General features: G+C 45.3%; 1 protein-coding gene across 2 annotated transcripts; it reads left to right on the top strand.

Annotated features, from left to right (window-relative positions):
• Positions 1 to 6,855: 6,855 nt before the first annotated feature.
• Positions 6,856 to 58,298, top strand: ANKDD1A (ankyrin repeat and death domain containing 1A). 2 transcript variants are annotated; one of them, XM_073568838.1, is made up of 15 exons: positions 6,856 to 7,021; positions 25,545 to 25,648; positions 26,260 to 26,358; positions 26,782 to 26,880; positions 28,426 to 28,530; positions 39,448 to 39,546; positions 46,075 to 46,173; positions 47,119 to 47,217; positions 54,110 to 54,208; positions 54,425 to 54,523; positions 56,060 to 56,158; positions 56,240 to 56,335; positions 56,448 to 56,649; positions 57,017 to 57,148; positions 57,675 to 58,298. In XM_073568838.1, the coding sequence occupies exons 1-15, from the start codon at positions 6,988 to 6,990 to the stop codon at positions 57,734 to 57,736; spliced, it is 1,527 nt and encodes a 508-aa protein (XP_073424939.1). In that variant the 5' UTR covers positions 6,856 to 6,987; the 3' UTR covers positions 57,737 to 58,298. The 2 variants fall into 2 exon arrangements, with proteins under 2 accessions (XP_073424939.1, XP_073424940.1); XM_073568839.1 differs by having other exon boundaries at positions 7,007 to 7,021; positions 26,264 to 26,358.
• Positions 58,299 to 60,948: the final 2,650 nt, after the last annotated feature.

Raw genomic sequence — 60,948 nt, forward strand, 5'->3', positions numbered from 1 at the left:
GAATGATAAAGTCCAGAACCTAATAAATAGAGAATGGAAAAAGCCTGAAAAAAGAGGTTCTTTGCCACCTGCCTTCAAACGAAGGTACCCGTTTGATGACCCAGTGGTAACCAAATGGGACAAGGCCCCTAAGCTGGACGCGGCAGTGGCCAAAGCCTCCAAAAAGTCCTCCATACCTTTCGATGACATGGCCTCCTTAAAAGACCCGCTAGATAAAAAAGCGGATTCTTTTCTGAAAGGAACATGGGAGATGTCAGCGGGTGCATTGAGACCAGCGGTAGCGGCCACATGTACGGCCAGATCCTTGATGGTCTGGCTGGATCAGCTGGATTCCCAATTGAAGGATGGAACCTCGAGAGCATACATTCGAAAAGCCTTACCAGTTATCCAAAGTGCTGCTGCTTTTCTGGCTGATGCGTCAGCAGATTCTGCGAGGATGGCGGCTAGGACCGCAGGCTTATCCAACGCAGCTCGAAGGGCTCTCTGGTTAAAATGCTGGCCAGGAGACATCCAGGCCAGATCTCGACTCTGTTCCATTCCTTGTGAGGGCGAATACCTGTTTGGGCCCGTCCTGGATGAACTTTTAGAGAAGGCCGGGGACGATAAAAAGAAGTTCCCCAGTCTGCCGAACCCCTCTTTTAGACGCCCCTTTACCAGGAAAGGATATTTCCGTAGGAGGCCGTCCAGGGATCAGGGCAGATGGGACGACAAAAGAAGGAGAGGTACTGGATTCATGTTCGGAGGAGGGGGGCGCCAGGAAGGTCCAGCACGGGACACTAAAAAGCCGCCCCAATGACTAGTTGCTTCGGTAGGGGGGAGACTAGCTGCCTTCTACCCGGCCTGGGCATTAATCTCTAATAGCAAATGGATACTGGGGGTGGTAACTGCGGGCCTATGACTAGAATTCTCCCGGGTTCCCCAAGATCGTTTTAAGGTCACTCCTCTTAGGTCATCCTCATCAGAACAGTCTGCCCTGGAAGCTGAAGTTCGGGATCTTTGCCATAAAAAGGTCCTAACTAAAGTTCCAGAGGAAGAAAGGGGGAAAGGTTTCTACTCCCCTTTGTTCCTGGTCCGCAAGCCAGACAGTTCCTTTAGGACCATAATAAATCTTAAATCCCTCAATGAATTCCTGGTCACACGTCCATTTAAGATGGAAACAATTAATTCAACAATAAAATTACTGTTTCAAAACTGCTTCATGGTGGTGTTAGATTTGAAAGATGCCTACTACCATATACCCATTCATGCAGATCATCAGAGTTTTCTCAGAGTGGCAGTGCAGTTAGATGGGTCAGTTCAACATTTCCAGTATGCGGCCCTCCCCTTTGGGGTAGCAGTCGCTCCCCGTGTGTTTACTAAAGTAGTAGCGGAAGTTATGGCCCATCTACGTGAATCAGACATTTTAGTAGTTCCCTACTTAGATGACTTCTTGATTGTAGGGAAAACGGCTAACCATTGTTTGCAACAGCTACAAAGGGCAAGGTCTGCCCTAGAACGGTTAGGATGGCTGCTTAACATTAAAAAATCTCGGTTACAGCCGATGAGAATCCAACAATTCTTGGGCCTCATCCTAGATTCCGTAAAACAGGAATGCCGTCTGCCCCCAGAGAAGCTGGTTCGCCTACACTATCAGGTCCTGAACGCTTCCAATAACCCGACCATGTCCCTCAGGAAAGCCATGTCCCTTCTAGGTTCACTTTCCTCCTGTATCCCGGCAGTCCAGTGGGCCCAGTTTCATTCAAGAACTCTACAGGGCGAGGTCTTAAGGCATCAAAAAATGCTTGGGGGTTACTTAGAGGGACAGCTAACCTTGTCCCGAAACACAAGGGAGTCCCTAGAATGGTGGCTAGATGAGAATAATTTATCCAGAGGGGTTCCCTGGGAATATGACATATCCCGCATAATCACCACGGATGCTAGCCCTTCCGGTTGGGGGGCTCATATGGGGGAAATTCTGGTCCAGGGCCTATGGGAGCATCATCAGATAGAGATGTCATCCAACTTGAAAGAATTGACAGCAGTAGAGCTGGCGGCTAAAGAACTGCTTGTGTATCTACAGGGCCATCATGTGCGAGTGTTCTCCGACAATCTGGTCACCGTAGCGTATATCAACCACCAAGGCGGGACCCGTTCCAAATCCCTGATGAATGTAGCAGAACGGCTGTTCCAGCTAGCAGAGCAGCATTTCCTATCATTAACAGCTCTACATATAAAGGGGAAAGAAAACACCACGGCAGATTTCCTGAGCCGCAATCTCTTAAGGCAAGGAGAATGGTCCCTAAAAAACTATCTTCGACCTGATTGTACAGAAGTGGGGACTGCCAGAGATAGATCTCTTCGCCACCAAAGAAAACAGGAAAGTAAGGCAGTTTTGCTCACTAAATCCCAGAGAAGACCCCCTGGCGGTAGACTCCTTGCTGATAAAGTGGGATTTCGGGCTAGCCTACGCCTTCCCTCCCCTATCGCTATTACCTCTAGTGGTGAGGAAAATCAGGAGAGACAGAGCGAAAGTTATAGTGATCGCTCCGTTTTGGCCCAGGAGGGCTTGGTTCTCATGCCTCAGGACCATGTCAGTGTCCGATCCTTGGGTCCTGCCGGAGATCCCGGATCTCCTATCCCAGGGCCCAGTCTTTCATCCTCAGGTGGCTGGCCTACATCTGACGGCGTGGAGTTTGAACAGACACTGCTGAAAGATAAAGGCTTCTCCCCAGACCTGGTTGACACTCTACTTAAAAGTAGAAAGATCACTACTACCAAGATCTATGTCAGAATTTGGAAGAGATTCCTAAAGAACTCTAGTCGCTGGGGGTTCGGCTCCTATAAATCAAATCTTAGAATTTCTTCAGAAAGGTCTAGAAATGGGGCTCTCCACTAGTACCCTCAAAGTACAAGTTTCAGCCTTGGGGGCCCTCTTTAGCTGCAACATCGCGGGTAATTACTGGGTCAGTAGATTCATCAAGGCAGCAGGTAGATCCAGGCCAGTGGTGAAGGATAGATTCATGCCATGGGACTTGAACCTAGTCCTCACAGCCATGACAGAAGCTCCATTCGAACCCATCTCATCAGCCTCTATAAAAAACCTGTCCCTCAAGGTAGCCTTCCTGGTAGCTCTAACCTCAGCTCGTAGAGTAAGCGACATCCAGGCATTATCTAGGCGTCCTCCTTATTTACAGTTTAAGGACGATAGGGTAATACTCAGACCTGACCCGGCGTACTTACCGAAGGTAGTTTCTGGCTTTCATAGAACACAGGAAATAGTCCTTCCATCCTTCCTCCCTAATCCAGCTAATGAGAAGGAAGAGAAATTACACACCTTAGATGTTAGAGAATGCCTTAAAGAATATCTGGCGGTTACTGACCCCTGGAAAAAGGAGAATGCCCTATTTATCTCCCATCAAGGTCCCAGGAAAGGCTGTAGAGTGTCAAAAAATACACTAGCTAGGTGGATTAGAGAGGCTATTTCAATTGCATACACCTCAAAGGGCAGACCGGCACCTGCAAAAGTGAGGGCGCATTCCACCAGAGCCATGGCGTCCTCGTGGGCCGAGAGATCAGAAGTCTCCATTGACCAGATATGTAAGGCGGCTACTTGGTCCTCTCCGAGCACCTTTTATAATCATTATAGGCTAGACTTTGGTGCTTCCACAGACCTCTCTTTTGGTTTAAGGGTACTGCAGGCTGTAGTCCCTCCCTAAAATAGTTATTACTCTCTGTAAATCTCTCAGGTGGTGCTGTCATGGACGACCGAATAAAGTCTTAGTTACTCACCGGTTAACGGTATTTTTCGGAGTCCATGACAGCACCCGTATATTCCCTCCCTTTAGTTTAAATTTGGGTGTGTACTTCTTCCTCTTAGAATCATAGAATCATAGAATCGTAGAGTTGGAAGGGACCTCCTGGGCCATCTGGTCCAACCCCCTGCTCAAAGCAGGATTCGCTAAATCATCCCAGTTAGATGTCTGTCCAGCCTCTGTTTGAAGACTTCCATTGAAGGAGAACTCACCACTTCTCGTGGCAGCCTGTTCCACTCATTGATCACTCTAACTGTCAAAAAGTTTTTTCTAATATCTAATCTGTGTCTCCTCCCATTCAGCTTCATACCATTGCTTCTAGTCTTTCCTTGTGCAAATGAGAATAAAGTTGATCCTTCTACAATGTGACAGCCCTTTAGATATTTGTAGACAGCTATTAAGTCTCCTCTCAGTCTTCTCTTTTGCAAACTAAACATTCCCAAATCCTGCAACCTTTCCTCATAAGACAGGGTTTGCAGACCAGTCACCATTCTGGTCGCTCTTTTCTGAACTTGCTCCAGTTTGTTGATGTCTTTTTTAAAATGTGGTGCCCAAAATTGGACACAATATTCCAGATGAGGTCTGACCAAAGAGGAGTAGAGGGAAATAATTACTTCACGTGATCTAGACTGTATGCTTCTGTTAATACATCCTAGAATTGCATTTGCCTTTTTTGCTGCTGCATCACACTGTTGACTCATATTCAGTCTGTGATCTATTAGTATACCCAAGTCTTTTTCACATGTGCTGTCACTTAGCCCTATTCCTCCCATTCTATATATGCTTTTTTCATTTTTATTGCCCAGATGTAGTACTTTGCATTTCTCCCTGTTAAAAACCATTCTGTTAGTTGCTGCCCACTTCTCCAGTTTATTTAAATCTTTTTGAATCCTCTCTCTCTCTTTTCTAGTATTAGCTATCCCTCCTAGCTTTGTGTCATCAGCAAATTTAATCAGTTTACCCTCAATTCCTTCATCTAAATCGTTGATAAAGATGTTGAACAATACAGGGCCCAGGACAGAGCCCTGTGGTACCCCACTTGAGACATTCTTCCAACTGGATGTGCAGCCATTTACGACCACTCTTTGGGTCCGATCACTAAGCCAGTTATGAATCCACCTAACAGTTGCCTTGTCCATTCCATACTTAGTCATTTTTTCAATAAGGATTGTATGAGAGACTTTGTCAAATGCTTTGCTGAAGTCAAGATATACTATATCTACAGCATTTCCTTGATCCACCCAATCAGTAATACCATCATAGAAGGAAATTAAATTAGTCTGACATGACTTATTAGTTACAAACCCATGCTGACTCTGTTTAATCACTTCATTCTTATTCAGGTATTGACATACATGTTGTTTAATAATTTGTTCAAAGATCTTTCCTGGTATAGAAGTCAGACTCACCGGCCTATAGTTGCCTGGGTCCACCTTCTTCCCCTTTTTGAAGATAGGAACAACATTTGCTCTTCTCCAGTCTTCTGGCACTTCTCCTGTTCTCCAAGAATTTTCAAAGATTATGGAGAGGGGTTCAAAAATTTCTTCTGCTATCTCCTTCAGTACTCTGGGGTGTAATTCATCTGGACCTGGAGACTTGAATACATTTAGGTTAGCTAAGTGTTTCCTCACTATCTTTCTGTTTATAGATATCCTGGATTCTTCTATTCCCTTAATAGGACAGTGAATAACAGTTGATGTTACATTTCCTTTCTGAGAGAAAACAGATGCAAAATAGGAATTTAAAAGTTCAGCCTTCTCAACATCCTGTCTTACCATTTCATCATTTTCATCCTGTAAAAATCCTATAGCATCTTTGACTTTTCTTTTACTTTTGACATATCCCCAAAATCCTTTATTATTGCTTTTGACATCTCTTGCAAGCCTCAATTCATTTTCAGCTTTAGATAATCTGATTTGTGCCTTGCAGGTTCTGCAGACAGCATTATATTCTTCTTTAGATATGCCTCCTTCTTTCCATTTTATAAACATTTTTTGCTTCCTTTTTAGCATGTGCTTAAGTTCTGTGTTCATCCATCCTGGTTTCCTTAAATGCTTCCTATTCTTCCCTCTTTTTGGAATTGTTAACAACTGTGCTTTGAGAATTTCATTTTTCAAGATTTCCCATCCTTGTATGTACATCCTTGTATGTACACCGGTAAAGAATAGTTGTGTAAAGTACTGTATATAATTTTGCTATTAACCATTGTGGTCCTCTTGTGCTCTGTAATCCAACTGATGCGTGGGAGAGGTGCCGCCCTTTTGTATCTGTAGGTTTCCTGTTCCTGAAGGGCGGATCCCCTCTCTCTCAGGTGGTGCTGTCATGGACTCCGAAAAATACCGTTAACCGGTGAGTAACTAAGACTTTCACACATCAGTTTTTTGCCGTCAGGCAGGATCCGGCTATTTTTAGAAAAAACGGAACCGGCATAAATTTTGGAGAACTGTAGAAACGGATCCGTTTTTTTGCTGGATCCGTCTAGCAGGTTATATCTGTTCCTGGGGGCTGGCCAATTGGATCTGAGCATGCGCAGACTTAATAAAACCGGATCCGGTGGCTGGATCCGTCTTTTTCTGGATCCGATGCATTCCGGCGCCCATAGACTTTCATTGTAGCAAAAAGCCGGAAGCGTCGGATCCGGCTTTTTCGCCGGAGACAGAAAACGTTACAGTAGCCGTTTTTTCCAGACGCCGGAATGAGACAAGTTGCCGGATCCGGCAAAAAACGGATGAAACGCAATGCCATCCGGCGCGATCCGGCGCTAATGCAAGTCAATGGGGAAAAACTGGATCCGGCATTGCATTTTGCCGGATCCGGTTTTACAAAAAAAAGCCGGATCTCGCCTGAAGGCAAAAAACTGATGTGTGAAAGAGGCCTAAGAGGCGAGACTCGAGCAGCTCTGGGTCACCACAGGTGAGGCGTCAGTATGTGACAGGCTGTAGCAGACACTGTCCGCTGGGGGCGCTGTACTGTGCGCACACGTCCTGTCAGTGACAGCCGCGGCCGCAGGAGCTCCGCGCAGCTCAGCCTGCCTGTCACTGACTGTGGCCCGAGCCGCCGCTCCTCCCCGCCCGTGCCCCTCCCGTGACGTCACCGGCCGGCAGCTCCTGCGCACTGACTCGCACATCTCCCCCCGGAGGGCGCAGGCTGCCCGGGGACACCCGGCGGGATGAGGCTGAGCTGAGGCGGCTCTGGAATGGAGAGTGCACTGCTCTGCGATGATGACATCTGTAAGTGGCGGGCAGGGTGGGTGGAATCCCGGCATCACTGTGCGCATCACTGCCACTTCTATCCCGAGTTGCCCATAGCCTCAGCCTGGCATGTTCCGACTATCCCCAGCTGCATGCGGCACACCGATGCCGGTACTCGGGGCGTCTGTATCAGCACTGGCACGCAGTGCCGGCCGGGGATATTGCGCCGGGAATGTCGCGATATGTTGTGTGAATTGCGGCACATCTGTAAGAGCTAGAGCATGAGAAGAGTGGTCAGTAACAACCAATCAGGACGCAGCTCTCCTACCAGAGGACTGCACAGAAATGAGACCTGGAATCTGATTGGTTTGTTGTCAGCTACCTTTCTCTAACATTAGTTTCATACCTGTCCCCCAATGTGTGCGGCTTTATTCCGAGGGGTCATCCCAGTAGATAATCAATGGGGCGAGGTAGAGGGGCACAGCTGCATTTAGGATGGTGGACCTGTTTCCCAGCTTCCATAGCTCCATTTGGGGGATTATCGGCTCCCCAGCGGTCGGGACGCCCCAATGATTAGTGTCCTATTGATAGAGGATAGCGTGTCGTCTTGGGAATAACCTTCCATCCCACTCATATATATGTTTATTCTGGGGGATATTACATACTAACAATCAGTGCACACCGCCCACATGTACCCCCAGAAGCAGCTTTTACGGACACATTGGATGTATATGATGCGCTCGGTAAATACGGCAGTGACGTTCGCCAAATAACCGTGGCTCGTTTTACCAGCATTAAGGACGTTATCTTCACAGATCGCAGGAATAATCGGCGTCCACAAGTTATGGAAGAGATTAGAACGTGCTTTTCTCACCTCTCCTTAAATCTTAGGTTTTTAGTCGGCCACCGTGGATGCGTGTAAATTTCATACAATGGAATGCAGATGCCAGGCAGCGCCGTACCTAGAAAGAAACTCCTGGTCCCTAACTTTTCATGTCTATTGGTGTTTGATATTCTGATTGTCTCCATACTAAAATCGTCAGTGTAGTAACGGTGCTGCCTGGCTCCTGCACGTCAGTGTAGTAACGGGTGCTGCCTGGCTTCTGCACGCCAGTGTAGTAACGGTGCTGCCTGGCTCCTGCACGCCAGTGTAGTAACGGTGCTGCCTGGCTTCTGCACGCCAGTGTAGTAACGGTGCTGTCTGGCTTCTGCACGCCAGTGTAGTAACGGTGCTGTCTGGCTTCTGCACGCCAGTGTAGTAACGGTGCTGCCTGGCTTCTGCACGCCAGTGTAGTAACGGTGCTGCCTGGTTTCTGCACGCCAGTGTAGTAACGTTGCTGCCTGACTTCTGCACGCCAGTGTAGTAACGGTGCTGCCTGGCTTCTGCACGCCAGTGTAATAACGGTGCTGCCTGGCTTCTGCACGCCAGTGTAGTAACGGTGCTGCCTGGCTTCTACATGCCAGTGCAGTAACGGTGCTGCCTGGCTTCTGCACGCCAGTGTAGTAACGGTGCTGCCTGGCTTCTGCACGCCAGTGTAGTAACGGTGCTGCCTGGCTTCTGCACGCCAGTGTAGTAACGGTGCTGCCTGGCTTCTGCACGCCAGTGTAGTAACGGTGCTGCCTGGCTTCTGCACGCCAGTGTAGTAACGGTGCTGCCTGGCTTCTGCACGCCAGTGTAGTAACGGTGCTGCCTGGCTTCTGCACGCCAGTGTAGTAACGGTGCTGCCTGGCTTCTGCACGCCAGTGCAGTAACGGTGCTGCCTGGCTTCTGCACGCCAGTGTAGTAGCGGTGCTGCCTGGCGTCTGCACTCCAGTGTAGTAGCGGTGCTGCCTGGCGTCTGCACTCCAGTGTAGTAGCGGTGCTGCCTGGCGTCTGCACTCCAGTGTAGTAGCGGTGCTGCCTGGCTTCTGCACGCCAGTGTAGTAACGGTGCTGCCTGGCGTCTGCACGCCAGTGTAGTAACGGTGCTGCCTGGCGTCTGCACGCCAGTGTAGTAACGGTGCTGCCTGGCTTCTGCACGCCAGTGTAGTAACGGTGCTGCCTGGCTTCCGCACTCCAGTGTAGTAGCGGTGCTGCCTGGCGTCTGCACTCCAGTGTAGTAGCGGTGCTGCCTGGCTTCTGCACGCCAGTGTAGTAACGGTGCTGCCTGGCTTCTGCACGCCAGTGTAGTAACGGTGCTGCCTGGCTTCTGCACTCCAGTGTAGTAGCGGTGCTGCCTGGCTTCTGCACGCCAGTGTAGTAACGGTGCTGCCTGGCTTCTGCACGCCAGTGTAGTAACGGTGCTGCCTGGCTTCTGCACGCCAGTGTAGTAACGGTGCTGCCTGGCTTCTGCACGCCAGTGTAGTAGCGGTGCTGCCTGGCTTCTGCACGCCAGTGTAGTAGCGGTGCTGCCTGGCGTCTGCACTCCAGTGTAGTAGCGGTGCTGCCTGGCTTCTGCACGCCAGTGTACTAACGGTGCTGCCTGGCTTCTGCACGCCAGTGTACTAACGGTGCTGCCTGGCTTCTGCACTCCAGTGTAGTAGCGGTGCTGCCTGGCTTCTGCACGCCAGTGTAGTAACGGTGCTGCCTGGCTTCTGCACGCCAGTGTAGTAACGGTGCTGCCTGGCTTCTGCACGCCAGTGTAGTAACGGTGCTGCCTGGCTTCTGCACGCCAGTGTAGTAACGGTGCTGCCTGGCTTCTGCACGCCAGTGTAGTAACGGTGCTGCCTGGCTTCTGCACGCCAGTGTAGTAACGGTGCTGCCTGGCTTCTGCACGCCAGTGTAGTAACGGTGCTGCCTGGCTTCTGCACGCCAGTGTAGTAACGGTGCTGCCTGGCTTCTGCACGCCAGTGTAGTAACGGTGCTGCCTGGCTTCTGCACGCCAGTGTAGTAACGTTGCTGCCTGGCTTCTGCACGCCAGTGTAGTAGCGGTGCTGCCTGGCGTCTGCACTCCAGTGTAAACTGGCTGTTACGACCTGCAGTATTTTATCTTTCCCTCCTCAGTCTGGGTACAGGCTTTCATAAATGGCAGCTATATTTTGTTTGCGGTATAACTGCAGGGATTTAGGCTAGTTTTACATTAGCGTTTATGGCCGCAGCGTTGGGCTGCGCACGGCCGCCGCTAAGCCCTGCCACCTGCTGCGCCTCTGCCGGTAGCTCCGTCTACGGACGCATGACGCTGCATGCGTCCTGCGTCTCCTATCTTTAGCACTGGGGACGCAGGCCGTGCGCTGTATGCGTTTGGCGGCGCATGCATCGTTTTGACACTGCGCCGACCAGCGCCAAACGCAACAGGTTGCAATTTGGTGCGCTCGGCGCAGCGTCAAAAGGACGCATGCGCCGCCAAACGCATACTGCGCACGGCCTGCGTCCCCAGTGCTAAAGATAGGGGACGCAGGACGCATGCAGCGTCTTGCGTCTGTAGGCGGAGCTACCAGCAGAGGTGCGGCAGGGGGCGGGGCTTAGCGGCGGCCGTGCGCAGCCCGACGCTGCGGCCGTAAACGCTAATGTGAAACTATCCTTAGTCTTCCTTCAGCTTTTGATAATTGCTCATTTGTTACAGTGCTAAATCATTGATATGGTGACTCCCTCAGTCGTGTGGCACTTCACATAGGAACGTGGCCAGCCATCGCAGCTGGAAAACTCAGCAGTATGCAGGTTCCCCATTACGCTGGGATGGGGGGGTGCATGTCTGTGAATCCCCTCACAGGCGCTCTGCTCATTTGCTGGTGGTCCTATGATCCTATACACCAAATTTTTGGTCAGTTTTAGGGATTTATGTGCACCAGAATATAGAACCTGGCGTGTCAAATTTACTATACTTTTTTTAAACTATATTGATATACGCTTTGAAGAACATTTGGACAGGTGTAGTTTGCAAAATTAAAGAGGTCGTGCTGTGAAAACAAGTTATCACCTATCCTTAAGAAAGGTAATTATTTATCGTGGTGGTCCGACCAGTAGAACTGCACTGATTAAGGCTATGTGCACACACTGCAGATTCACCTGCGGGTCTTTATCTGCAGACCTGCGGTTTGGCCTGCGGTTTTGCCCTGCGGTTTGCCACCTGGACAATGGAATAGGCAGCAAACCGCAGCAGAATCCGCAGAAATAATTGACATGTCAATTGTTTTTGCGGATTCAAAACCGCAGCTTTTCCGCAGTTAAAAATCCGCAGCGTGTGCACAGCAGAATGTTAATCCCATAGGATAACATGCTACTGTACACTGTGTGCAGAACTGCTGCGGCCAAAGCCGCAGCAAAAACCGCAGCGTGTGCACATAGCCTAACAGAATGGGCAATTTTCATCTCTGGTAGAATAGAGCGGAAATGTGGATCTTCAACGGCCCCTTTATTCTCAATGGGACTGCTGGAAAAAAAAACTATGAGGAATGATCAAGCATGCACACCGACGAGCTATAGTAACAGGGATAAAAGTTCCCTGTTCTGCCAATCAGTACCTGTCCCAGCGGTTGGACTCCCACCAATCAATAGGTAATAATTTGTTCTTCCATTACTGAGAAATCAGCATTTGAATTGATATGCAAATTAGGCTGAAGAGCTATCTGAAGCCTCCGTCACTCCAGCTCTATTCCTCGCCCAGCGCCACCTGCTCCTGCTTGACTGACAGCCTCTATGCTGTGTGACTTCAGGTAAAAGAGCCATTACTCAAGCAGGAGGAGGTGGCGCTGAGCAAGGAATAGAGCTGGAGTGGCAGAGGCTTCATATCTACAATAGCACTTGACTCTTATATGCCTATTGAAACACTGATTTCTTAGTAATGTAGGAACGGACTGATTATAGGTATTGTTGGACTTGTCTTTGAAAGAGCTACATGCTTGTATAATTGTTTTTTTTTGGGGGGGATGAAATAATGCTGACAGATTGAAGACCTTTATAGACATAAATGTGACGCTAACAGTGGTGCAATATGAAAGCCTTGGAAAGAAAAGTAATCGGCAAAATTTAGTGCAATTTGCAGTATTTTGAAGCAGAGCGTATGTATCCCAATATGTAATTCCTTAATGTATTTTACACAGTAAGTTAAAACCTTGGATTCTGCCAAAAGCGAATGTACCAAGTATGTGATCTGACGACCTCTGCGATTGGGGAATTATTTTCAGTTTTCTGTCTCTTTATCCTATTTATCCTTCACTGCTGAAGTCTGACTTTTCATTAGCATAATGCTGTACTTAGCGCAATGTTAGAAATATTACAGTCATGTTTCCCTTCACTATGGTAATTGTCTGCTTGTTGGGTCTAGAGAAAGCTAACAATTATTAGTAGAACAATAGATGGTGTCACGCGTACTTGGCGGCTGAGGTGAGATGTTTCTAGCTACCAGTCTGCTCTGATGAAGGTAAAAGCTCCTGTTACATTTCCTTCTTCCTCGTGGATATTTTCCTTTGTTTCAGTCATATACAGGGTGCCCCTAAAGTCTGAACACATAGAAAGTGAACCTGTCACCGGACCACCTACTGACAGTCAGCCGGCCAGTCAGGGCTTGGGGTGCGGTTATAGCGGCCTCTGCCACTCTTTATACTCAGAGCGTGACTGAAACGGCGCCGAACCCTGTGACTTAAACCGGAACGCTGCCGGGGAAATAAAGTTAATTTTCTCCCCGCAGCGTTCGACTACATGTCAGCATTGGGCAGGTTAGTAATGCTATTAACCTGCAGATTAGCTACATATCTGCAGGTGTGGAGACACAGGAGGTTAGCGGGTGCCCTGGTCCGCTAGCCGAAATCGCATGCACCAGGGATCATCCCACCGAATGCCCGCTCTCCTTATAACGTGGGTGTAACGCTACGCAGACAACACAGGTGAGGGTAAAACAGTATGGCAATACTTTATTGACCCACAAAACAGGCAGAGCATGCATAGAACAGTCCCAGCAAAATAACCAAGATGGTGCACATTACAGATTCTTACGCTTCCTCTGACTCGCCAGGATAAGAACAGTTGTGACTTCAAATCTTCCAAGGCCAACTACCCCACCTGTGGCACGCACTGATAGAAGGTAATGACAAGCTTAGGGAGATGACAGTCCATTAAGGTAGAAGGCTAGTTAACCGGAGGGTCATAACCTGACTTCTCTGAACATCTTCATGGAGTCAGGCGACCGGAGAGTCCCATTCCTAACTACCCCAAATGTATCTATGGATTGGTGATGGCCAGTGGTGCAGATCTGTATTCTTCCTTAGGGGCCATTATCTCGTAAGCTGGCATCCAGATTCAGTAGAATGACAAATCTGTGTCCCTCATGATGGAGTCATGATGTCTTGGCTGCTGTCATGTAGAGAGTCTCTTTCTTTGGATCTCTGAATCTCTCAGCTGTCTGTATGTCTGGAGGTAAATCTGTATATGGAGGTATCTATCCTTTTTATAAATTTCCTTCAAGTCAGCATTCACAGGTAAAGGGGAAGAATGATGATGAGACCAACTCTCATTGTTTGATTATGTAATCTATTTGCATAGTTTTTCCTCCTCTGTTTTTCAAGTCAACAAACTAGCTGGCTTGAACAACATATAATCAGCATATCAGCAAACATCACTAGTCATTTAGGATAGCAGCACAATATGCTACATCAAATGTCAATATTACAGGCTTACATGAACAAAAGTCGTGTGTTATGAATGAGTCACCGAGGAGGAAAAAACAAAAAGCAAGCTAAGCCCAGAAAACCGGAGAGGTTGGTAACTAGCGGATTGCAGACCCCTGATCCTATCCACAACAACTAGCAGTAGCCATGGAGCGTGCCTACGGTGGTCCTAGACGCCTCGTCACGGCCGGAGAACTAAAGAAAGAAAGGGAAAATCTAAACTGCCCCAGAGCAGACCCCAAAGCAATAGACAGCCCCCAACATGTATTGTTGGTGAAACAAGATGAAAACACAGACACAGATAGAAAGGCTGAGCAAACGATGGGGCCCTCACTAACTAGAAAGGACAGGAAAGAAAAGCCGCTGTCTGCAATCACGCAAAAAACCCTGCCAAAAATAATGTCCAACACGTCTGATAGAAAAAGGCCCTGAAGTCACTAGACTTCAAAACACTGTATCAGCACTCAGGTATATTCTGAAGACAGAGCAAAAGAGATCAATTGATCAGAGACAAAATGGGGATTCAGCCCAGTCCCAGCCAGGGCTGGCTGAACACAAAAACCAAGTAAACCAGGCAAAAACTCATATGAAAAATAGCAGAGAAAACTTAGCTTTAGGACGGCAGGAACCAAACTGGAAACCAGAAGCCACAGTCAGGAAAAATCACCAGCAAGAAACTAGGGAGTCGGCTGCCTTAAATCCAATCAGAAACTCCTGATGTCCAATCGCAGTCCTCTTCCTCAGGTGGCCGGTCTCTGCCATTTAGATCAGCTTCATTACCTCTCTTCACCAACAGAGGGAGTCCAGATCGAGAACTCACTACTCCTCTGTCAGCACAGCCAGCTCCATAACCCTCACCAGAAGCCACAGGCAAACCCGAAAATGAGCTCACAACAGTCGTGTGTTTTCTTGACCAACAAGGAAGAAACACATAAAATCAAAAGTCAACATATAGATAAGTCTATTCTCTTAGCTTACTGAAAATAGACATCTGGTTAATTAGGATACAATGCTGTGTTGTCACAGCATGTTAATAGTGTATTTTCTGGTATCAGGTTGCTTTTAATTACCCTCGACTTGGTCTTCTCTCGGCTTTGTGCAGTGGATGATTTTGCAAACTCCCCTCTCCCGCTCTCTGACCACAATCTTCTTTCATTCTCTATCAAGAACTGCCAGGCTGCTCAGGTCACCCCCATTGCCCATACTTATAGAAACATACAGGCCATTAACACCCAGAAACTTATGAAGAACTTGCAGTCTTCAATGGCCCCTATCTCCTCCCTCTTATGTCCTGATTCTGCATCGAAGCATTACAATGAAACACTTCAAACTGTGCCCTGGATGAATTTGCACCCCCTGTAAATAGAGTAGCACAACACAGACGGCAACAACCCTGGCACACCTTGCAAACACATTTCCTGCAGTGGTGCTCCAGGTGCGCCGAACGTCTGTGGAGAAAATCCAATCTACACGAATATTTCATCCATTATAAGTTTATGCTTAGAACATACAACACTGCCCTTCACCTCTCCAAACAAACCTATTTCAACACCCTCATCACCTCACTGTCCAATAACCTTAAACGTGTCTTTGACACTTTTCATTCTCTACTCAACCCAAGAGTACAGGCCCCAACCATGGAGCTCCGAGCTGACGATCTGGCCAATTACTTCAAAGAAAAAATTGACCAGATCCGACAGGAAATTATCTCCCAATCACCTCATACCATGCACTGTCCTCCCTCCCCCACTGCATCTAGCGCACTCTCTGATTTTGAACCAGTCACAGAAGAAGAAGTAAGCAGACTCCTTGCATCTTCTCGTCCAACCACTTGCACCAGTGACCCATTTCCGTCACATCTCCTCCAGTCCCTTTTCCCTGCTGTCACCCCTCACCTAGCTAAAATATTTAACCTCTCTCTCTCTTCTGGTATCTTTCCCTCCTCATTTAAGCATGCCATCAAACATCCACTACCATCCCTCGACCAAAACTGTGCCGCTAATTGTAGACCTGTCTCTAATCTTCCCTTCATCTCTAAACTCCTGGAACGCCTGGTCCACTCCCGTCTTATCCGCTATCTCTTTTATAACTCTCTTCTCGACCCTCTCCAATCCGGTCCGCTCTTTACACTCTACTGAAACTGCCCTCACTAAAGTCTCTAATGATCTACTAACAGCTAAATCAAATAGTCATTACTCCATGCTAATTCTCTTGGATCTCTCTGCAGCATTCGACACTGTGGATCATCAGCTCCTCACTATGCTCCGTTCCATTGGCCTCAAGGACACCGTTCTCTCCTGGTTCTTCTCCTATCTCTCTGACCGCTCCTTTACTGTATCTTTTGCTGGTTCCTCCTCCTCTCATCATTCCCTTACTGTTGGGGTTCCTCAAGGATCGGTTCTAGGCCCCCTCCTCTTCTCCTTGTACACTGCCCCTATTGGTCAAACAATCAGTAGATTTGGTTTCCAGTACCATCTCTATGCTGATGACACCCAATTATACGCTTCTTCTCCTGATATCACGCCAGCCTTTCTAGAAAACACCAGCGATTGTCTAAACACTGTGTCTAACATCATGTCCTCACTATATCTGAAACTGAAACTGTCAAACACTGAACTCCTTGTGTTTCCTCCCTCTACTAATGTACCTATACCCGACATTGCCATTTCCGTGTGTGGTTCCACTATTACTCCCCAGCAACATGCCCGCTGTCTTGGGGTCATACTTGACTCCAAGCTTTCCTTTGCCCCCCACATTCGAACACTGGCTCGCTCTTGTCATCTGCACCTCAAAAACATTTCTAGAATTCGACCTTTTCTTACTTTTGACTCTGCAAAAACTCTTACTGTTTCTCTTATTCATTCTCGTCTCGACTGTTGTAACTCTCTTCTAATCGGTCTCCCTCTTACCAAACTCTCCCCCCTCCAATCTGTCTTGAATGCTGCAGCCAGGATCATATTCCTCGCCAATCATTACACCGATGCCTCTACCTTGTGCCAGTCATTACACTGGCTTCCCATCCACTCCAGAATTCAGTATAAACTTATTACCCTCACCCACAAAGCTCTCCATGGCTCAGCACCACCCTACATCTTCCTTGTTTCAGTATACCACCCTACCCACGCCCTCCGTTCTGTGCTGATCACCTGAGGTTAGCATCCTCAATAATCAGAACCTCCCACTCCCGCCTCCAAGACTTTACACGTGCTGCGCCTATTCTTTGGAATGCACTTCCCAGGTCAATACGATTAGTCCCCAATCCCCACAATGTTAAGCGTGCCCTGAAAACGCATTTATTCAGACTGGCCTATCGCCTCAACATATTAACCTAATCTATCCCTGTGTGGCACAGCCAAAAGTTTTACCATAACCAGGTTCCCCGCATCATGTTCCCACATGCTTTATGCATCCATTAGCCCTCTGTGTCTGTACTGTTACACACTTAACATTATGGCTGGTCCATACAATCAGGGCAACTGTTACCACCCACCCTTCGTGTCTACCTCTTTCCTCATAGACTGTAAGCTTGCGAGCAGGGCCTTCACTCCTCTTGGTATTTGTTACAATCTATGTGATTATTGTTATGCTGTAATGTCTATTGTCTGTACAAATCCCCTCTGAAATGTAAAGTGCTGCGGAATATGTCGGCGCTATAGAAATAAAATGTATTATTATTATTATTATTATTATTATTATTATTATTGTTATATTTTTGGATTGGGGAACGTGGTGATGTGGAGTGGTCTCCTTATTCATCTGACTTTAATGCCCTTGACTTCTTTTTCTGGGTTATGCTAAAGGAAATGTTTTCAATGAAAATCACAGATATTACACATATGATTTACTCAAAAAGAATGAATATGCTAAATATGACGGCAATGTTCACTTGAATTTTGTAAAGAGCATCAATCTTTCCATCGCAAATGATGGAAATCATATTGAAGAATTAATTTAATAATCCAATTGCATAAAATGTTAATAAATTTCATTTCTTGAAATATGCATTTTTGGCTGTGTGTCTGGGCTTTAGGGACACCCTGGATGAAGTAGAGCAAAAAACAAAAAATCTAGGGACCGTGGTGCAGCAGTCACATTGGTATTCCATGGTAATCCAGAGCCCTGCGAACCTCCTCCAACCTGCTGGCCTCACCGGTACTTCTTCTGATTAGTTGATCTTAATAACCCATAATGCGATTCACATGTCTGTTTTTAGTCGATGTCATGGATGAAAATTGCCCGTAAAGTCAATGAGCCCCCTTTCACACGTCGGTGTCTCCGGTACGTGAGGTGACAGTTTTCTTATGTCCCGGAGACAAATGAATGGGTCTATGTACATGTGCGTGTGTTTTCACGGACCGTGTGTCCATGTGCAAAACACGGAGACATGTCCGTTTTCTCACGGACCGCAAAACATGCCGCACACGTGCACACAGAGAACAGTGCGAACGGACGGCTGCCAGGGAAGTGGCGCTACTGTAAGCCACTGTAAGCCGCTGTTCCCCGGTGGCTGGTGCTGAACACGCCTGTCATTATTCTCCCCTGCTCTGCCGGCGAGCAGGGGAGAGTGAATGAAAAACCTGACGTTGGGTCCCCTTTTTTTTGTAACCAACCTGACAAAATTCACAGGTGCGGGCAGCTATTCTCAGGCTGGTAAGGGGCCATGGGCCGGCAGCTGTCCAGAAAAGATGTATCTATTAGATGCGCCAATTCTGGAGTTTTGCCCCATTCTTTCCACTTTCCTTCTAGCGGTGGCATGTGGGGTAAGGAAGGGTTAATGTCACCTTCCTATTGTACGGTGACATTAAGCCCGGCTTAGTAATGGAGAGGTGTCAATAAGAAAAGTGACCTGCCGGCAGCTCCAGTAGTTCATGGAGCAGCGCAGACGCGGAGGTCACTTTTCAATACCAGTCTATTGACTTGTATCACAGCGTTTTTTGCTGCAAAGTAATAAAAAATGCCGTAAAACTCACTGTGCATGAAATTACCCTTAGAAGTGAAAAAAAACTAATTACAAGACTACAGAGCTAATATGTAGATGTTAAAGATGCATTTACATCTTACAATTATGTGCCCACTAATTTGACCGTAATGGTCTTTATTAGGAAAAGTCAGATAATAACGATAGCAATGATTTTAATATAGGACAGATCAATTTAAATATAGGATACATTTATTACTGATCGTTCTATGTTTTAACACCAGGCAATTACCATTACAATTGCGCTGAAACGTACTAATTGCACCAATAATTGATACCTGTAAATCCACCATAAGCAAAGAAATGGTCACAGAAAGTCTTCTGGGGGCTTTTAACCCATCTGACATTGTGCTTATACTTCAGCGTCTCTAACAGCAGCCGAGCAGCTCTGGTAGTAGAGAACTCACTCCATTTTTTTCCCTCTATTTATTTTTTTATGTGTCGTATCTATTTACAAAGGACATTGTACTGCCGAGAGTAATAATTTTTAGGCAAGCCTAAAAATATTTTCCCCCTGACGAACAATTGTTTTACTCATTCTTTGGTGAATGTTGGCCTGTTTAGACAGGCCAATAATCAGGAAACAACCTTTCCTAGGAACGGAGATGGAGATAGATGTACCTCAAGACGTGTGCACCAATGAAGAAATATTCAAAGGTGTTGTCACCTGTTTTATTTTTTTTATTTGTTTTTCCTTCAAATATTCATGCAGCAGGTTCTTTAATAAATCACACCTTACCGCTGCCTGTCTCTACCTCAGCCCCCCACCAATCTTCTGGCTTCCTATCTCAGGGGTAGGTGTTGTGAGTTCATTTTCCCCTTCACCTTTGATGTCTGATGAACTCCCTCTGCTGGTGAAGCGAGGTAGTGAAATTGATTGGGATGGGAAGAACCTGTCATCTGAACAGGCGGAGTGTGATTGGACATCTGGAATTTGAGTGGATATAAGGCAGCCGACGCCCTGCAGGGTTTGCTGGTGATCCTTTCTGCTCTGAGCCCTGGCATCCAGTTTTAGTTCCTGTCTACTAAAAGCTAAGTTTTTGCGCTGCTATTATTCCATGAGATTTTGTCTGGTTTCCTTAGTGTTTGTATTCAGCAAGTCCTGGTTGGGACTGGCTGAATTCCATGTTTGTCTCTGATCAGTTGATCTCTTTGCTCTGTTTTCAGAATATACCTGATTGCTGATATAGTGATTTTGAAGTCTAGAGACTTCAGGGCCTTTTTTCCTATCAGACGGTTGGGACATTTTTGTAGGGTTTTTTGCGGATTGCAGCCAGCATCTTTTCACGGCTACTGTTGTGGTGAATAGGATCAGGGGTCTGCAATCTGATAGCTACCAACCTCTCCGGTTTTCTGGACTTAGCTTGTATTTTTGTTTTCTCCTCCTCCGGTGACTCATTCATAACAGGGAAGAGAGAGTAAGGTGTGAGGCAGCTGTATGATTGCTGCAGCCAGTTGATGACCACAGCCTCCAGTCACTCCTGTACTGGGCTGCCACTAGGAATTTCGGGGCCCCATACTTGCAAAATTTTCATGGCCCCCTTGAGATTCCGCCCAGGCTCCACCCCAGTCCCACCTCCACCCCTCGAACTGTCCACAGTCCCACCGCTCTCTCTTGGAAAAACTCCACTTCTCACCAATCACACATTAACAGTTCCCATCTCCAGCAGCTCGTTTTGGCCAAAAGATTTTTTAAATCTGCCACCACGACAAGGTAGACTCTTTTGGCCAGGCCCTACTCTACTCTGACCTATTAAACATTTGTTAAAATATTCAATACAATTTAGGTATATTTTTAATTTATTTTTCAATTTTTAAAATGACCAATAATATCACATTCAAAGGGACAAATACCACCGCACCATGCCCAGACCACATATTACCACCACAGTGACAGAATAATAGCACATACAAGGGACAAATACTACCACACCATGATCAGACACCATTTTACAACCACATGGTGACCAATAATACCACATACAATGAACAAATACAGGCACACCATGACCAGACCACATATTACCACCACAGTGACAGAATAATAGCACATACATGGGATAAATACCACCGCACCATGCCCAGACCACATATTACCACCACATAGTGACGGAATACTATAATACTGATCATTATTAAAAAACATAATACTATCACCATAAGTGCCATTATACACAGGAGATCTGTACTTAGTATGCAGTGTCTGTGTACAGGTAATACAGTGATCACTAGTGACAGTATACACAGGAGCTTTGTATATAGTGTCATTGTACAGGTAATACAGTGATCACCGGTGACAATATGCACAGGACCTCTGTATATAGTGTATAGTGTCAGTGTACAGGTAATACAGTGATCACTGGTGACATTGTACACAGGAACTCTGTATATAGTTTCCCTGTACAGGTAATGCAGTGATCACTGGTGACATTGTACTCAGGCACTCTGTATATAGTATATAGTGTCAGTGTACAGGTAAAACACTGACTCGCCAGTGACGTCTCTTGGTGAAGTCCTTCAGTTTTGCTTTTCATCTTTCATCCAGCACAGACCGCAATCACGTGTTCCAGCCAATGCTTGTCTCTGCAGGAAATATCACAGTTATCTGGAGCTCCGCTTGCAGAACATATTACTTAATTTTTTCCCAACTTCTACACTACACCAGATGAAGAAAAAAAGGCCACACAGTGTCGCTCTGCACAGTAACAGGACCTCCCCCCATTTAAAACAGTATCCTCAAAAAAATAAAATAAATACATCTCTTCAGTAATAATATCCCTTAATTAGCCTCTATGGTAATAATATCCTCCATCCTGGCCCCCGTGTGTCTCATTCCTGGCTCCAGCCATATGTTCTCTCATCCTGCCCTCATGAGTATCCATCCTGCCCCCATATGATCTCCCGATCCTGCCCCATCTGTCTACATTGTATCCATCCTGCCCCATCATCCTGCACCATGTGTCTCGCATCCTGCCCCCTCCTGTGTCTCGCATCCTGCCCCCTCCTGTGTCTCGCATCCTGCCCCCTCCTATGTCTTGCATCCTGCCCCCTCCTGTGTCTTACTGTCACATTCTGCCCAGTGTCCATTCTGCCCCCTCCTGTGTCTTAATGTCATATTCTGCCCCCGTGTCTCACATTCTGCCCCCGTGTCTCACATTCTGCCCCATGTCCATTCTGCCCCCTCCTGTGTCTCACTGTCACATTCTGCCCCCGTGTCTCACCTTCTGCCCCATGTCTCACCTTCTGCCCCCGTGTCTCACCTTCTGCCCCCGTGTCTCACCTTCTGCCCCCGTGTCTCACCTTCTGCCCCCATGTCTCACATTCTGCCCCAGTGTCTCACATTCTGCCCTCATGTCCATTCTGCCCCCGTTGTTGTAAATTCTCTCTCTGGCTTCCCTCTGGTGATTACTGAAGGTAGTGGAGCTGATCTGATTGACAGAGGCTTGCCACCTTATAATGGACGATTGGAGATCTGGGGTTTCTGATTGGGATTTAAGACAGCTGACTCCTTCTATCCCTGCTGGTGATTTTCTTACTGTGCCTTCTGAGGTCTGATGTTTCCTGCTCTGTCCCTGCATGGTTCAGCTAAGTGGTTTATTTGCTATTCTGTTTGCATTTGATCTGGTTTTGTCTATCTCTGCTTTGTGCGGGTCAGCTAGCTCCGGCTGAGGCTGTGCTGAATCACCGCCCATATGTTACTGCTTGTGCCAGTTTGTTTTGTCCCCTGTTATATTGGTCTCTTTTTGCTTTGCTTTCAGAATATACCAGAGTGCTGATATAGTGGGGCGAAGTTGTGCGACTGGAGTGTTTTTTTTTGTGCATCAGACATGTTGGCTTTTTTGCATTGTTTTTTGCGTGATTGCAGACAGTGTCTTTCCTTTCCTGTCCTGTCTAGTCAGTGTGAGCCCCATCATCATTTGCTCAGTCTATTTTTCTTCCTGCATATGTGTTTTCATCTTTGGGGTCTGCTCCGGGGCAGTTTAGATTTCCCCTTTCTTGCTTTAGGCTTAGTTAGCTCTCCGGCTGTGCCGAGGCGTCTAGGATCATCATAGGTACGCTCCACGGCTACGCTAGTTGTGTGGATAGGATCAGGTGTCTGCAATCCGCTTAGTTACCAACCTCTCTGGTTTTCTGTGGCTTAGCCTGGGCCTGCTATCCTCCTCGGTGACCCATTCATAACACCCCGTGTCCAGTCTGCCCCCTCCTGTGTCTCACTGTCACATTCTGCCCCCGTGTCCCACATTCTGCCCCCGTGTCTCACATTCTGCCCTCATGTCCATTCTGCCCCCAAGTCTCACATTCTGCCCCCGGCTTGCCGGCGCCTCTTTCAATAAAAAAAAACACGTTCTTACCTTGCCGCGCTCCTGCGGCGAAGCTCCCTCCACGCAGCTGAAGCGCGCACTCACCAGCGAATGACTATGACATTAGACGCCGGCGACGTCCGCGCTGCGGCGGACGTCAGCTGACAGCCTCCGATTGGCTGACGGCTGTTAACAATTGGTGCTAGGGCCCGGTTTAGCCTGCCGGTAGGGCCCGGTGAGCAGATGAGTCGGGGCCTGTTGTGGGCCCCCTCTGCCCACCGGGCCCCATACGCCAGTCAGGGCAGTAATGCCCTGATGACGGCTCTGCTCCTGTAGCTAGTGATTGGCAGCAGCACATGTCTGTATGGTCAGAACAGGATGCAGAGAGTCTGGCTCTGTACTTCCTGTTACGTTTGCACAGGAATGGAATTTCCCTTGTAACAATTCCCCTAAAAATAACGTGATCTAGATAAGGAAATGTGGCCATTCAGGGATGTTGGCTTTTGCACAGATCTTATGTTTTGCCTTCCCTTATCTAAGAGCTCATGTAGTGTACGGAGCCTGTATGGTTCTTGTAGAACTATAGGCACATACAGGCTCTGTCAGACGCTATGTATACATGTTCTTATCTGGAAGAATACCTCCGTGTATATGGAGTCTGATTGAGCAAGCAGAACAGTCGTTCAATAGCCAGTTTAAACAGGCCGACCACACTTCCATGCACATAGAATGATTATTAAGGGGGTTTTCCCACAAGCAAAGTATTTTTGGATTATTAGATCTTGGAATAAAAATAAGTTCCACAATTGGATGTGTTTAAAAAATGTTCCTGTCCTGAGATAGTCTTATAAATGTGCCCCTGCTGTGTACTGTGTAATGGCTGTGTCTGACTGTACATGAACATGGTCTGATCATACACAGCTCCAAGGCAGGGGAGGAAGCAAAAAAAGAGTATACAGACAGAACAACCAGTGATCACCGCTCTTGGGCAGGGGAGGAAGCAAAAGAGAATACAGACATTACAGCAGGGGATCGCAAGTGATTCTTTTTGTGAGGCAAAACATTTTCCTGCCTGTTTATAAGCAATGCTTTACCTAGTAGAATTGTTTGTGATCCCCTGCTGTCCTGTCCGTATCCCTTTTTCTTTTGTTTCCTCCCCTGCCCAGGAGCTGTGGTATATCCAACCAAGTTCCTTCAGGATCAGACCCTGAGACATTAAAATGTTGAGTAAAATTAACTTTGTGGGAAAACCCCTTTACTGGTTGTTCTGTGTGCAAATAATTTATCTAGCAGAAGCCAATGTGTTTAAGAAAAGTGAAAGCTGAAAACCCCTTTAAACAGCACAAGCATTCTTGGTTGTGTATGAATGAGCGGAAAAACGGCTGTTTGCCAAACTAGTGATGTGTAAGGTGTATGCTTTGTCTTTCCAAGAACAAAACTGGCCAGTTGAAATAGAGCACGTCCACTCCTCGTCTTCTGACATCTTCTAGTAGGGAGAGTCAGGAGAACCTCATACACATAAGGTACTCCACTGGCATTGACCAATATACACCCAATGTGTATGGCCAGCTTAACAGTGGAAAATGCACCCCCATTGCTTATGATGTCCATATACCCTAATAGAATGATTGAATCAGGAAAATGGGTATTACTAGCGCACTAGATTTACATACTATTTTGTGTGTGTCTGGTGCCTCCTGATGATACTGCTGTGGAGGGGCGAGGTGTGCACTGACTGAGGTGCACAAGCCTGAGGACTGAGGGCTGTGTTTTCCTAATTTTCGTTCCTGTCTTCCCTTGAGCCCTCACACACAATGGCAGCCCGTCAGCTCTAATTGATATCACTGGCCACTGTGACACTAAAGAGCTGTAGAACGGAAGAGCGGCTCCGGGCCCAGCAGTGGCTTGGTATACGTCCTGATGGAAACCAACATGTTACATTGAGGCCCATTTTATTGTTTCTTACCAGTGCTGAAATGACCAGCAGTATACAATGAGTCAGTGTATAAAGGGTTAAGAGACGAGATAGATAAAATCCTCCCATAGTATCGCCTTATCGATCCAGCGTTTTCTGAGTCTTTGCTTTTACTATCACAATTTATAGGTGGTTGAGGTTGTAAAATGCCAGGAGTGAATGAATCCAATATTTCACTGTAGGTTTATAGGCATAAGAATCATCACTATGGGGCTTGTAACGATCGTTCCTAATGGTCTTCAAGCTTGGCCATTAGCAAAATACACGTTCGGCAATGTACCGTAAATGGAGGGTATTTACAATGAGAAACATGGCTTGTGTTATGAAACTTATATAAGTAATACGAGAACTACACGTTATACCCTAACAGACACCGACATAAGAGGGCCCCCTTCATAGACCCCTGTGTAGCTGCACAAGATGTGTCAATGGTACGTCCACTCCTCCATTATACCTACAGGGGCTTTTATAACATCCCATTCTAAATCTAAAGGTGTTAATTTGGGGTTGGTCCCTTTTTGTTGCTAAAACAGCTTCTACATCAAAAACTGCCTATGTCTGGCAACAAGACAAGAAGATCCGATGATACATTATTGAGGTTCTGTTTGGTGGCTTTAGTGTCTTTTTTTTATAATTTTCCTCTTATGAATAAAATTGCCCGAAATATGCAGATATGAAGCAAACCTAAAATTGTGGCATTAACCTCTTGACAATTGCTTTGTTTCAGTGCTTCGCTCCGAGCAAGAATTTCACATTGCAGCCAAGTCCAACAACACTGAGAAGATGCTGCAGCTGATGAAGAAAGGGGTGGATGTCCGAGCCAAGAACAGTGTAGGTACCATGTCCCTTCCACTTTATTTTCGGAATATTGATTTTACAGTTGTTTGCTATGAATGGATCGGCTATGTGAGTAAAAAGTGGGCCACTTACCCTTAGTAGCCAGATAAGTTATCGCTTTCATAGTCGAAAGGGGCTTTGGAAGGTGAAAGCTGGAATCTGATTGGTTGCGTCTCATTTCCCTTTTAATGCATATTCCACGATCTCAAGGGGTAAGAACTTTTTAAACAACTTTTCATACGTAAACCACAACTGCCCATTGCTGTTTTTATAGCATGTGGAAAATTGTCAAAGTTCATGGAAGCCTAGTGTAAGTGTATATCACCGCCGCGTGCGTGTGCAGGAGCATGCACCTCTCAGCCAACCGGTCATTCATAACTGTGAAGTGTGTTGTTCCATACTTCATAGCTGAAAGAAGTTGTAATAACCGAGAAATCTAGTGTCCTTGTTGGAAGGGTGGGGCAGGACCACAAAAGATTTCTGCAAGCACCAAGTCAGGATTGTCAGTTTCTTCACATTGACACTTGGTCTTTATACTCTTCTGTCTCTAGGCCTCGCAGACACGTTATCATGGTCTCTCTGTGTCTTCTTACCTTATGTTTCAGGTAGATAGGACAGCCCTACACTGGGCAGCAGGTGCTGGACATGAGCAAGCGGTCAAGCTGCTGTTGGAGCATGATGTTCCTGTGGATGAGGAAGACTGTGTATGTATCTGCTCTGTCTGGAAAAGTGTAAATTTGTCTGACAGATCTGGGGGAATTTATTATTCTACCTGCACCTAAAAAACTGTCTCCAAAATGTCTCAAAATTTGACACTAATGGTATTTTGCAAAAAAGTTTACAACTTTTTGACATTTAGCACCACTCCAGATACCTTTTTACAAAAATATGCAAATTAATTTGGTGCACCTTACAATCAAAGTGTGGTGATCCTAAACCGTAATCAATGAGCTCACTTCCTACATTTTCGTGTATAAATCAATTGAAGACTGTTTCCCGTTCTTCTCCAATTGGAAATGGGATATTTCTCTTTTCCAAACCCATGCCAAGCTTATATACTATAGTAAAACTGGGCAACATCTCTGTGTGTCGGATGATTTCTAATTTTTCTTTTATTCTGGGTCAAGTTTGGAATGAATGCTTTACTACTGGGAGCATGGTTCGGACATCTTAAGATTCTTCATATCCTTGTCAATGCTGGAGCCAAAATCACCTGTCAAAACAAGGTGAGTGTCAGTAATATTCAATAAGTGTCATGTGTTCATCACATAATAAGAAAATTGAAAGGGCTTGAAAAAGTACCTCTCATTTCTCTGAGCCGCGAAGTGTTCATACATCCTCTTTATGTATTATGGGGCCTTATTTCCAACTACAAGTTTGGACACCGGCTGTAAAAGACACCAGTATAGCCACTGGCTGCAAACGACACCAGTATGGCCACCGGCTGTAAAAGACACCAGAATAGCTGCCGGCTGCAAAGGACGCCAGTATGGCCACCAGCTGCAAAGGACACCAATATGTCCAACGGCTGTAAAAGACACTAGTATGGCCGCCGGCTGCGAAGGACGCCAGTATGGCCGCCGGCTGCGAAGGACGCCAGTATGGCCGCCGGCTGCGAAGGACGCCAGTATGGCCGCCGGCTGCGAAGGACGCCAGTATGGCCGCCGGCTGCAAAGGACGCCAGTATGGCCATCTGATGCGATAGATGCCAGTGTGGCCACCGGCTGACTGCTAGAGTGCAGAATCTAGAGGTTTCCTACCTTAAAAAAAGCTTTGTATAATACTTTGTTTATAAGAATTACGGTGAGAAATATGACCTTTACCATGGTTTCAATATAGATACTGTATAAGACAAACAAAGAGAGGAGGAAGCATCATTGTGAAAAATCCCTTCACGAGTGGGCACAGAGCTTCTATAGCTTGACTCAGATCCCCAAATAACCAAGCATAAAAAAGAGAAAAGGTTGTGATTTTATTTAGCCAAGCCTAGCAGAGATATGAATGCTACGTTTCAGCTCCTCCATCAGGCCATTATGACGTGTCTGCTTGCTAGATAATACCTGCTGTATTACTTATTGTTTGGCTAGTAAAATATGAACTTTCCTTGTAATTTGCAAAAACTTTTTGAAAGTGGAATGAATACATCCTTTTAAAGGGAAAAATCTCATAAGGAATTGGCCTATTGTTTAAATCAGATTTTTTTTGGTGTTTAAATGTATTTTTATTAATTAAAGTATTTTTTTAGATATCACTACAGTATGTTAAAAAACAAACCTTGGGGCTTTTCCAGACACATGCACCTTGATCTTTACAGAAAACTTTTCAGGATTCTTATTATTATCCCAGGCAGGATTACAATCTGAGGTTACACCTCTATACGCAGCTGAAGTTTCTATTTTTCTATTTTTTTTTGTGTGTTTTTTTCAATACAGATTGTAATATGAAAAATATCTGATCGCTATAGATTTTATATGTAAAAACAAACATAACAACGTACGGTAAGTGGTTTTAGGATGGCCATGAATAGGAGATCGAAACACAAGTTTCCTAACCGTTTTTTTAGGCGATGATGTAAGGCCATGCAGAGACAAAGATGTTTTGTACCTTTAAACACCATGATCTTGTTTCCTACGCTCCAGATTACAGCTGGAACGTGTGGCTGACAATCGTCGGAGTCATTGGCTATGTCCAGCATTAAGCTTCCATTGTCCTACATGACATGTTCGCATTGTCATTTACTGTACTAATCGTTGTATGTGTTGAATTTCCAGAATGGCCTAAACTTGCTCCAATGCGCAGCCCAAAGAGGTCACATCAAAGTCATGGAGTTTATTATGGAGGATCTGGAGGACATCAAGCTAGATAAGACTGATAAGGTAAGTGGGATAGCCTGACTTGTTAGTTAATATTATGACTGCTACAGCAACCATGAATGAAGTGTTGATGGTCTGTCTAGAGACATCAGAGACATGGAAGAGACATAGTATTCTCTATGAGAAAGCTGACGAATGACACGAAGGCCGGCAGCTTATCTTGGAGGAAGCCATGTGATTGGCAGTTCGAAATCAGACGTGTGATCGAGATATATCCTGATTATTAGTCGGCCAGTGCCCCATACATATTAACCGTTGGCCGAACTCATCTATATCAGCGGGTTCAGTCTACATTAGTCTAATCATTAGTCTAATGTGTTTGGGGGCTACTGATAGCTCAATGTCCCAAACTGCTGAATGAGCACAGTATTCTTGGCCTAGAGTTGTTCTTACAGTGGCTGTCGGTGTGGGCTGATAATGTCTTTATCAGTTTAGGATCCGGACAGACCAGTTGTGAAGGTGTGAAGGGTCATTATGCCGGTGGTGTTGCATCTACAGCTAATTTATTGGCAATGTGATTGTTTTGAAAGCACAAATTCTTGTATTGTGAGAATAAACATCAGCCGGTACTGACGGGCAAGCTGCGAGGCGCGTGCGGTATAACACACCCCGGCCTGTGAGCAGAGAGGGATCCATTTACAGAGCTCTTGTACGGGACACATCACCTGACATTACATCTCACAATACACCACACGAAAGAAGTTAAAGGGCTTGTCCTCTACTAGACCATGCATGCTTTATCATTTCAGGGCCCCATGCAAAGTAAAAAAAAAAAATCTATTCTTCCATGGCAGCACTGTTCCTGCAATGTTGGCTCTGCTATTCCCGACGGGTCATATGGCCTTGTTGTTACTTGACTTCTGTAGCTGATCAGCAGAATAGGTTGTTTTAATTTTAAATGGGGGCTTGAAGTGATTAAGCCGGAGTTGTCCAGTAGGAGAAAATGTATACTACTGCCTAAGGGGTGAGCAAGATAACACTTATCCGTTGGATATGTGATAATTGTTTTCGTTGAAGGTTTCACACCACTCGGATCCCCACCAATCACCAGCACAGGAGACTTCCCAGTCTATGGTACTGAAAATACAAGTGCTCACTGCAGTGTGCCCGCTTTATGGTGCCCATCAAAAAGAGTTTTTTTTTTTAAGTATGAGGCGGTGTTCCTTCCTATATTTTGTCTCTTTTTAGCTGGATCCATTTCACTTGTGTATTCTCTGAGTGGGATAATAGATTCAACCTTCAGAGAATCATAGAGGCACATCATCTATGCAGCACAGAGCATTTCAGGAGATGCCTTCACTAAGCAATGTAAAGGAAGGATTGTGTGTGAAGAGGGCAGCATATTAGTAGATTCAGCAAGCCATGAACAGTAAAGTCATGTTCCTGTTATATGGCCTCCACACTTTTAATTAAAGCCGAACAAACTCACCAATATCGATGGGATTAGCCCACAGAATTAAGCCCTTGCTCGTGTCTTTTTATTGGAAACATATGAACGCTCCGTAAAGCCAAATGTTCATTTATATAGGGGGTAGGTGGGGTAGAGATAGGATGACATTTGTCAGCCAGCCATCCAAGGTGCATGGCCACTTTTATGCCTTGTTCAGATATTCATGAGTCGCATACATTAAACTGCTTAACAGACATCATCACTGTCGCCATTGGGACTCACAATCTAGATTCCCTATCAGTATGTCTTTGGAGTGTGGGAGGAAACTGGAGTACCCGGAGGAAACCCATGCACACATGGGAAGAACATACAAACTCCTTGCAGATGTGGTACTTAGTATGATATGAACCCAGGACCCCAGCGCTTCAAGGCTGCAGTACTAACCAGTGAGCCACCATGCTACCCATAAATGCATGTTATATTTGTGTTTTTCACGGACAGAGCACGTACAGTTGTGGCCAAAAGTATTGACACCCCTGCAATTCTGTCAGATAATACTCAAGTTTCTTCCTGAAAATGATTGCAAACACAAATTCTTTGGTATTATTATCTTCATTTAATTTGTCTTAAATGAAAAAACACAAAAAAAATTGTCCTAAAGCCAAATTGGATATAATTCCACACCAAACATAAAAAAGAGGGTGGACAAAAGTATTGGCACTGTTCGAAAAATCATGTGATGCTTCTCTAATTTGTGTAATTAGCAGCACCTGTAACTTACCTGTGGCACCAAACAGGTGTTGGCAATAACTAAATCACACTTGCAGCCAGTTGACATGGATTAAAGTTGACTCAACCCTCTGTCCTGTGTCCTTGTGTGTACCACATTGAGCATGGAGAAAAGAAAGAAGACCAAAGAACTGTCTGAGGACTTGAGAAACCAAATTGTGAGGAAGCATGAGCAATCTCAAGGCTACAAGTCCATCTCCAAAGACCTGAATGTTCCTGTGTCTACCGTGCGCAGTGTCATCAAGAAGTTTAAAGCCCATGGCACTGTGGCTAACCTGCCTAGATGTGGATGGAAAAAAAAATTGACAAGAGATTTCAACGCAAGATTGTGCGGATGTTGGATAAAGAACCTCGACTAACATCCAAACAAGTTCAAGCTGCCCTGCAGTCCGAGGGTACAACAGTGTCAACCTGTACTATCCGTTGGCGTCTGAATGAAAAGGGACTGTATAGTAGGAGACCCAGGAATACCCCACTTCTTACCCCGAGACATAAAAAAGCCAGGCTGGAGTTTGCCAAAACTTACCTAAAAAAGCCTAAAACGTTTTGGAAGAATGTTCTCTGGTCAGATGAGACAAAAGTAGAGCTTTTTGGGCAAAGGCATCAACATAGAGTTTACAGGAGAAAAAAAAGAGGCATTCAAAGAAAAGAACACGGTCCCTACAGTCAAACATGGTGGAGGTTCCCTGATGTTTTGGGGTTGCTTTGCTGCCTCTGGCACTGGACTTGCTTGACCGTGTGCATGGCATTATGAAGTCTGAAGACTACCAACAAATTTTGCAGCATAATGTAGGGCCCAGTGTGAGAAAGCTGGGTCTCCCTCAGAGGTCATGGGTCTTCCAGCAGGACAATGACCCAAAACACACTTCAAAAAGCACTAGAAAATGGCTTGAGAGAAAGCACTGGAGACTTCTAAGGTGGCCAGCAATGAGTCCAGACCTGAATCCCATAGAACACCTGTGGAGAGATCTAAAAATGGCAGTTTGGAGAATGCACCCTTCAAATATCAGGGACCTGGAGCAGTTTGCCAAAGAAGAATGGTCTAAAATTCCAGCAGAGCATTGTAAGAAACTCATTGATGGTTACCGGAAGCGGTTGGTCGCAGTTATTTTGGCTAAAGGTTGTGCAACCAAGTATTAGGCTGAGGGTGTCAATACTTTTGTCTGGCCCATTTTTGGAGTTTTGTGTGAAATGATCAATGTTTTGCTTTTTGCTTCATTCTCTTTTGTGTTTTTTCATTTAAGACAAATTAAATGAAGATAATAATACCAAAGAATTTGTGTTTGCAATCATTTTCAGGAAGAAACTGAGTATTATCTGACAGAATTGCAGGGGTGTCAGTACTTTTGGCCACAACTGTACCAATTGCTGTCTATTACTGTTCATGTGTTTAGGGTTTTTTTTTTTTTATTGCTGCCCATGTGCCAAAAAAGACACGGAGACGTGTACACTTTTGATCTGCGCCTCTGATGACAATTACACATACAAGTCTATGGGTCTGTGAAAATCGCATACAGCACATGGGTGATATCCATGTCCGTGTCTAACCCGTATGCCGTACGTGATTAACATTGTAATGATTAGGAGAAGCTTTGACATTTTATTTATGTTTTTCAACAGTCAAAATCACTGATGTTCAAAACGTACACCGATGAAACTCTGAGCCAAATTATTGACGAACGATTGTCCATGTTTTAAAGTATGAGAAAAATCACTGACATCTGAATGAGGCCATAGGCCCAGTTCATGTCCCATTAAGAGTACAGGCTGATCCATGATCACACATAGTTAGTTTTTTTTTGTTACTTTTATATCATGCAGTTAGTGCTGATGTAGTCATCGGCGTGCTAATAACCGTAGATAGCAGTTTTCTGCCAGACTACTGTCTGAAATATGACTGGAGAGATGAGTTTGCCCCTGTGACTTCTATAGATGCTGTGTGACTTTTCGAACATTTTCATGAAATGTTTGCAGTGTTTCCTTATAAACACTGAAATTCAGTGCACTGTAACTGCACCGTACAAGGAAGGGCTAAATGACTGTGAAATCTAAATAGGCAAACGTGTGACAGTTAATAGCTTTGCATATGCTTCTGTGATGGTAAACTACACAAACCTCGCTGTGGAATGTGGAGTCAGTAATGATTGATGTATATATGCTGTTTATATGGTTAGCGCTACCTAGACACTCAGAGGGACTCGAAACTAAGAACACTTGTTCATGATAATTGTCCGAGGTTCCAGTCACACTGCCTGATGCCCAGCGTTAAGCGACTGCTGTCCATGAACATTCTGTCAGGCTCTGATTGGGAGAGCGAATGGCCAGTCTGAGCATTGCTTTGCAATACTTGTCTGAGTTATAAGACCGTCTGACTCTTTGTTTTATACTCGCCTCCGGTGCCGATACCATTCAAGTGATGTTGGTGTCCACTCTCTTGGAGATCACGACTCTTGCGGCCAATCAGCAACCGCTTCGCTCTCCTCGCCTTATATAATTGTAATTATTTTACTCGGAGCAAACATATGGATTGAGAAAAGGTTGTCCAAGAAGTGGATCCTGCTGGTCTGATTTCGGACTGACACTTCTTTTGTTGTACTTGAGATAAGCCACTGCCAGAGATGTCTAGCAGCGTCTCTCTCCTAGAGAACACAGGCTACTCAGCATAGTGATGGCTATTGTGTATGGGAAAGCTGGGTAGATTGCTGCCAAACAAACTACCGTTCGGGTGGGCTTTCTTGCACAATGTATGCTACAATTCTTCCTTGTTTTCGTCATTTGAAATAACAGTTCTGTCACGGTTTTATTGCAACAGAGAGGAGCCAGAAGATCGCAGCATCTGATTTCTCATAGTCCTGCACTGATTAGAAGCACTTCACCTTCATATTAAATGGTGCTGGTTTCTTGTAGCAGTGCAGGGGTTATTCTGCTCAGTTATGAGCTCCAGGAAGCTTTCCTGCATTAAGGCTCTCAGCTGTTCACTGTTAGCCACTCCCATCTCCTATATAATCTGGGCCTTAGCAAGCACTCATTGTCAGAGCTAGCTTTTGCTGCATGGCTTGAGGTGGTTGATTGGTGGTTGTTATTTGAGAAGACGTTTGATGGATTTATCTGTGACTGTTGTTAGGTTTTGGGTGTGTGCTAATTCCAATTCTTCTCCTACTTCGATTTTATCCCATCCTCCACTACCCGGTGTATACTTCTGTTGTTTGTGTGAGTATATTTGTATTATTGGTATTTTCCTTCATCCCTGTTCGGTTCGTATTACCTTGTTAGTCTGGTTGGTGTATTACAGTACACTACTACTCCCCTCTTCCCTGGGTGGAGGAAGAGTACAGACTGAGGGAGTATTTAGGAGCTAAGGCAAGGTACGTACCCATGGCATCTTCATCATCAGAAGTAATCTGTGGAACAGGAGAACTTAGGGCGCCCCTTTGACTTAATCTCCTCAGAGATATAGACTTCAGTCTAAGGAGAGGATTTACATAGGTTCCCATTCAGATGAAGACTTCAGTCTAAGTGAGGATTGGCATTAGGTTAGGGTCCTGGAAAATGAGAAATGCCTTACCGTGGCTTCCAGGTACACATAAATTGGCCTAAACTTTCTCAATTTTTCATACATCTAATGCAGTAATGCAATTAATTTTTCATATTTCATGTTCACACTATGTTTATGCTTGGATGTGACGGTCAGTTTTTGAAATGAGTACTTTTCTTTTGGTATGCCATTTTATTTTATGTCATTGTATATATTGTACTGTTTTGGCCATTTTTGTAATATTTTTGTATATTTTTACAAACACTACCTACTTTTCCGGTTAAATATATACAATTTAATATATTAGTTCCTCTTGCTCTATAAACTACATATCTGAAGCCTCGTGAGACCGTATGTTACAAGAAACTGGTGTCTAGTCGGCCTGTATAAACTTCTTTGAAGCACTTGGGGGTTCAAAGTGCTCACCACGCATCTAGATAAGTTTCTTGAGAGGTCTAGTTTCCAAAATGGGGTCACTTTTGCGGGGTTTCCACTGTTTAGGCACATCAGGGGCTCTTCAAACGCAACACGGTGTCCGCTCTCAATTCAAGCCAATTTTGCATTCAAAAAGTGAAACCATCTCCTTCCCTTGCGAGCCCTGCCGTGCGCCCAGTTGTTTTCTCCCACATATGGGGTATCAGCATGCTCAGGAGAAATTGCACAACAACCTTTGTGGTCCCATTTTCTCCTGTTACCCTTGTGAAAATAAAAAAAAATTGGGGCTATAAGATAATTTTTGTGACGAAAAATTTAAATGTTTATTTTTTCCTTCCACGTTGCTTCAGTTCCTGTGAAGCACGTAAAGGGTTAATGGGCCTTTTGAATGTGGTTTTGAGCACCTTGCAGGATACCTTTTTTGTTAGAATGGTGTCACTTTTGGGTATTTTCTGTCATATCGACCCCTCAGTCACTTCAAATATGATGTGGTCCCTAAAAAAATGGTTTTGTACATTTCATTGTAAAAATCAGAAATCGCTGGTGAACTTTTAACCCTTATAACTTCATAACCAAAAATAAATATGTTTCCAAAATTGTGCTGATGTAAAGTAGACATGTGGGAAATGTGCTGAGGTAATCTTATAAATGTGCCACTGGTGTGTACTGTGTAATGGCTGTGTCATGGTTAGGACATGGTTAATGTCCTGTTCTCACAGGGTTAACTTTTGCCGGCCTCTCTTTGGATCTGGGAGGGGTATTTATACTCACTCCACACTAGCATTCTCTGTCAGCTATACTGTTATTCTGGCTGTGTGTCTGACCGACCCCCTGGTGTGCGTGTATTCTGCATTGCTTGTTTGATTCCCGTGTATGACCCGGCCTGTTCCCTCACTCTGAATTCCGTCTCTCGTTTTGGTACTATTGTCTTCTCCGGTTCTGACCCTCCTGGCTTGGCTATTGTTACTCCGTTGCAGTTTGTCCCTATTGTACCGTCCATTGCCCGTTCTGGTTTTCTGATCTATTGCTACGTCCTGACTATTCGCTCTGTCTAACCCTTTGGTACTGTCCTGCTATCTCGTGCTTTGACCCGGCTTGATCTGGTTTCTCTCTCTGTCTATGCCCCTTGGTAACATTGTCCTGTAGTTACCTTTCTTGGAGTTTTCCTGCAGCTTCTAGCTCTGTGGAGCTTAGGCCACGCCCCCAGCAGTCACGTGGTTCAGGTCCTGGAGCATGCATCGTCACCGCTGCTGCCCGCTCCACAGGTATCTTTGAGCACTGTTTTTGTACTCAGGACACGGGCACTGGGTCAGTGAGCAAGTGCAGTGCGGTGTTCCTGACATTATAGCTGACCATTTCAGTTTTATTTTCTTCTTTTTCAGAGAGAAAAAAAAGTGTGTTATCCTCATGGATCCCATACAAACTTTGGCTGATCAGGTCAAGTACCTGACCCAAATGTTCCACAAACTTAATGTGGAACAGCGCACGATGGCTCATACCCAGCAACAGTTGGTGGATACTGTGCAGGGGGCTGTCACTGCAGGGGCTTCTAGTGCTGGGGATAGAGATGTGTCATTGGCATCCCCCGAATCTACAGTCAAATTGCCAGACCCTTTCTCAGGGGATAAAAGGGAGTTCAGGTCGTTCAGAGAAGGATGCAAGCTTTTTTTTGTTGGTAGTCTTTAGACTTCATAATGCCATGCACACGGTCAAGCAGTCCAGTGCCAGAGGCAGCAAAGCAACCCCAAAACATCAGGGAACCTCCGCCATGTTTGACTGTAGGGACCGTGTTCTTTTCTTTGAATGCCTCTTTTTTTTCTCCTGTATACTCTATGTTGCCTTTGCCCAAAAAGCTCTACTTTTGTCTCATCTGACCAGAGAACTTTCTTCCAAAACATTTTAGGCTTTTTCAGGTAAGTTTTGGCAACCTCCAGCCTGGCTTTTTTATATAAGAAGTGGGGTCTTCCTGGGTCTCTTACCATACAGTCCTTTTTCATTCAGATGCCAACGGATAGTACGGGTTGACACTGTTGTACCCTCGGACTGCAGGGCAGCTTGAACTTGTTTGGATGTTAGTCGAGGTTCTTTATCCAACATCCGCACAATCTAGCGTTGAAATCTCTTGTCAATTTTTCTTTTCCGTCCACATCTAGGGAGGTTAGCCACAGTGCCATGGGCTTTAAACATCTTGATGACACTGCGCACGGTAGACACAGGAACATTCAGGTCTTTGGAGATGGACTTGTAGCCTTGAGATTGCTCATGCTTCCTCTCAATTTGGTTTCTCAAGTCCTCAGACAGTTCTTTGGTCTTCTTTCTTTTCTCCATGCTCAATGTGGTACACACAAGGACACAGGACAGAGGTTGAGTCAACTTTAATCTATGTCAACTGGCTGCCAGTGTGATTTAGTTATTGCCAACACCTGTTAGGTGCCACAGGTAAATTACAGGTGCTGTTAATTACACAAATTAGAGAAGCATCACATGATTTTTCGAACAGTGCCAATACTTTTGTCCACCCTCTTTTTTATGTTTGGTGTGAATTATATCCAATTTGGCTTTAGGACAATTCTTTTTGTGTTTTTTCATTTAAGACAAATTAAATGAAGATAATAATACCAAAGAATTTGTGTTTGCAATGATTTTCAGGAAGAAACTGAGTATTATCTGACAGAATTGCAGGGGTGTCAATACTTTTGGCCACAACTGTACCTTTCTAGGAGTTTTCCTGCAGCTCCTAGCTCTGTGGAGCTTAGGCCACGCCCCCAGCAGTCACTTGGTTCAGGTCCTGGAGCATGCATCGTCACCGCTGCTGCCCGCTCCATAGGTATCTTCGAGCACTGTTTTTGTACTCAGGACACGCGCACTGGCTCAGTGAGCAAGTGCAGTGCGGTGTTCCTGACAAGCTGTGTCTGACCGTACAGGGACATGGTCTGATCATAGCACAGCTCCTGGGCAGGGGGGGAAGCAAAAGAGAGGATACCGACAGGACAGTATGGGATCACAGCTGATTCTTTTTGTGAGGTAACACATGTTCCTGCCTGTGTTTAAACAATGTTTTATGTCAAAGAAAGAATAATTTCTCGAATGGACAACGGCATTAATGCTGGTAAATGGCAGGCTGCTAGAACTGTTGACAAACCTTTTACTCATGTGTAGAACAATGGAATATGTGGGCTCTGGGAAATGTAGGTCACACGTAACAAGGACATTTAGTTGTTCGTATTCTTCCTTTTACTTTTCTTAAAGTGGATCACCAAATTTCACAATTCAAAGTGTGTACATTGTTAAAGTGATTTCTTGAATCTGATAACATTGGTGTATTTACCGTACTTTGAAAGTTCGTCTCAAAATTGAATAATGTTTTTGAAGCCGGTTAAACGTCATCGCCCCCCTGTGTCTAACTTGTGAATCAAGGTGATTGCCGGCCAGGTTAAGGATCTGAGTGGGAACAAGCGTTACTAGGAACACGCCTGCCCTAAGTACCGTATCACTCAATTATCAAAATCTAGTAGCAGGCCTGGAGGTCACCGAGTATTTACTCCATGAAACCATTGTAAGCCAGAAGGAGAAGTGGCTTCAGACAGAAGGATTGTCTTCTAAAGCCCCCATCTCACATTGCGAGATCGCTGATGCGTCACCGATTTTGTGACGCAGCCGCGACCTTGCCAGCGATCTCGCTACATGTGACACACAGCAGCGACTGGCCCCCCTGCTTGATATCACTGATCATGCTCGAAAGTCCTAGGCCATTTTTTGATTGTTGGTGTCCCGCTGGCCAGCATGCATCTCTGTGTTTGACGCCGACGAGCGACCTCGTTGGCGACTCAGAACTCAGGGACGCAGGCGGGAGTCGTTCAGAATAGCTGCTGTGTGACAAGGTACCAGTGATCCTTACCAGGTCGTATTGTTGTCGGGATCGCTGGTGCGTCGTTGTGGAGATCTGCCTGTTTGGCAGCTTACTAGCGACCATGTAGTGACGCACCAGCGATCCCTACCAGGTCGTATCGTTGATGGGATCGCTGGTGTGTCACTATGTGAAACGGGACCCTAAGGCTCATTCAGACATGAGTATTTTCCATGTATGGGAAAAACTGACCGATTTATTTGGCTCAGAGTGTGGTCCGAGTGTCATCAATTTTTTCTCGTAAGTGGAGAAAAAAATTTCTCATCCTTTTCCTTTCTGACAATCCGTGAAAGTTGTAGCACATTCTGTCATCCAAGTGAGGTCCAATTTCTTTTTTCGCAGACCCGTAGGCTAGCATTGCAGATTTTTGATCCGACAATCAGATTAAAATCGGACATGTCACAATCGAACTCTTACTATCAGACAGCACTCGTACAAGAAAATGTGAACGAGCCCGGATAAAGAGTGTAGGCGAGATTACACTCCATGTGGGAGAAATGTCCTCATAAGTCCAGTTCTCTGACATGATGTCCTGCACAGCGAGCCAACAGGTCCATAGTACATGAGGCACTCCGCTTGCCAGGGTATGGCGCCTCTGTAGGCCACAAAGCAGTAAATCAAGGCTTTTAGATGAGTGGTAATATCTCTCAGGCTCATTTTCACGCATTTGATTGCGTATGTTTTGTGTCACGTATATATATATTTTCTTAACCTTTGTAAGGTTTTTGAAGAAAAAAATTGCCACACTTGGAGCATGCTGCTTTTTATACCAAATGCCATCTTCCCCAAAATTGCACAAATCAAAACAATCTGTGTCTTCTCTTTGCAATGCATTACTACAGTCCCTTCTTCCTTCTCTTCTAGATGGGGAGGACGGCATTTCACCTGGCTGCTGAACATGGGAAGATGGAGGTGGTGGAATTCCTCATAGGGTCTGGCTGTCAGCATAGCCTAAAGGACAAGGTAGCCCTGATGTAGAAATCCAAACAACGAATCAGACAGGTTTATAGCAATTCTAAGACCATGGATTATTTTTTTCATTAAGAATATAGTATTTGCTTTAATCATAATGCAGCAAAAAAAAGAGTACAAATAATTCACTGCAAAGGAGAAAAGAGCAATACAAAAAAATGGTGCTGCACCTAATAAATAGCGATTTTATTACATGTACAGGTGACAAAGCAAACTCTCACATACAGATAACCAAACCAAAGCCACACAAAATCCACTCAGCCACATATAAGTGATGTGAGCTGGACCTGTGGTGTCAAAGCCCCCAAGTGACAAGGCGTAACCCACTATAATGTACGGAAAATGCCGCAGTCTCTAAGAAATGATAGCAAACCTAGAATATAAAGATGGTGAAATCTGGGATACGAGAGGTGCTTATGAGATGGACCTGGATAGAAATATCATATCCTACATATGTGACAATCTCCTAAAGCCGGCGTATGGAGGGAGTCTGCTTAGTGGGTAAATAGTGGGAGCCATGGTCTTCTATGTAACTAGGGGGCTTTGAGAGCATGGCTTCAGCTCACATCACCTATATATGGTGGATATTTTGAGGTCTTAAAGGGAACCTGTCACAAGGTCTTTGTCACATAATCTGAGAGCTGCGTGATGTAAGGGAAGAGTCTCAGATTCCAGCAATGTGTCACTTACTGAGGTGATGGCTGTAGTTTTGATTATCTAGAAAAAAAACTGGCTGTGATTTTATAGCTATAAGACTAGTAAACCCGCTTCTATGTAGTCCTCTATATCCATGAGCTCTGATTTGCCCCGCCCCCACTACTGATTGGCAGCTTTCTGTCTATGCACAGTGTACGCAGAAAGCTGCCAATCAGAGGTGTGGGTGTGTGCTGGATTTGCAGCAGAGAAAATAATGATTTTTTTTTAATCAAAACTAAAGCAAACAGCCCAGTAAGTGATCACTGGAGTCAGGGTCTCTGTCTCTACATCATGCTGCTCTCAAATGGGGAGGCAACCAATTTGTGACAGATTCCATTTAAATGTTTTTACTTGTATGTGGGAATTTTCTTTGGCTTCTGCATATATACCTGTTATCTAATAAAATCTATATAGTTTTATTAATCAGGTGAGCACACCATTTTTGTACTGCCTTTTTTCCTTTAATCCAGTTTTGTTTTTTATTTTTTTAAATTTTTTATCTACACAATATCTTGTTTCTTACAAGGAAGTCTGGACGCACTTATGCGTGTAACTAGGTATTTCTTTTTACGGGTAGAGATCTGGGAAGAAAGCATGAACTTCAACAGGAAATGGAGTCTAGATTTAGCATGGGTGGAGCGCTGCGAGTGTGCCAGAGCTTTCCCTCTACCTCATTAATGGCCATGATGTGCCACACTGATACATCTAGTTCCCGAGGATTTGTTTCCACAACATAGGCGCTTTGAATATATTGATATTAAAATATACACTATTAGCAAAAATGTAAAAATGTGTTTTTGTTTCCTTTTTATATTAGTAGATTGTTCTAATGTTATAAGCAGCTTGTAGGCTGCAGCTTTTTCCAGTGAATTCTGTTATGTGCACAGGGGTCTAAGGGATTATTTTTATTATATAGAGTGCCAAGTCGACATAAGGAGTCTTATAGGTCATGCAGTGTGACCCTGGGGATTTTAAGTTTGCAAATCACCTCTTCAGAGAGACCAAGAACAAGAACTCTAGGCCACTTATTGGTAGTAGCCAAACCAGAAAGTCCATTAGCAGACATGGGTTTTGGAGTTTTTACCCCTCATCAATGCAAAGTAGGAATGCTGGTTTGATGGGCGAGAGGCCTCTGGTCGGTGGTCTCAGGGGTAATGTTTCTCTCACAGCAATCCAGTTCTCCTGCTTTGCACTGTGTCTGCAATTGGAAGTTTATGGTTTACAACTGATGTAGGAAAAATGGAAGGCGGCACTGACCTTGTTCTATAGTAAAAGTCCTTGAACAGGGCATCACAGCGGGAGGCAGGGGGTGTGCAGAAAAGGACATTGGCCGTTTTGCAAGAACGCAGTGCTTCCACGGGTCCAACAACAGGATGAAGTGATATTACTATCTTTATAGGTAAGTATGCAGTATCCAAGCGATGCAACACTTAATACAAGCATATCAAACATACAGTTCAAAATTACTTCTTAAAAATACCAACATATCCCCTCTGTCATTTAATCCGAACAGACTTTGGGCAGAAGAAGAATCTAAAATCCACTTAGTTTCTCTTCTGAAATATTAAATTTACCGCTAATTTCGGAGGAGACACCATAAAGTTCTCAGATTTCAAAGTCATTACCAAAAAGAGGAATATAGCTACAGAAATATATAAAAAGCCAACGTCAACAAATTTGGTTTTACACCACAATAGTGCCTATATTCAACATAGCAATAGAGGACTCCCCTATACTCAGTTTCTCAGGTTGAGAACGATCGATAACGATGAAAGGACATTTCAAAAACGGGCTAATCACCGAATATGCAGTTATCTTGAAAGGGGATATCCTTTGTCATTGCTCAATAAAACTCTGGACAATGCCGTAATAAAAGCTCAGAAAGATCTTTTAAGAGGGAAACAGAAGATAAATCGAGATAAAAGGAGGTTAATGTTGAATTTTAAACATGGACAGTGCTATTCATACTGCAATTATGCGGAACTGGCATCTTATTGAGAGTGACAAAGAGCTAAATGAAGGAGCCTTGTAAAAACCTCTGCTATGGAAGAAGCAATAATGTGAGGGACCTGTTAGGCTATGTGCCCAAGTTGCAGAAATGCTGCAGAATTGTCCGCAGCATTTCCGCAACTCCCTGCCGCGGGTAAAACGTATGTGGAACTCTCATGCTTTTTCCTGCAAAATACAAGCGTTTTTAGATTGCGGAATTCAAGCGCTTTTCAAGTGGGTGCTAGATTCTTCTGCCCAAGGTCTGTTAGGATTAAATGACAGAGGGGATATGTCGGTATTTTTATCAACTAATTTTTTAAATGTATGTTTGATATGTTTGTATTAAGTGTTGTATCACATGGATACTGCATACTTACCTATGAAGGAAGTAGTATCACGTCATCCTGTTCTTGTACCCGTGGAAGGGCCATGTATGCGCAAACGGCCGTAGTCCCCTCCTCTCTCCCACACACCCCCTGCCTATTGCTGTGATGTCCTGTTCATTGGATTAAAGGACTTTTACTATAGAACGTATTTTCTATTTTATGCAAGGACCACTGTGAGTTGTAATATACGGCATAAAGCTCAACTATAGGGGATGTAAGTGGACTTTCCAGGTGTGGACTGGTGCCTGTTTAGCTCTGTCTTGTTTCTGAGTTTCTGGTTTAGCATCTTATCCTAAGTGATGTGGTAAGGCTTTTTAAATCCTTCCTGAACCTTGGACGTATGGATGGATACGTCCTGGTGATTTTGCGCACACACAGGAGCTGTGCGCGCACGATCACCGCCAGTTGTTTAGCGAAGATGACAGATGGCACCCGGCTCTCACTGCCAGGAGCGGTGCCCGCAACGCTCCCGGCAGTTTAATCTGATCGGTGCCCCCGCAAGGTCATCGCAACTGTCCGATTGTTGCCCTGATGACCCCAGGTCATCATGACGACATCCGGGTCACCAGGCTAGCAATCTTGTTAGACCATGCTCTCAGCATGGGCTAACAATCTTGTGTCATTGCAGCGCTGACACCTTATAAAGCGAAGCAATGCTAATTCATTGCAATGCTATATAACAGTTACCAGACTGCAAAAAGTGAAAGGCCCATAGAGGGACTAAGTAAAAAAGTGTAAAGAAAAATTAAAATATAAAAAAAAAAAATTACAAAATAATGAAAAAATGGAAATATATTATACCTATAAATAAGTATTTTTCTGAAAAAAAAAGGCACACATATTTGGTATCACGGCGTCCATAATGACCCAACTCATCAAACTGTCACACTGCTTAAATCCTTCACCGTAAAATAACAAACAAATAAAAAAAGAGGCAAAAAACAATGATTTATCATCATACTGCTGAACAAAATGTGGAATAAAACACTATAAAAAAGAAGAATGTAAATAAAGAATGCTATTGCTGAAAATGTCATCTTGTCACACAAAACAACAAGCCGCCATACAGCGCCATCAGCGAAAAAATTTAAAAGTTATAGCTCTCAGAATAAAGCGATGCAAAAATAATTGTTTTTTCTATAAAATTAGTTTATATTGTGGAAAATGGCTAAACATAAAAAAATCATATAAATGTGGTGTAATCGTACTGAACAAAAGAATAAAGTTGGTTTAACACTTTTACCACATGGTGAGTGGCATAAAAATAAAGCCCAAAAAATAATTCCTGAATTGCATTTTTTTTGTTCATTCTGCCACCCAAAAATTGGAAAAGAAAGTGATCAAAAAATGTCATGTGCCCAAAAATGGTAACAATAAAAACGTCAGCTCGTTTTTATAAAAACCAAGCCCTCACCTGACTCTGGTGCTATTTTTACCCATTTCTCCTTGTGAAAATGTAAAATCTGGGGCTAAAACAACATTTTTGTAGTTAAAATGTAGTTATTTTTTCTTCACTTCCTAATGGTATAAAAATCTGAACTTCAGTGTGGCGCTCCTTCCCTTCTGAGCTTTGCACTGTGCCTGAAAAGTAGTATTCCCTCCACATATGGGGTATCGGCGTAGTCGGGGAAAAATTGCACAACAAATTGTATGCTCCTGTTACTCTTGTGAAAATAAATAAAAAATTCACACATTGAGAGGTGCAGGTTTTAGAATGGTGTCACTTTTGGGTATTTTCTGTCATATAGGCCCCCGAAAATCACTTCAAACGTGAGGTGGTCCCTAAAAAAGTTTTTTTGTAAATTTTGTTGGAGAGTGAGAAATTGCTGATCAACCTTTAACCCTTCTAACTTCCTAACCCCCCCAAAAAAAATGTTTAAAAAAATGGCTGATTGACGGGTCGTTTGCTCTGGTACACTGGCCACTGACCTGTCAATTAGCAATGATAGGGTGTTGCTACCTGGGAATATAGCAAACACTAAGGGCTCATACTCACTTGCGAGAGACTCGCATGAAAACCTGGCACTGCCGCCAGCAATCAGACCGGAGCGTGCGGCTACATGTATTTCTCTGCAGCCACACGCTCCGGTCCAAGTGCAGGCTCCCTAAGGAGCTGTAAGTGCATCGTCACACCCCAATACACTTCTAGACTAAAGTTCAAAAGGCTACTGGGAAACATTTAAATGGATCGATGGGCTTATCTTTTAAAGGGCTGCACCATCATAGTAATGGTTTTGAAGAAGGTTAAAGTTTCTGACAGGTTCCCTTTACAAGGTCGATATTGTATTTCTACTTCCAAGAGTTCCTGTCCTCCTTCCCTTTGCAGAGGCGATTTGCATCTTATGTGCACAGACACAGTTGTACTTGGCCTTACTTGTGAGACTGATGTCTGCACGGTCCTTACCTTACACTTCTCCAGCTTCCACTGTCACTACGATAATAATGTCTCGATGACAGTTGTATTCTGATGCCTCCATAGCTAGAACCTATTGCAGACCTATTTAGTGACGTCCACATTAATGTGGCAGACCATGATAACTGGACTGTAATGGTGCTCAGCTTGGATCACCATTGGATTCTATGTCAAGTTTGAATGCAGGTTTAGGAACTGCAGCCATAATTCGGATGTGGCCTTAATTATATTTTCATATTGCACGTTACAGAATGTCCCGTTAGATCACCCTCAGGCTGTGTGCCCACGATGCCATTTTTAAGTGTTTTTGCCGCGATTTTCGGCGCGAAAACGTTAAAAATCGTGTACAGAACGCCCCCCATGCATTCCTATGGCATTCCGCACATGCTGTGCTAATGCTGCGCTTTTTTCCGCGGCGGAATCGCATCGCGGAAAAAATAGCAGCATGATCATTCTTTTGTGCGGAATCGCAAAGAATTGCCGCGATTCCGCACCCATAGAAATGCATGAGAATCACTTACTTCCCGCATGTGGCTATGCCCACCATGCGCGAAGTTAAGCGTCTCATGTGCGGTTGGTACCCACGGTGTGGAGGAGAGGAGACTGTCCTCCAGGCCCTGGGTACCATACCCCTGTGAAAAAAAAGAATAAAAAATCGGGGTATATTTACCTTCCGACGTCCCGCGCTGCATTCCCAGCCTCAGCATTCCCAGTAATGCCGATTTTAATTTTTTTATCATTTTTAACATTCTATCTTTTACTATTGATGCCGCATAGGCGGCCTCAATAGTAAAAAGCTGCTCACACTTGTCAAACACTATGTTTGACGAGTGTGACCAACCTGTCAATCACTTTCCAAGCCATGCTTCAAATCGCTTGGAAAGTGCTTGAGAAAATCGCGGCAAAATCGCAAACAGAGTCGCGGTGAAATCGCGCGGAAAAAAACGCGCGATTTCTGGGAAGGAGTCCGGTTTTCAGTGTACGTTTTAAAACGCTACGTGGGCACATAGCCTCAGTAACATTTCTGTTTTGCAGGAGGACAACACAGCTCTGCACTTGGCTGCAAAGAATGGCCATATGGAAGTTTTACAGAAAATAATTGAAATCGGAGTGGAGCTCAATGAGAAAAACCAGGTGGGTGGAGAGCACTTTACAGAAGTAGAGTTCTATAGGCTGAAGAAGCATGTTGCGTACCTCCTCTATACAATCTCTATATAAAGTCTTAGGGCACCATCACATGCGCCAGGAATTTCTGCAACTAAAAATCTGTTTTGTTCATGTGAATGGTGGTGTATCTGCATGCATTTCCACAAACCCTATTCAGATGAATGGAACAGTTGCAGAATCTTTCGGAGAGGGGGACTATATCCTTGTAGAGAAATTCAAGTGTATTTCACTGTACTCTATATTGACTGTCCTGCAGATGTGCCCATGTGGAGCATACACACAGTACACATACAATTCAGAATTGTAAATGTGCTTTCACACTGCGGTCTTCGCCATGTTCAGAGGTCCCGTCAGAGCTTATGTCAGAACCCCCCGCAAAAAGGGATTCGGACTTATGTGCCGATGGGGCCATTGACTGTAATGGTACAGATGGAGTCACCGTGTGCTCTGTCGTGAATCATTTTTGGGTGTATATGCCTACCAAGGCGAACATCCAGACATAGACTGCTTCTGGGTGTCCGTCTCCATTAGACATATACTCCCGAAAATGATGCACAACAGAGCACACGGTGACTCCTTCTGCATGCATCATTGTAGTCAATGGCCCCATCGGTGCATACACCCGAATCCCATTTTTCAGGGAATTCTGACGTAATCCCTGATGGGACCACTGAACAAGGGGAAGTACGCAGTATGAAAGTACCCTTACATGATATCCTCAGGAATAATGTTACCTAGTCTGGTACAGAAATTTATTCGTGTATGGATACAGAGATTGCACAGTTCCAGTCGTGGCTTCCTGCTGTAAGATTGCAATCATTTAGGTGCATTGCATGCCTTATTCTAACGTTTTTATGAGTTGTGATGGGTCATCCCAAGCTTCATAATTTGATGTTTTGTATTGATGAACAGGACGGACTGACCGCCTTACATCTCGCTACGGAAGGGGGGCACTTTGACTGTGTCCGGATTCTCTTGGAAGCTGGATGTGACGTCAATATGCAAACAGAGGTGAAGCTTTCATTCCTTCTGTGATATAATGCATAACAAAGCTTTTACAAATAGATTGTTTTCTTATTGTTTAATAAATTAGAGTTTTGTTTCAAACTCTAGAAGTCTGTTCTTTGCAAAAAAATAGTTATAAGCGCAAGTGCTCGTTACTCGAGTTTGCCTATGGTGCGTGGGTATGCACAGAGTATCACAGATGCACCAGTGTCATGTTCAAGTCCCCACGGCCGTATGTTTCGTGGCTGTTAGACAGCCACAAAGCATGCGAGCATTGCCTGACATACATGGGCAATCCCCGCATGTTTTGTGGCTGTCAAACGCTGTGAAACATAGGGCGTGAACATGTTACTTGAGCACCCGCTGTACTCAGTGTATACCTGAACTCCCTTGAGTAACGAGTATCGTCTGTGAATAGCGCTTATTAAATAAATAAAAGAATCGACGTGGGGTTCCCCTTAATTTAATTAACAAGCTGAGAAAAAGCAGACAGCTGGAAGTTGTTGTTGTTGTTATTCTGGGAAGAAGCCAATATCTATGAAAAAAAATTTGAGGGCCCCCATATTTATAATAACCAGCAAAGGCTAAACAGACAGCTGTGGGCTGATAGTAATAGGCTGGGAAGGGGCCAAGGATATTGGCACTGTCCCAGACTAATAACACCAGCCTTCAGCCGCCCAAGAAATGGCGTATCCATTAGATGCTCCAATTCTGGTGCTTAGCCTCGGCTCTTCTCACTTGCCCAGGTGTGTTGGCAAGTGGGGTAATAGTTTTGGGGGTTGCTGTCAGCTGTTTTATGTCCACTGACATCAAGCCCAGGGGTTAGTAATGGAGAGGTGTCTAACAAATAATCTTTTCTCCTTCGCCTCATTGGGGGACACAGACTGTGGGTGTATGCTTCTGCCTCTAGGAGGCTGACACTAAGTGAAAAAAAAGAGGTTAGCTCCTCCTCCGCAGTATACACCCTCACCCTTATTGCGGGCGTAAATCAGTTTTTTGCTTAGAGTCCATGGAGGCACACGTCTGCTTTTTCTCCAGACCTTTTCTTCGTCTTTTTCCCATGAAGATGTGACAGGGGCAACAGATCCTATTGAAAGGGTCCGATTTCCCCAAACCAACAACGGGCGAGCACGTGAGAGTGTCGCCTCCACGTATCCTCTCCCGCGACGTGGGACACAATGCCAGACTTAGCCCTGACCACCCCTAGGTATTGAAACCATGGGCTGTACAGAAGCACAAGACTAGCAGCGGCTACGGGGCATAAGGTGGCATTTAAGCGAGTGAAGCGCCCGCACAGAATTTTTTCCTCTCACCCTGAGTTTGAGGACATAGTGCAGCGGAATAGAGAACGTCCAGACCAGCGTTTCTCGGGTCAAAAGGCACTCAAAACAAGGTATCCGTTTGCTCCGGACCTCCGTAAAAAATGGATGGAATCCCCGATAGTGGATCCGTCAGTTTCACGCCTGGCCACTAAGACCCTGTTATCTGTCTCTAGTGTTTCCTCGATTAAGGATCCCACGGACTGCCTTATTGAGAGCTTAGCTCGGTCAGTATATGAGGCGTCAGGGTCTGCACTCGCTCCTTCATTTGCAGCAACTTGGGTAGCTAAGGCCATGATATCATGGTCAGAAACATTAAACAAGATCGTGCAGGAACAGGATCTACCTGCAGAGATTTCAGAGGTCGCAGGTCAGATGGCGATGGCCGGAGACTATATAATTAATGCGTCTTTGGATGCGGCCAATTGTTCCGCATTTGCTGCCGCTAATGCAATCTCTATCAGAAGAGCCCTGTGGTTGATGACATGGCGAGCCGATTCTACTTCTAAGAAGTCCTTGACTTCCCTGCCTTATCAGTGCGACCGCCTATTTGGGGAAAAGTTGGACCAACTTATCTCCGACTCCACAGGAGGAAAGAACGGGTTTCTCCCTTAACAAAAGGTCAAACCGCTTTTTCGTCACCCTTTTCAGGCACGTTTTCGAGCCTTTCGCAACCCCGGGTGGACTACAGGGCCCAATTCCGCCGCCTCAGGCCGCCCCAACCAGGATAGGGAGCGGCACGTCTCATATAGAGCCAACCCATTGGGAAGAATGCGTGCTCAACAGGCCAGATCGAGAGGATCCAGATCCCAAAGATCATCAGCCAAATGACTTGAGGCCTTTACCAGACGACACCAGCAGGGTGGGCGGCTGCCTACTCTGGTTTCACCACGTCTGAGCCAACGTCGCTCACGACGCATGGGTAGAAGAATTGGTGTACTCAGGTTACAAAATAGAATTTGTCAGATGCCCTCCAAGACAGTTTTTTCTTTCCCGGCTTCCCAGGGTAGATGCCCAGGCAAGGGCTCTATTGGGAGCCATCAAATCGATCCAGCACGGCGGAGTCATTATTCCAGTGCCGGAACACGAAAGAGCTCAGGGATTCTATTCCAACCTCTTTGCGGTTCCCAAAAAGGACGGGTCGGTCAGGCCTGTGTTGGACCTGAAGCTTCTGAACAGATTTGTCAGGATCAGACATTTTCGGATGGAGTCTCTCCGATCAGTCATATCGGCCATGGAGCAGGGAGAATACTTGGCCTCAATAGACATCTAACATGCATATCTGCATATTCCCATTTTTCCTCCTCATCAGAAGTTCCTACGCTTCGTCATCAACGATCAACATTTTCAGTTCGTAGCGCTACCCTTCGGGCTAGCCATGGCTCCCAGAGTGTTCACAAAGGTTATGGCAGTTGTTATGGCCAGACTGCATTCTCGAGGCATAGTCGTCTTGCCTTATCTGGACGACCTCTTGGTCAAAGGCCCTTCAATACGGGCATGCGAGGAAAATGTCAGCATGACGCTGGATACTCTTGCCCGCTTAGGGTGGTTGTTCAATGTGAAGAAGTCATCCCTTGTGCCAGCTCAGATCATCTCCTTCTTGGGAATGATTTTCGACACTTGCCGAGGGTTGGTGATTCTCCCTCAGGTAAAGGTACTGGTTCTCCGGCAGGGAGTCTGGGCGCTTCGTCAACAAGTCCCTCATACCATTCGATCTGGGATGAGGATTCTAGGAAATATGGTGTCAGCAATGGAAACGATACCTTTCGTCCAGTTCCATCTTCGCCCCCTGCAGCACGCCCTCCTGTCAGCTTGGGACAAGAACCCTTTCACGCTCGATCGGCATTGTCGTCTGTCCTCTCAGGTCAGACAGTCTCTCGGATGGTGGATAACCAGTTCCTCTCTGACCAAGGGGAAACCATTTCCCCCAGACCATTGGCTGGTGGTGACAACCGACGCCAGTGTCCTCGGCTGGGGAGCGGTGTTTCACCACCACACAACCCAGGGACAGTGGTTGCCACAGGAGGCACACCTCCCGATCAATTTACTGGAAATACGAGCAATTCGGCTGGCACTCCAGAAGTTTCATTAACTCCTAGCAGGCCGCCCTGTCCGAATTCAATCGGACAACGCCACGGCGGTAGCTTACATAAATCACCAAGGGGGCACTCGCAGCAGAGCAACCATGCGCGAGGTAGGGCATGTTCTTCAGTGGGCCGAAGCAAAGCACTTGGTGATTTCAGCAGTTCACATCCCGGGCGTGGAAAACTGGGCAACAGACTTTATCAGCCAGGAGGGTCTTGTGTCCGGAGAGTGGTCTCTACATCCCCAAGTCTTCCAGCAGATTTGTCAGCGGTGGGGAACACCAGATGTGGACCTGATGGCTTCCAGAGTGAACGCCAAGGTGCCCACATATGTCGCTCGGGCCAGGGACCCGCAGGCAATCGCGGTGGATGCGTTGGTTCTGCCATGAAACCAGTTCCGCCTCCCGTATCTCTTTCCCCCGCTGCCACTACTTCCGAGAGTCGTCAAGAAGATCAAGACGGAAGGTGTGCCGGCAATCCTGCTGGCCCCAGATTGGCCCCGTCGACCATGGAACGCAGATCTAATGCTGCTACTCGCCGACGTCCCTTGGCGTCTACCAGAGCGCCCGGATCTACTTTCTCAAGGGCCGATTTGCTACCCGAACTCAAGGGCCCTGTGTTTGATGGCGTGGCCGTTGAATCTTGGATTCTAACCCAGGCAGGGTTCGGGAGCATGGTGGTTGCTACAATGATTAGCGCCCGGAAGCCTGCTTCAGCACGAGTTTACCACCACACCTGGAAGGTGTTCTTCGCTTGGTGTCGAGGCCGTGGTGTTTCTCCGCTGAGATTCTCGATCCCCAACATCTTGGATTTTCTCCAGTCGGGCCTAGACTCGGGCTTGACCCCGAGTTCCCTCAGGAGACAAATATCGGCCTTATCTGTTTTGTTCCAGCGCAGAATTGCTACCAATTTGCAGGTGAAGACTTTTATCCAGGGAGTCTCCCATTTGGTACCTCCCAATAGGGCGCCTAAGGACGCCTGGGACCATAATCTGGTACTAAGTGTTCTGCAGGAAGCTCCATTTGAACCACTGCAGGATGTGTCTTTGAGGTACCTTTCCTGGAAAGTGGTATTCCTGGTAGCCATCACTTCTATCAAGCGGGTCTCGGAGCTGGCGGCCCTATCCTGCCGAGCTCCGTTCCTCACTTTCCATAAGGATAAGGTGGTGCTCAGACTAGACCCTCCTTTTCTCTTGAAGGTCGTGTCCTCATTTCACATTAATGAGGATGTTGTCTTGCCTTCTTTTTGTCCAGCATCGGTGCACCGTGTGGAAAAGGCTCTTCACATGTTAGACCTGGTAAGAGCCCTCCGGAGGTACGTGTCAAGGACGGCGCCCTTTCGTCAGACGGACCCGCTGTTCGTGCTCCCCGAAGGGCACAGGAAGGGACTCGCTGCCTCAAAATCGACCATAGCCAGATGGATTTGTTTGACTATTCAGGAGTCCTACCGCATTAGATGTAAGCCAATTCCAGCAGGGATCGGAGCGCACTCTACTCGGGCTGTGGGCGCCTCTTGGGCGCTCCGGCATCAAGCTTCGACGGAACAGGTTTGCAAGGCAGCAACCTGGTCCAGCCTGCACACATTTGCCAAACATTACAATATCCATACTCAGGCCTCAGCGGATGCGAGCCTGGGTAGAAGGATTCTCCAAGCAGCGGTGGCGCACCTTTAAACAAGAGGTGCATGTAGCTTGGATCGGTGAGTCAATCTCCCACCCAGGGGCTGCTTTTGGACGTCTCACAGTCTCTGTGTCCCCCAATGAGGCGAAGGAGAAACATGGATTTTTGTGAGAACTCACCGTAAAATCCTTTTCCCTGAGACGCTCATTGGGGGGGCACAGCACCCACCCTATTAGCCAGTTGGCTCTTGTTTTGTTTAAATTAATATATGTTTACTTATTTGATATAGGGGTGGTGTTTTTCGTTGGACATGTTGTACCTGTATTAAGGCTGATTTTGTTGTCCTCCTACTGCTTTGGCACCAAACTGATTTCCGCCCGCAATAGGGGCGAGGGTGTATACTGCGGAGGAGGAGCTAACCTCTTTTTTTCACTTAGTGTCAGCCTCCTAGCGGCAGAAGCATACACCCACAGTCTCTGTGTCCGCCAATGAGCGTCTCGGAGAAAAGGATTTTACGGTGAGTTTATCACAAAAATCCATGTTTTATAAATGTTAGGCTCAAGAGTTGAAAATCGACAAATTACAATTAAATTACATATATTTCTATCAGACGCATGCCCTAACTGTGGGTGGTTTTTCAATATAAAATGCCACTATAAATGTGCATAATGCTGCATTGCAAGCAAATTTTCCACGGTATGGATTGTATGAAGGGACCACAGCTAGACCCTGCAGATCTATGAATTCATGTTTTACTGACTGCTAGGACTGGTCAATTACTGGAGTTATATTCTGTCCACTCCGCTCTTATCATGTAGACCAGTGGTCCCCAACCTTTTTTGCACCAGGGACCGGTTTCAAGCAAGACCATTCTTCCATGGCCCGGCAGGGCGGGGATGGAGGTGTGGCAGGGGCGGGGCTTTGGTCATAAGGGGGCGGGGCTATGTACACGGTTGTAGTGTAGCAGTGCATACTTATAATTAAATAACATTTATAATGTGACTCAACTCACCATAGGTTTTGATTGAGTGCTCCATCACCCCCTTCTCCCCATCACTGCCGTCTCTCCATCATTGCCTTCACCCCATCATTGCCTTCACCCCATCACTCCCTTCTCCCCATCATTGCCTTCACCCCATCACTGCTGTCTCTCCATCATTGCCTTCACCCCATCACTGCCATCTCTCCATCACTCCCATCATGGCCTTCTCCCATTACCCCCTCATGGCCCTCTCTCCCCATCACGGTCTTCTCCTCATGTCCCCATCTCCTCCAGGGCCAGGCTCCACCTACACAAACACAGACAAACACACACGCACACAGACATACATGTACACACACAGACAGACACACACACACACATACATACACACACAGACATACATACACACAGACACCACCTCTCTCCTCTCACCTGTCCGCCGCATCGCCCGCGCTTCCTCTCTCTGACACAGCAGCGGCACGCTCCTCTCTGTGTCAGTCAGAGACAGGAAGCGCGGGCGGCCGGCAGGAAGCTGGACGGGTCCTTGCAGCTCCGCTCCTGCTATTCCCTCTTGCAGGCAGCGGAGCTGCTTGGATCGCTCCCTGCCCGCCGCTACACATGAGGGCAGTCTAAGAACTGCTGCGCGCCGCCCCAGCCCCCGCTACGCCACTGACCGCCCCTGGCTCCCCTTGTGTCCGCGGACCGGCAAGGGCACTGCAGCGGCCCGGTGCTGGGCCGCGGACCGGCGGTTGGGGACCCCTGATGTAGACTAATCTATCCCTTGTTACTTGTTCTGCTTGACCCCCTGTATAATCACCATCCTTCTTATTCTCCATTTTTTTAAATTTACGTTTACAAATTAGATGAATAAAATCCTTTCTTATTGGTTCACAGAAGGGAATGAACGCTCTTCATTATGCTGCTTTCCACGGACTTGAAGACATAGCCAGGATCCTGATTGACGCAGGAGCTAACATTAATGCAGTGAACAATGTAAGATGCCGTGCTTCTCGGACGTGTCATGTTGTTGTTGCAAATTAATCTCTTATCACTTTGGCAACTTGATAGTATAAAAAGATGATTTTAATGGGATTGTCTCAGCACAACGTACAATTACAATTAGATGGGCCACAATGTCATATATCAGAATGCAAAGATTAAATCACTTTTCACAGTTTTATCCACTAATAGCTGATATTCTTTTTCTAGCAAAAGTCATCCGCGCTTCATGTATCCGTCCTCCAGAACTTTCTCTCCATGGTAAAGCTTTTCATTGACTGCGAGTGCGACCTGGATATTACAGATTATGTAAGCGACACGGAAGTTATTTATGCTGTGAATGACTATGACATCTAGGAGAAGCCGCATTGTTATAGTGCTCTTATTAAATTTAAATTACATTCACTCTTATTACATAAGGGGGGGGAATCAAATTGTGCCCCTATACCCAAGTAGGCACCAGGCATATTGTGAAAACGCCAGCCTGCACATAACACTCATGGGCACCTACATGCGTCTTTTCATCAAAATGTAATGCTTTGTGAAATGATAATGCATAAACATCTAAACAAAGACCTACAACATCTCAAAAATGGGCACTAAAAGTTCATAAATGATATTTATGCATATGTCTACTTGCAGACATACATCTTGTATACTGCAATTCTCCATGATACAAATTCTGGTAAATGATCAGCTCACATGGATGGAGTGGTCTGAGTAGAGGCCGGAGGCCATCATGTATGTCACTGATCTGCTCACTCCTTTAGAGGTGCTGTCCACTGCTGGGACAACACCTTCTTAAATGTCCGGGTACCCAGAGTAAAGTGAAACATGAGAAGTTCAGTTTTGAAGAGATTCAGTTTCAAATAGAGGAAGGACATGGTGTTAAGGTACTGTCACACTTAACGATGTACCAGTGATCCCGACCAGCGATATGACGCGGTCAGGATTGCTGGTACATCGCTAAGTGGTCGCTAGTGAGCTGCCACACAGGCAGATCTCTCCAGCGACATCGCTGGGGACGGGGATCGCTAATTACCTGTCACACTAGGCGATCCTGCGTCCTCCCGCCCGGCTCCACGCGTCGCTCGTCGTCACAGCAGGAAGCTGACGACGAGAAATGGTCCTGGACGTTCTTGTGCGATCAGCGATAAGCAGCGGGGGAGCGGGTTGTAGGTAAGTATCACACACAGCGATATCGCTAGCAATATCGCTATAACGTCACAAGTTATAGCGATATTGCTAGCGATATCGCTTGGTGTGACAGTACCTTTAGAGACAGCGGACAGACAATCCCTAGTATTTTGTATTAAGGTGGGAGTGATTATGTCGCAAGAACACTGCGAGATGTAGGGTCGACCTCACGTGAACAGTGTTGGTGTGGGAGATGAGAATAATATTTTTTTTTACCACTATTTGGCTGAAAATGCCTCTGGTGGGCACCGGATGTGAACAAATTGAGCATAGCTTCTAAGCACAGCTCTATTCAGTGTGTAGCGGCCGCTGCCAGCTACTGCAGAACAACGTCTATTGCTTATTCTATTGCTTCTGTGGGAGCTGTTTTCCGCTGATCGGTGAGTATATCTGACCCCAGCCATTCTCATATTGATCACCTATCCAACAGATGGGTCATCAGTAATTTCTCTATGGACTGGAGAACCCCTTGGAACATTTTACACACCTTGTCTATGTGTGCCACACCTAAACTAATACTGCATAGGAATCAGTCTCAAACTTATCCATGTCCACTTTATTTCTGGTGGCTAGAACAATAGGAAGATTGTCTTTATTACTGTCTTTATTATATTCTTGTAGTCTAGAAAATGTTTTCTGTCTCTCCAGAGGCTGCAAACTCCCCTCCACATAGCGGCAGAACATGGGCGGCAGGAGATGGCAGAGATGATCCTCATTGCAGGAGTGAATCTGAAGTTACAAGACAAGGTACAATGTTGATCCATAGTTTTACGTGAGGAAGGACTATGAATAGATGCCACCATATAACAATTGTGCTTCCCTTTCCAGCAAGGAAAGACCTCCCTTGATGTAGCTGCACGAGGGAATCACATCAACTTGGCTGACATGATTATCAAGGCAGATCGATTTTACAAATGGGAGAAGGTACGAATGGAATATGTGCGGTGTCCTCATCATAGTGCCAGAGCAGACTATGTTCCCTTGTCTCTTGTAGGCAGCAGCTTGATTTCTCTGCATGTGTTTTTGCTAATGACAGGACAATTTGAACAGTGATTCGGACTCCTGGGTGGCCAGACACTTGACCTTCAGGCAAGACCACCGTCTTGAGACTCAGCATATCCGCTCTGTTATCTGGAGACTTGCAACAAAATACCTAAAACCAAATGAGTGGAAAAAGCTGGCCCAGTACTGGAAATTCACAGATGCTCACATCCGGGCAATAGACCAACAGTGGACAGGTACAATCCCTGCTACTTAGAAAATGCCAATACACACACTACTATTTAAGGTATCCTAAAGATTTAAAGTAATGAGATTCACTTGGAAAATGATATTGATGTCCTTTCCTCATAAGTTATCAATACATGATCTGTGCTGGTACTAACACCCGGCACAGATGAGCTGTTCTTAGCTCTGTTGACAGCCAGATGTTGCACTCCATTCATTGTGTAGTGGCTGCTGCCGGGTACTGCAGATCAGCTCCTTGTAGTCAAAGAGTCACTAAAAGTCACACATACACAATGTATTATAACTGGTTCCTGTATACATGAATTGTCATATGTAAGAATAGACATCAATCATCCTGTTACACTGTTTCTGTCCTAGGGACCAAAAGCTACAGGGACCATGGACACCGGATGCTACTGATCTGGTTACATGGAGTAGTGATGGCTGGCGATAACCCAGTGAAAGAATTGTATGAAGGGCTTGTTGGCATTGGGAGGAGAGATCTAGCAGGTGAATATTATCGTTTTTACATTTGATGCTTAGTGATCCTTTCTTTTCCACATGGGACCAAGGCACATTTTTATTTTACACAGTAAACCAAATTACAGATACCTATGCCAGGTTTACACCATAAAATCTTACACATAAGTTGAATGGAGAACGTTTCATGGCCCATTTAGCCTGCAGATCACCATTCAACATGCACGGAGCAACCACTAATACCATCATTATGTGCGCTTAGAATATTGTGTTATCGGCAGCACGTGTCCTGTTTATACAGGATGGGGTTTGCTCGTTAGAGGGGCCGATAATCGGGAACAAGCCTTTTTTATTCTCATTTTCCATTTATCGTCTAAATAGGCCTTCATGCCATATATTTCCAGACAAAGTGGCGAGAGATGGACGGTGGCTTTTACTGATGTATAAGATATACACAAAGATATGACTGCAGCAGTCAGAATAAGTCAGACCTGCTACTAAAATATCTAACATTTCCCATAAAAACTCATCTGATCCATTTATTCATTATCCACAGAGAGTATCAGAAAAAAGGCAAACGCTGAGGATTCTTCCCCAAAGACTTGTGCCGCCATGTAACCATCGTTCAGGAATGACCCCACTACCTGCAGGCAGACTACAGCGTGGTCTATAGCACTGTTACACCAAGGGCTGATTCTCCATCCAAAAACAACTCCTCCCGTGCCACTCAGAAAGCCAACCTGAGCACAGGAGACATCCCACAGGAGGAGGACCGCTTCTGTGCTCAGTATGGGTGCAGTCCTAAACCGTGACACCACTGCAGGCCATCTTCTTCATATGCACAGCACATCACCGGTGCAATACTGGGGCTACAATGTGGACGCCCTATGCCAAGATCAGATTTTGTAATGCCATTTTGTATGCACAGGGTGAATGACGTTTTTTACCTACAGCACAGTTGTGTGAGCGAGGCGTTGGGTGATTTTCTATTCCAGAGTGTTTTCTATGTGCTCGAACGGCAGGCGTGCAGTGACGGGCAGGGTGACTGAGTCCTACACGGGCCACAATATTTGTGTACATTTGTGATAAATTTAAAGGTCTTTGTAATAATTGTTCTTTTTAACCTTTCGTAAAGAAACTTAAATCATTTTATATAAGTCATTAAAGCCTTTTACTAAGATGAATGGATCAACCCTCTTTACATCAGGAGATGGCTATCGAAGCAACATCTTGTATTGATGAGTTATTACTTGTAATGAAGCTTTTATCAGGTTAGTGTATACTATCTCCTGCCACCATCCTGTCTTGCTCTATACATATGCTTCACTGTCAGCCATTCTTATGTTAAAGTGAATTTTCGCCTGTTATCGTCATTGTGATTTTTAGATCTAGAGTAATGCACCGGTCATTTTCTTAATATATCTCTATATAGAGGGTTATTTTCTGGTACAGAGCTCCAAATCTCCTGCTTAGGTGTAGAACTAAATAACTTGCTGGCTTCTTACAGTGCCACCTAGAGAATGATGGGCGATTTCATGCACAACTGCGCCACTTAGCTCCCTCTAGTGGTGGGTGCAGTTTGCCAACATGTTAAAGAATTACCCAGTGTAAAAATAAAAAATCAGCAGCATATGCTGTAGACCCAAATCTTTTCCTTCACCAGCCTAGTGAAGATGTTTTGTCAGTTTGAAAACAGCACATGACCACTGCAGCCAAACACTGGCCGCAGCCTTCATGTGTCTTACTGTAATGATCGCAAAGCTCGGCCCATAGTCATGGTGCCATTATTAACCACTGAGGTCTCCTATCTCCCCCTGTATATTTGAGAGCTGGACTTGGCTGAGCTTTTATGTGTTTTCAATGGGGACAGAGGAGAAGACTGCTGCCAAACTTCTCTTATCTGCCCTGAAAACAAAATGATTGGCTGTTGACTTGCAACTACCCGATCCTTCTCTTCACCAACGTCATCTGTTGGAGAATCAAGAGGTCTCCATGATCATCAGATCATCGCCCCGGCCTTCTGAAATCTTCATGTTCAGACGACTTTTATCTAATGAGTCCTTTAGTTTCTGCCCTTACTGGTGAACTTAGATCGTTCTATCAATAGAACGCAGCTGCAATCTTTATAAAGAGAAATTAAGAAACATGAATTTGGACGTATTTGGATGAAAAACACAATGATGTTTAGGAGCGGACATTCACTTTAATGCATTAAATGGAGATAAGCAAAGAGATTCCCACTCCCCCCTTCCAGAGTGCAGTTTGTATTGATGTTGCGGGGACCTAGTATTCTCGAGAGGCGCCCAGGATGCCGGCATTCTCCGAGTACCAGACTAGAATGTTCGTACTGTACTGGTCCGGCTGCCACGGGTTACTCCGGAATACGGTAGTACAAATCTTTTTGTTCATCTCTAATATTGAATCTTAATTTTAGGATTCAGACGGACACAATATCACCGAGTCCGGGCTGATGTGAAGGTGTTAGAGGAGCATTAAGGTTCCTTTCCAATCTATGTGACAGTAGGACCAAAGTTTTAAAAAGCCCACGTCCGATTTTAAATGACCTGGGGTTGACGTTGTCCTCGTTCAAAAAAACCATTTGCTAGCTCTGTCAGGCGGGGGTATTAAAAACACAGCACTTTACTCATCCTCCTGGGACTGATTGGCTGCAGCGATGACATCGACAGAGGGGCAGCATTGAGCTCATGCCTTTTACATTGGCAAAACCGCTGAGCTCAGTGATTGGCTGCAGCGCTGTGTTTTTGGGGATTATGCGTAGGCTGCAGCAATCATCAGAGAGATATATTGCTGGACCCAGGGAGGGTAAATAAAGCATAGTTGGTTTTTTTTTGCCGGCAGCAAAAAAAAGGGGGACGGTAAGTTGTCATATAGAGGGAAATGTGTGGAAAATAAGACTAATCTATTGAAATTCCCCCGTTGTATTCTTTATTTATAACAGCATTTAATCATAATAATTCTCTATAGGATTAGTGATATTCTGGCCTGTTATCCATGATTTCTTGCTCCAGCATTAATTGCAGAATATTACTCAGCATCCTATGTATCGGTCAAGTCGTTGTGACTCAGTGCTATTTGATAATATAAAAATATCTAATTTCTAATGTATTTTTAACTGCAGACAGCAGGAGTCCAATCTGCCTTGAATAATACTTAGCCTTAGTGCCAGACGTTACAAAAACCACTTGGTGCTTTCACGGAGCCTCCTGACTCTGTGCTGACACTATGCAAATACTTCCTAAGCAGAGCTCAGTGGCATGCATGGACATACTGTCTGTCATCAGCGAAGCCAATACACCAAATTCTAGATGTAAAATCATTACAGTACGTGATGCAGTGTGTATAGCTTCCCATTGTATGAGGTTTTACTTGTCATCAATTTATACTGTTGTTGTCAGTGCATTAAAGTAAATCTGCCAAAGACACTAGAGTTTAGACACTAGACACATTAGAGTGGACCCCAGGTTTGATTACAGGGGTTGTCCATCTCATGACAACTTTTCTTTTTACTTAAATGCAGGTCTTCTGTGTTAAAAATCATTTTTGCAATGTGGTTTCTTTTTAAAAAAAAATGTTGCACTGTTTGGCTTTTACAGGCTCTTTGTTTCTTCGCATGTTCAACTTTGATGTGGTCTGTGGTCATAAATCAGCAGGGAGGCGCTCAGAAAGTGATAGGAGTCACAAACCTTCCTTTTCGACTTTCAGAACCATTTTGCAGCCAGCAATGAGTCGTGTAACACAGGCTACAGAAGGCAAATGGGGCAAAATGTTTAATTTTCCACATTCCCTATTAAAGTATACCTTCCTTTCCC

The sequence above is a fragment of the Dendrobates tinctorius genome, unplaced genomic scaffold (genome assembly GCF_039654945.1).
Source record: "Dendrobates tinctorius isolate UK_male_01 unplaced genomic scaffold, ASM3965494v1 ptg000022l, whole genome shotgun sequence".
NCBI lineage: Eukaryota > Metazoa > Chordata > Amphibia > Anura > Dendrobatidae > Dendrobates > Dendrobates tinctorius.

Excerpts from the sequence above, each read along its gene's own strand:
- ANKDD1A (XM_073568838.1), top strand. The coding sequence starts at position 6,988 with ATGGAGAGTGCACTGCTCTGCGATGATGACATCT. Across the intron at positions 7,022-25,544 it reads GCTCTGCGATGATGACATCT|TGCTTCGCTCCGAGCAAGAA; the intron begins GTAAGTGGCGGG and ends GCTTTGTTTCAG. Across the intron at positions 56,336-56,447 it reads GATTTTACAAATGGGAGAAG|GACAATTTGAACAGTGATTC; the intron begins GTACGAATGGAA and ends TGCTAATGACAG.